The 72,089-nt window shown below is 40.2% G+C and overlaps 3 protein-coding genes across 3 annotated transcripts; 2 read left to right on the top strand and 1 right to left on the bottom strand.

Moving 5' to 3' along the window:
- Positions 1–1,390: 1,390 nt before the first annotated feature.
- On the top strand, positions 1,391–5,282 carry LOC124278314 (CCN family member 2-like). Its single transcript, XM_046714031.1, has 3 exons — positions 1,391–1,548; positions 3,165–3,276; positions 5,038–5,282. Exons 1-3 carry the CDS (start codon positions 1,464–1,466, stop codon positions 5,162–5,164), a joined length of 324 nt encoding a protein of 107 aa, XP_046569987.1. The 5' UTR covers positions 1,391–1,463; the 3' UTR covers positions 5,165–5,282.
- A 35,036-nt stretch (positions 5,283–40,318) lies between these two features.
- Positions 40,319–41,976, top strand: LOC124278357. Its single transcript, XM_046714080.1, has 3 exons — positions 40,319–40,322; positions 40,409–40,631; positions 41,721–41,976. The coding sequence occupies exons 1-3, from the start codon at positions 40,319–40,321 to the stop codon at positions 41,974–41,976; spliced, it is 483 nt and encodes a 160-aa protein (XP_046570036.1).
- Positions 41,977–62,613: 20,637 nt separating this feature from the next.
- On the bottom strand, positions 62,614–63,600 carry LOC124278356 (zinc finger and SCAN domain-containing protein 29-like). The gene has a single exon (XM_046714078.1). The coding sequence runs from the start codon at positions 63,598–63,600 to the stop codon at positions 62,614–62,616; it is 987 nt and encodes a 328-aa protein (XP_046570034.1).
- Positions 63,601–72,089: the final 8,489 nt, after the last annotated feature.

Raw genomic sequence — 72,089 nt, 5'->3', positions numbered from 1 at the left:
CTTCAGCATTATGATAGACGTATACATGTAAACTTAATATTTGTGAAATCCATAAAGACATAAGAATAATCTCTGCTTCCTGTTAGGGATTAAAACTTTCATTATACACTTTCATTTCTGAATGATGAAATACTCATCAATAAACCAGCAGGTCAACATGATAGAACGTTAAATTGATTTAAAATGACAGAACTGAATTTGTCTAAGTCATTTGAGAGCAGGACTAGCCAGATCTAACCGTAATGAGGTTATCTTATAACAGTTGTACAGGACTAGCGAGATCTGACCGGAGTGAGGTTATCTCATAACAGTTGTACAGGACTAGCCAGATCTGACCGTAGTAAGGTATCTCATAACAGTTGTACAGGACTAGCCAGATCTGACCGGAGTGAGGTTATCTCATAACAGTTGTACAGGACTAGCCTGATCTGACCGGAGTGAGGTTATCTCATAACAGTTGTACAGGACTAGCCTGATCTGACCGTAGTAAGGTTATCTCAGTACAGTTGTACAGGACTAGCCTGATCTCATTGTAGTGTCGTGCCCAATAGAAACTGTACAGGAATAACTTGATCAGACCGTAATAAGCTACCCCTTAACAGTTGGTCGGGTTTGACTGATCTGGCAGTACAAAGTACGCTATTACGATTGTCCAATACTACTCTAATCTGACCGCTTTAAGTAAGGGAGAGTGCAGTCTGGAACAATAAATGACTACAGAGAGATACCCTCCTTCTGATAAGACACGCTATGTCAGCTATCTTCCATGCCCTACTCACGTGACTCGACGATATCTTCAGGTATAAAAAGGACTTCATTTGTCCTGGAAAATAACGTTCCAATGTCAGGATATATTTAGTTTTTGTTTCAGTTTGGACAGTAGACTGAAATGTATACCCTTCTGGACACCATGTTTTTAAGAATCGAGCAAGCTGTATTTACCAATACTTCAAAGAGCTTAATACTCTTTCTCAGATGTTATTCAATCAAAGTTTCAACATGCAAGGCCTCAGTAAAGCTTTCAAAAGGTTTTATGTTGGACATGTTTTCGCATCAGTGACAACAACAATGCCCAGAAAAGTTTACTTGCCTTTGCGTGTGTTTGTTACGGGTACCACGGGTAAGGTAAGATACACTCCCGTTTTCTGATTGTGACTCATAAACACATGCTCGCACGGAATCGTATAATCGACTCTTGGTTTGGCAAAGATTAGTTGTGAATCCCTTGACAAGTTTCCTTCTGAAAGAATCTGAAGAAATTTCCTTAGCATATTTTCGTGCTAATATCTGTGTTGGCCATGTTTATCAGTTGCATATAAAATTTCATAAAACAATAAGGTCAGCACGATAAGGTCTATTTTCTGTCACTGCATGCATACCTAGATAATACAGTAGTCAATCCTGTCGTTATAAAAGACGGCGTAAGTGACGACGAGGCAATCCGGAGCTGTTGGTCAAGCGACATGGTTGGAAAGATAGCGCTGATTCTTGTTGCTGTTGCAACCGTCACCTATTCTGCCAGCGTCAATGTCGTAAGGCAGACAACGGGTAGGTGTCTTTTTCTAATTAACTGGGGAGGTGGGGCACCCTAGTGTTAAAAGCGTTCGCTCGTCACGCTGAAGACCCCGGTTCGATTCCCCTCATGGATTCTATGTGTGAAGCCCATTTATGGTGTCCCCCGCCGTGCTATTGCTATACACCCATTATATATTGTGGCTGAAAATGAAACCAAATATACATGTATTTCGAAAGCGGATGTATTTTACCGTTGTTCTGAACATTGAGAGTTTCGGTGACTGATTAAAATACTCATTAGCGTTTTGATAACGGTAGTAATCTTTTGGTCAGACCCAAGTTTGAAGTGTATGTTATGCCCTGACCTGCAGTTTACGTAACGCCAGAGTCGGTTGTTTGTTTCTGGGATAGCAAGGCAGCCTATCAGACGGGGTTGATATCATGGACACTTTATGACATCTGAGTACAATGACATAGTTCACACAGATTTCTTTCACGTACACTTAGGAGATAAACATCATGTGTTGGCGAATTTCCGGGTGTTATTGAGTATTTGAAGCACGGGAATTCATTTAGAACCGACGGCGTCAGCCGGAGGTTTCAAATGAAATATTCCCATGCTTCAAATACTCAGTAATACCCCGGAACTTCGCCAACACATGATGTTTATCAACATTGTAAACACAAAAGTAAACCAAAAGGTCTACACACGTTTTGTGTCTGCACTCATTGACATCGAGTACGGGTACAGCAGTGAAATGTCATCAGCCGGCCGTTTCGGCTGTCTCCCATGGTAGCATCTGGAACTGTTCATTTGTGACGTCATTCGGACTTTACGTCACAATATGATTTTAATGACGTCATCACAGCTAACGACGTAACAATACAATGGTGTGAGCGATGTTTGTATGTATTAATACGCAGCGAATTTCCGGGAATCGAATACCATTTGATCACGTTTTTCAACCAATCAGATGAAAGAACACAGTGACTTTTGGTTTACAATGAACCGCGATTGAAGCTAGATGTTCTCTTCAAGTCAGATGTTTCTGATGTTCGTGGTGTTAGGAACGTAATTTCAGAAACGGCATCTGAGAAGGCCGTGCACATTATTGCCAGGCAGTACCTTGAGCAAACAGTCTGTGGTTTAAGATCAGCTGGGAACATTGTATTCACACAATTGGAATATTTTAATTAATTGATAAATATATTTAATACTCGACCCTCTTACACTCGCTTTCGCGTATTATATTTGTTGTTTTTTCTGTTGCATAACCCTGTACTCAGCAGTATTCTATTATATGCAGGTAGTCTGTAAATAATCCAGTCTGGACCACACAATCCTGTGATCAACATCATGAACATCGATCTTCGCAGTAGGGATACGATGCCATGTGTTCTTGCATTAGATACGTTATGAAGTACATTCACTGCTATGAGTGAGTGAGTGAGGATGATTGTTCCAGCAATATCACGGAGGAGGGCATCAGAAATGTCACTCGCGATGCGTTCAGTAATCTGTGTGTAGCGTATTCTGTTTAGGCCTTTAGTAAAAACTCACTACCGGGAGGACAGGACTGGGTATTCTGTTGCAGTGACGTTCCATATTAACTTTACTAATACCGATCAATTTGATTTGTCCCACCCAGGGTGCTTCTACAAGTCAGTCACCCACCAGCAGGACGAGCAGTGGTTGGACGGGTGTGACTACAAATGCACGTGTGTCGACGCTTCTATTGGGAAATACCAATGCAGTACTGTGTAAGTGTACATGATATATCATGTGTCCACGTGTATGCCAGGAGTCATGTCCAAGGTAGAAACTGAGACTGTTATGAAAGATCGAAATCCGTTCGTAATGATATAACTCATTTTCAGTGATCTGTTCATGCAGTTGCCACCGCTATATTACCTTTTGCTGCAAATTGAATCTGTTTTGTCGGATAATCGAGACTAGTTATTCTTTGGCTTTGACGTTATATTTGTTCATCATTTAATTAAACTTTTTGCGATTCCTTATAAAGCTTGGTAAGTTATTAAGTACACAAGATACTTCTGTATATTGCCTTATACAGTATCATGGCCGTTTATTGAATAGTTGCTCACCAATCTCGGTTATATCAGAAATTTTCCCAGATCAGCTCATAGAAATTGTTGCCTCTAATTTCCTTGCCCAGTAGCATGTTTGTGTCGAAAACGGAAGTGAATGAGCATTTCGGAATGAAGATTTAAAAGCCTTCACCCAGCATTGTGAATATTTCGTAACCTGCTGTCTAGGTGTTTTATTCCAGCTATACCTTTGTTGCCATGGTTTCATTTCTCCGTCACCAGACTAAGTGCACATGCCGGTAATCGACACCGATTATTGATTCAAAATCCCACGCATCGTGTTCAATTTTTGGGCCAAATTTCACTAAGGGGTTACCAGGCATGACTTCCTGTTGCGGGTTAGTCACATCGTGACGGTGAGGCATATTGATCAATACAGAGTGAAAGATCTAGGTCCCGATCCACAAAGCGTTCGTAACGTTACGACCTGTCGTAACTCTACAGTTTACAATTGGCTTTAGGATGTCGTAGCGCTACGAACGCTTCGTTGATCGGGAAGCTGACCCCATCTGTCCTTAGGCCAAGGGATCTAGAGGACATGTTAATTACAAAATTCTGCTGCAAGATTGATTACACGCAAGCGACGCACTGACCACACTACTCCAGTTCTCTCCATCGGTTGCCAGGTCAGCAGTGAATCTTCTATAATATCCTGTTACTGACTCATAGAGCCCTCTACAGGGAAAACAGACCTCTCTACCTTAAAGAGCCCATCAGTATCTACAAGCGATTGAGACCTCTACGCTCCTCTGGGTCCCGTTCCTCAAAGCGACCGTAGCGCTTAGGTGATCGTAACTCCCATACTTTAACATAGACTTACGACAGTCGTAGCGCTACGATCGCTTTGAGGAACGGGGCCCTGATCAGTTCCTTTTGCCCCAGCCAGTAACCACAAGCAAAATAGGTCACAGAGCCTTCTCCACTGTTGCACCTCAATTATGGAACACTTCACCATCAGAACTCAAAGCCACCATCTGTGAATCTACTTTCAAAAGCCTAATTAAAACTTTTCTGTTCAGAAAATATTTGACATTTTGCTCTTTCACTCTACTGACTCCTAGATATGCGCCAGTGAGCAACTAGACAGATGGATACAAGGCGGTATACAAGTGAATTATTATTATTATATTTGTTCTATGTATATCGACTCCATAGAGATAGAAACCGGATATCAATGTAAACAATTTAAATATTAACTTGTTATCGATCAACTGACATCAGACTGTGACCAATTAGCCATACATGAATAGTTCAGTCATGTGTTGAATCATTTGTAATCAGGAATAGATCTAATGTAATTGACTAAATTGCTTCGGCATTATCACAACGAAATCATATAGTTCTTTGTTAAATTGTCAGGGTCTTCTTTCATATTACCCTATTCTTATTCTGTCGTGTTTACCGATTCCACAGATGTCTTCAGTGGAACCTGCCCCCTCAGTGTCAGCTGCTCGACGCTCCCCCAGGCAAATGTTGTAAAGTGCCACAGTGTCCTGAAGGATGGAAGATCAACTACCCAGAAGGATACGTTCCGCTATAGAGTGATCTCCTTTTGTAACACCGACAATGGCATCACGTGATGATGTTTCATGAAGGTCGATAAGGGATTTGTCTCCAAGTGATTTTCGAATAATAAATTAAATACTCCACTCTGTCAATTATCTCATTTACTTGTTGCCAGTTATTTTGATGGCTTCAGATTTAGTAGCTTAACATTCAGCGCACTACTCGAATTTCTATAATTACCTGGGCCCATAGCTTCGTCTGGGGAAATAATGTTACAAGAAACAGGTGTTACGTTGTCTAAGTAGTATCACCATTGTCAGCGGCGTGTGAAGCAATGGTGCTGAAATGGTGATACTGTGAAAAACGTTGGCCCATAGCCAGGCCGGACATGGGTTTAATGAAGGGCGGATTGCAACCACTTTCATGTCAACTGCACAATGGATCTACATCTGGTTATGAACTCTGCCAAACTTCTGTTGACAGGATTTCAGGGGAACTTGACATAAACTAGAAATTACGCACTTAATTCCATTTGGCTCAAGTACAGATTTCCCCAGAATGTGCGAGTGCGAGTGCGTGTGCGTGTGCGTGTGCGTGTGCGTATGTGCGTGATACTGTATGTGTTAACGAGAGAACAGAACTGCAATGATAACTTCAATCTATGCGAGATTTCATTATACAAGAGAATGAATACAGCTTCACAAAAGCAGGCTAACACTAGCTAACTTTATTCCAAAAGTGACAAGTTGAAAAAGTGTTAAAAATATTGAAGCAGCATACACAAAAAGAGGAGGTTTTTGGGGCTTGGCTGTAATTAGACGGTTGTTGCATGGATGGGGTCTTATTCTGAGACGGATTAATTATTAAAAACCCTGAATATTTAGGAGTCATCCTTGATTCTGAGCTGGATCTTGAAGGACAAGTAAATCATCTCATGCGAGGCTGTTCCCTTCAACTGAGAAATATAGGAGCAATACTTTGCTAGTTTCAAGGACAACGGATCCAGAATACTTGTGCAAGAGTAGTTATTCTATGCCCAAAGTCTAGCCACTTCATACCTGTGCTTCAGGAATTGCACTGGCTTCCTGTCCGTCAGAGAATTGCTTTTAAAGTCCTGTGCATCACCTATAAGTGTGTAACGGGTGCTGTTCCTGACTATCTGTGTGAAGTACTCCAACTGTTCACACCAGCAAGATCTCTCAGATCCGCGTCACAGAACCTCTTGTGTGAGAGTATGACCAAAGATCCTTTGTGTTCTATGCAGCCACGGAATGGAACAGCCGTCCCCTCAATATTAGAACTGCACAATCCTATTCAGCAATCAGATCATATCTGAAAACCTATCTGTCCCAAAAAGCGTACCCTACATGCTGAAGTGTATCAAATAAACGTACCTTAACCCTGTGCTCTGTGACTTTAAATATTGGGCGCTTCGAGCAAACATTATGATAAATGGACTATTTATTATTTATTTAAAACCTGTGTCCGATTCTATTAACTAATTTGACCTGGACATGTACCATTTCTTCTCGTGTTTTGTCCAGATAAAGATTACTAGCGATTGTTTGTTTGTGACGGTGCAGGATATACTTTATGTTTGATACTGACTCATACACACGCAGTCATGTTATAGGCGAAATTGTTCAATGCATACCTGTGAAGATGCGGGTTACAATTGATCTTCAGTAACCCATGTTGTCGCAAGAGGCGACAAACGGGATCGGGTGGTCAGGCTCGATGACTTGGTTGACAAATGTCATCGTATCCCAAAGGTGTGTAGATCAATGCTCATGATGTTGATCACAGGACTGCCGCCGCGGTGAAATATTGCTGAGTGTGGCGTAAAACTAAACTCACTCACTGCTTTGACCAGATATTTCTTATGAATGTGGAGAGGTTTTGTCGCTTAAAATTTTCAGTATTCAAAATGAGCTGGGTAATTCTTTAAGGAGGCTGAATTTTTCTCAAACAATATGTACAGATATAAATGTAAAATAACAACAATAATGTCTAAAACTTATTCCACATATTCCCATCCTTGTGTCAAGTTCAAAATTCATTAATACTGTATTATGCTGTGGGCGAGGGAGTGAGTTTAGCAGCATGAGCATCGATCTGCGCAATTGGGAACCGATGACATGTGTCAACCAAGCCAGCGAGCCTGACCACCCGATCCCGTTAGTCGCCTCTTACGACAAGCATGGGTTACTGAAGGTTCATTCTAACCCGGACCTTCACGGGTACAGCCTTGGATGAAGGTGAAGTTACCTTTCGTATTCTAACGGAGTAATCTGATGTTTTGCCTCATGTGTAAATTGTTCTAATTGTTGCAAAGTGACCCATTCGACCCACTGTTGTCATTCCAAATATTCAACCCCTGAGCTGACCTCTCCGCCTGAAATCGTAAAACATCTACAATTTTCTATATTTTCTTAGAAAAAAAAGACTCTGAAATATCACCAAGCCAAATAGAGAAATTGTAACATTTACGTCGAACACCTGGTTTCATAGTGCTTGACCTGGTATCATCACTATTACATAGTGAACGGTTGCTAAACTGACTGCCTAATAGAATGCCTACGTGCTGTGCAGTTCCATCATTATGAAAGATGTTTAATTAATCCTAAGTAAGATCATACAGTAAAATCCTGAGTAAACATATTTGAGCAATTGCCTATCCAGTACCAAAAGCAATCAATAAAACGCAAAGATATTCTTCAGACCAAAATGGGGAATGGAACCTGGGTCTTCGGCGTGACGAGCGAACGCTTTAACCACTAGGCTAACCCACCGTCCCCTTGAACCACAAGGTATTATCTCGCCAAAAAGAAACCAAATGGAATCGTTTAGATAACGTATATTTGCATTGACGTATGTCTACATGTAAAATTACTAATGGGGAAATCCATTAAGACATAAGAATAACCTCTGCTTCATGTTAGCGATTAAAACTTTCAGTATACACTTTCATTTCTGAATCATGGACCCGTGAAGATCCGGGGTAGAATAGGTCTTCAGCAACCTATGCTTGCCACAAAAGGCGACTATGCTAACGGGATCGGGTGGTCAGGCTCGCTTACTTGATGGATACATGTCATTGGTTCCCAATTGCGCATATCGATGCTCATGTTGTTGATCACTGGATTGTCTGGTCCAGATCCCGATTATTTACAGACCGCCGCCATATAGCTGGAATATTGCTGAGTGCGGCGTAAAATTAAACTCACTCACTCACTCACACTCTGAATCATTGATTTAAAATGACAGAAATGAATTTGTCTAAGTCATTTGAGAGCTTATCTAACACATATCGTGTTTTCCAGACAACGAGACAAATTCTAAAACTACCTAAAACTGTTGGTTGGTTTGTTGTTTAGCGTCCCGCTCAGCAAAAATATTCCAGCTATGTGGCGGCGGTATGTAAATAGTCCAGTCTGGACCAGACAATCCAGTGATCATGAATTTATGAAAAAAACGAGGGCAGCATCTTGAAATAAACTTAATGAGTTATGATACTCATAAACACTTTTAATATTATGCTTAAAATATAGTCTTGTACATTTCTTTTTTTAATACAAATCTTATGCTTGTCGTAAGAGGGGACTAACGGGATCGAGTGGCCAGGCTCACAGACTTGATTGGCCCATGTGATCGTATCCCAGTTGCGTAGAACGATGTTCATGATGTTGATCATTGGATTTTCTGGTCCCGGCTCGATTGTTTAGACACATAGCCGGAGTTAAACAAGAAACCAACCAATCATAGGAAAGCACCACATTTGTGTCTTTCGGAGTATCGTTTAACCAAGTCTTCCAGCTATAAAACGTGTTTGTAGATACCCACAAATTGCACATATGCTTTGGTGTGTGGGAGGGCGGTTAGCGCTATGTTGGAATATTGATAAAATTACGATGGAACAATGCTGAATTGGTTAGTTATGATTATGAAGAATGTGTAATCACCTGCTGACTAAAAAATATCACCCGTTTTTTAAATGAATATCCAGTACGACTAGCCAGAGATATTCAAAATGCTTTTAAAAAGGATAACTTTGACTCGCGTGCGCAATGTAGTAATAATGCGCAACCAGTTTATTATGATGATTTCATGAGAGAACAACTATTATATAATAAACATTTTGCTTTGAATCTTTTTACAGTGAAAGATTTTATTAAATGACCTTATGAACATTTACAGTTTATTTAATGACGATTTTATTACTCTTCAAGAAATTCGTGATAATATATTTTAGCATAATCTTTTGGGAATATTATGGTGTAAAACCCATAAATAGATATATGGAGCAGTTGAAATAAAAGAAATCATCGCATAACGTTATAGACAATATTAACTGTTATCTTGATAAAACACAAATTATTGTGTTCAGAAAAGGGGCATTGTTTCGAATAAGGAAAGTGGTTTTATAAAGGAAACCAAATCGCCACTGTAAATAGTTACAAGTATTTAGGTGTCTGGTTTTCAAGTAACTTAAAATGACTAAATGCATTTCAGACTTGGCAAGCCGGGGTAAAAGAGCATTTATGGAAAAACTCATATTGGCTGTGAGATTTGATTCTCAGGTGTGCAAGCAGATAGTCAAGAATTATTGGAAAAGGTACATCTTCTAGCCTGCAAACGATTTTTAAGGGTAGGAAAACAAACTCCTAATACTATTGTATATTGCGAATGTGGCCGCTATCCAATATATATAAATGCTTACTTACGACTTTTACGTTATTGGCTAAAATTGCTCAAAAAGAGCGAGTGTAGATTACCCAGATATTTTGATGACATTGGAAAAAGAGTTGGGTATCGTTCATAAAAAATATCTTGTTTTCTCATAGATTTGGATATATCTGGATTAACAAATCTGTTGGCGATGAACTTTCTTTTGTACAATTGTTTAAAATAACATTGATAAATGAATTGTCTCAAAGTTGGACTTCCACGTTGAATATCAGCTCTAGATATGTGATGTAAAGAGAATATAAATTCATATTTGAACCAGAAAGATACCTGTATATCATATTAGAAAAAAAGGTGCGCTCTACTTACATCAAATTCAGATGCAATGTCTTGCCACTACGTTATAATGAAGGTAGGTGGCAATCAATCGAATCTGGTTTACGTTTGTGTCCCATTTGCAACACCTCTGTAGAGGATGAGTATCATTTCACACTTATATGCCACTTGTACAATGAATTGAGAATAACTTTTCTTCCGGAACACTTTTGGAAATTCCCTTCTATCCATAAATTTAAAAGGCTGATATGTGCAACTCAGGAAAATTTAATCAGACGTGTACAGTATTACATTTACCATGCATATATAAAAAGAAATGGGTATTTAGAAACACTTTAGACTTCATTTGTATGCTCTTGTTAACTATGTATAGTTATATCTTGTATATGGGCCCTTGGCCTCGTTACAAATAAACTCATTTTTGACTTTGACAATTCTGTTAATGTATGTACTAAGGCTCGTTCTTCATGAAAAAAATAGCTGGAAAAAAATATTGTTTCGACATGACGCAAAAATTACAGGTTATGGAAAGAGGGAAGAAACTTCCTTGAATAAAAAAATTAAGGAAAGATGATTACCAAGATAATATGACGCCGATCTCATTTTTGTACAGATGAATGTGAAACCATAACCCTGGGGAACAAAAGCCGCGAATAGGTACAAATGGAGCGTTGAACACAGATCACCCAGTCACTCCTGATAAATATTTATGCTCAATCCAAACAGTAATATATATAGTCACAAAGTCCTACCTAACACATATAAGGTTCCTTCTAGGCAGAACAAACGTGGTCATACGAACAAGGAGGCGTATTCGTGTGAATGGGGGAAAACTTGAGCAAGGAAAAGAAAAGTTCCTACAAAGTGAATACTGAGAGCCATTGTCTTGGGTGGGCCTTGACCCAATAGTCCTCATCGTCATTGTCTATATAGGGTTGGGATTGACCCAATTGTCAAGGTTGTGGTGTAACCTGATAGCCCTAATAGTCAGTGGCGCAGGGTGTGGCTTGACCCGATTTCCCTAATAGTCAATGACGGAGGTGTGGCTTGACCCGATATCCCTAAAAGGCAATGACGAAGGTGTGGCTTGACCCAATATCCCTAATCGTCAATGACGCAGGGTGTGGCTTGACCCGATATCATTAATAGTCAATGACGCAGGGTGTGGCTTGACCCGATATCCCTAATAGTCAATGACGGAGGGTTCGACTTGACCCGATATCACTAATAGGCAATGACAGAGGTGTGGCTTGACCCGATATCCCTAATAGGCAATGTGAAAGCTGACCCAATATCCCTAATAGCAGGGTTTGACTTGACCCGATATCCCTAATAGGCAATGACGGAGAGTTTGACTTGACACGATATCCCTAATAGGCAATGACGGAGGGTGTGGCTTGACCCGATATCCCTAATAGGCAATGACGGAGGGTGTGGCTTGACCCGATATCCCTAATAGTCAATGACGGAGGGTTTGACTTGACCCGATATCCCTAATAGGCAATGACGGAGGTGTGGCTTGACCCAATATCCCTAATCATCAATGACGCAGGGTGTGGCTTGACCCGATATTATTAATAGGCAATGACGGAGGTGTGGCTTGACCGGATATCCCTTATAGGCAATGACGGAGGATGTGGCTTGACCCGATATCCCTAATAGGCAATGACGGAGGGTGTGGCTTGACCCGATATCCCTTATAGTCAATGACGGAGGGTTCGACTTGACCCGATATCCCTTATAGTCAATGACGAGGATGTGACTTGACCCAAGATCCCTAATAGTCAATGACGGTGGTGTTGACCCAATACCTCTAATAGTCAATGCTGGCTTGACCCAATATCCTCTAATAGTCAATGACGGAGGTGTGGCTTGACCCAATATCCCTAATAGGCAATGACGAGGGTGTGGCTTGACCCCATATCCCTAATAGGCAATGACGGAGGTGTGGCTTGACCCCATATCCCTAATAGGCAATGACGGAGGTGTGGCTTGACCCAATATCCCTAATAGTCAATGACGGAGGTTTGACTTGACCCAATATCCCTAATAGTCAATGACGGAGGGTTTGGCTTGACCCGATATCTCTAATAGGCAATAACGCAGGGTGTGGCTTGACCCGATATCCCTAATAGGCAATGACGGAGGTCTTGGCTTGACCAGATATCCCTAATAGGCAATGGCGGAGGGTTTGACTTGACCCGATATCTCTAATAGGCAATGGCGGAGGTGTGGCTTGACCCGATATCCTAATAGGCAATGACGCAGGGTGTGGCTTCCTAATAGGCAATGACCTGAGCTTGACCCAATATCCCTAATAGGCAATGACGCAGGGTGTGGCTTGACCCGATATCCCTAATAGGCAATGAAGCGGGTTTGACTTGACCCAATATCTCTAATAGTCAATGACGGAGGTGTGGCTTGACCCGACCTCGATCCCTAATAGGCAATGATAGGTGTGGCTTGACCCGATATCCCTAATAGGCAATGACGGAGGGTGTGGCTTGATCCGATATCCCTAATAGGCAATGACGAGGGTGTGGCTTGATCCAATATCCCTACAGGCAATGACCCCATATCCCTAATAGTCAATGATGGAGGTGTGGCTTGACCCGATATCCCTAATAGGCAATGACGCGGGTGTAGCTTGATCCAATATCCCTAATAGCCAATGACGGAGGACGTGGATTGACCTGATATCCCTAATAGGCAATGACGCAGGGTGTGGCTTGACCCAATATCACTAATAGCCAATGACGGAGGACGTGGATTAACCTGATATCCCTAATAGGCAATGACGCAGGGTGTAGCTTGACCCAATATCCCTAATAGCCAATGACGGAGGACGTGGATTGACCTGATATCCCTAATAGGCAATGACGCAGGGTGTGGCTTGACCCAATATCACTAATAGGCAATGACGGAGGTGTGGCTTGACCAGATATCCCTAATAGGCAATTACGGAGGGTTTGACTTGACCCGATATCTCTAATAGGCAATGGCGAAGGTGTGGCTTGACCCGATATCCCTAATAGTCAATGACGGAGGTGTGGCTTGACCGAATATCCCTAATAGGCAATGACGCAGGGTGTGGCTTGACCCGATATCCCTAATAGGCAATGAAGCAGGGTTTGACTTGACCCAATATCTCTAATAGTCAATGACGGAGGTGTGGCTTGACCCGATATCCCTAATAGGCAATGACGGAGGTGTTGCTTGACCCGATATCCCTAATAGGCAATGACGGAGGTGTGGCTTGACCCGATATCCCTAATAGGCAATGACGGAGGTGTTGACTTGACCCAATATCTCTAATAGGCAATGGCGAAGGTGTGGCTTGACCCGATATCCCTTATAGTCAATGACGGAGGTGTGGCTTGACCCAATATCCATAATAGTCAATGACGCAGGGTGTGGCTTGACCCGATATCCCTAATAGTCAATGACGGAGGGTTCGACTTGACCCAATATCCCTAATAGGCAATGACAGAGGTGTGGCTTGACCCGATATCCCTAATAGGCAATGACAGAGGGTGTGGCTTGACCCAATATCCCTAATAGGCAATGACGCAAGGTTTGACTTGACCCGATATCCCTAATAGGCAATGACGGAGAGTTTGACTTGACACGATATCCCTAATAGGCAATGACGGAGGGTGTGGCTTGACCCGATATCCCTAATAGGCAATGACGGAGGGTGTGGCTTGACCCGATATCCCTAATAGTCAATGACGGAGGTGTGGCTTGACCCAATATCCCTAATCATCAATGACGCAGGGTGTGGCTTGACCCGATATTATTAATAGGCAATGACGGAGGTGTGGCTTGACCCAATATCCCTTATAGGCAATGACGGAGGATGTGGCTTGACCCGATATCCCTAATAGGCAATGACGGAGGGTGTGGCTTGACCCGATATCCCTTATAGTCAATGACGGAGGTTCGACTTGACCCGATATCCCTTATAGTCAATGACGAGGATGTGACTTGACCCAAGATCCCTAATAGTCAATGACGGAGGTGTGGCTTGACCCAATATCTCCAATAGTCAATGGCGGAGGTGTGGCTTGACCCAATATCCCTAATAGTCAATGACGAGGGTGTGGTTTGACCCAATATCCCTAATAGGCAATGACGGAGGGTGTGGCTTGACCCCATATCCCTAATAGGCAATGACGGAGGTGTGGCTTGACCCAATATCCCTAATAGGCAATGACGGAGGGTTTGACTTGACCCAATATCCCTAATAGTCAATGACGGAGGTGTGGCTTGACCCGATATCCCTAATAGGCAATGACGGAGGTGTTGCTTGACCCGATATCCCTAATAGGCAATGACGGAGGTGTTGCTTGACCCGATATCCCTAATAGGCAATGACGGAGGTGTGGCTTGACCCGATATCCCTAATAGGCAATTACGGAGGGTTTGACTTGACCCAATATCTCTAATAGGCAATGGCGAAGGTGTGGCTTGACCCGATATCCCTTATAGTCAATGACGGAGGTGTGGCTTGACCCAATATCCATAATAGTCAATGACGCAGGGTGTGGCTTGACCCGATATCCCTAATAGTCAATGACGGAGGGTTCGACTTGACCCAATATCCCTAATAGGCAATGACAGAGGTGTGGCTTGACCCGATATCCCTAATAGGCAATGACAGAGGGTGTGGCTTGACCCAATATCCCTAATAGGCAATGACGCAAGGTTTGACTTGACCCGATATCCCTAATAGGCAATGACGGAGAGTTTGACTTGACACGATATCCCTAATAGGCAATGACGGAGGGTGTGGCTTGACCCGATATCCCTAATAGGCAATGACGGAGGGTGTGGCTTGACCCGATATCCCTAATAGTCAATGACGGAGGGTTTGACTTGACCCGATATCCCTAATAGGCAATGACGGAGGTGTGGCTTGACCCAATATCCCTAATCATCAATGACGAGGGTGTGCTTGACCCGATATTATTAATAGGCAATGACGGAGGTGTGGCTTGACCGGATATCCCTTATAGGCAATGACGGAGGATGGCTTTGACCCGATATCCCTAATAGGCAATGACGGAGGGTGTGGCTTGACCCGATATCCCTTATAGTCAATGACGGAGGGTTCGACTTGACCCGATATCCCTTATAGTCAATGACGAGGATGTGACTTGACCCAAGATCCCTAATTTTCAATGACGGAGGTGTGGCTTGACCCAATACCTCTAATAGTCAATGGCGGAGGTGTGGCTTGACCCAATATCCCTAATAGTCAATGACGAGGGTGTGGTTTGACCCAATATCCCTAATAGGCAATGACGGAGGGTGTGGCTTGACCCCATATCCCTAATAGGCAATGACGGAGGGTGTGGCTTGACCCGATATCCCTTATAGTCAATGACGGAGGGTTCGACTTGACCCGATATCCCTTATAGTCAATGACGAGGATGTGACTTGACCCAAGATCCCTAATAGTCAATGACGGAGGTGTGGCTTGACCCAATATCTCCAATAGTCAATGGCGGAGGTGTGGCTTGACCCAATATCCCTAATAGTCAATGACGAGGGTGTGGTTTGACCCAATATCCCTAATAGGCAATGACGGAGGGTGTGGCTTGACCCCATATCCCTAATAGGCAATGACGGAGGTGTGGCTTGACCCAATATCCCTAATAGGCAATGACGGAGGGTTTGACTTGACCCAATATCCCTAATAGTCAATGACGGAGGTGTGGTTTTGACCCGATATCCCTAATAGGCAATGACGGAGTTGTTGCTTGACCCGATATCCCTAATAGGCAATGACGGAGGTGTTGCTTGACCCGATATCCCTAATAGGCAATGACGGAGGTGTGGCTTGACCCGATATCCCTAATAGGCAATTACGGAGGGTTTGACTTGACCCAATATCTCTAATAGGCAATGGCGAAGGTGTGGCTTGACCCGATATCCCTTATAGTCAATGACGGAGGTGTGGCTGACCCAATATCCATAATAGTCAATGACGCAGGGTGTGGCTTGACCCGATATCCCTAATAGTCAATGACGGAGGGTTCGACTTTGACCCAATATCCCTAATAGGCAATGACAGAGGTGTGGCTTGACCCGATATCCCTAATAGGCAATGACAGAGGGTGTGGCTTGACCCAATATCCCTAATAGGCAATGACGCAAGGTTTGACTTGACCCGATATCCCCAATAGGCAATGACGGAGAGTTTGACTTGACACGATATCCCTAATAGGCAATGACGGAGGGTGTGGCTTGACCCGATATCCCTAATAGGCAATGACGGAGGGTGTGGCTTGACCCGATATCCCTAATAGTCAATGACGGAGGAGGTGTGGCTTGACCCAATATCCCTAATCATCAATGACGCAGGGTGTGGCTTGACCCCGATATTATTAATAGGCAATGACGGAGGTGTGGCTTGACCGGATATCCCTTATAGGCAATGACGGAGGATGTGGCTTGACCCGATATCCCTAATAGGCAATGACGGAGGGTGTGGCTTGACCCGATATCCCTTATAGTCAATGACGGAGGGTTCGACTTGACCCGATATCCCTTATAGTCAATGACGAGGATGTGACTTGACCCAAGATCCCTAATAGTCAATGACGGAGGTGTGGCTTGACCCAATATCTCCAATAGTCAATGGCGGAGGTGTGGCTTGACCCAATATCCCTAATAGTCAATGACGAGGGTGTGGTTTGACCCAATATCCCTAATAGGCAATGACGGAGGGTGTGGCTTGACCCCATATCCCTAATAGGCAATGACGGAGGTGTGGCTTGACCCAATATCCCTAATAGGCAATGACGGAGGGTTTGACTTGACCCAATATCCCTAATAGTCAATGACGGAGGTGTGGCTTGACCCGATATCCCTTATAGTCAATGACGGAGGTGGGCTTGACCCAATATCCATAATAGGCAATGACGCAGGGTGTGGCTTGACCCGATATCCCTAATAGTCAATGACGGAGGGTTCGACTTGACCCAATATCCCTAATAGGCAATGACAGAGGTGTGGCTTGACCCGATATCCCTAATAGGCAATGACAGAGGGTGTGGCTTGACCCAATATCCCTAATAGGCAATGACGCAGGGTTTGACTTGACCCGATATCCCTAATAGGCAATGACGGAGAGTTTGACTTGACACGATATCCCTAATAGGCAATGACGGAGGGTGTGGCTTGACCCGATATCCCTAATAGGCAATGACGGAGGGTGTGGCTTGACCCGATATCCCTAATAGTCAATGACGGAGGTGTGGCTTGACCCAATATCCCTAATCATCAATGACGCAGGGTGTGGCTTGACCCGATATTATTAATAGGCAATGACGGAGGTGTGGCTTGACCGGATATCCCTTATAGGCAATGACGGAGGATGTGGCTTGACCCGATATCCCTAATAGGCAATGACGGAGGGTGTGGCTTGACCCGATATCCCTTATAGTCAATGACGGAGGGTTCGACTTGACCCGATATCCCTTATAGTCAATGACGAGGATGTGACTTGACCCAAGATCCCTAATAGTCAATGACGGAGGTGTGGCTTGACCCAATATCTCCAATAGTCAATGGCGGAGGTGTGGCTTGACCCAATATCCCTAATAGTCAATGACGAGGGTGTGGTTTGACCCAATATCCCTAATAGGCAATGACGGAGGGTGTGGCTTGACCCCATATCCCTAATAGGCAATGACGGAGGTGTGGCTTGACCCAATATCCCTAATAGGCAATTACGGAGGGTTTGACTTGACCCAATATCCCTAATAGTCAATGACGGAGGTGTGGCTTGACCCGATATCCCTTATAGTCAATGACGGAGGTGTGGCTTGACCCAATATCCATAATAGGCAATGACGCAGGGTGTGGCTTGACCCGATATCCCTAATAGTCAATGACGGAGGGTTCGACTTGACCCAATATCCCTAATAGGCAATGACAGAGGTGTGGCTTGACCCGATATCCCTAATAGGCAATGACAGAGGGTGTGGCTTGACCCAATATCCCTAATAGGCAATGACGCAGGGTTTGACTTGACCCGATATCCCTAATAGGCAATGACGGAGAGTTTGACTTGACACGATATCCCTAATAGTCAATGACGGAGGGTGTGGCTTGACCCGATATCCCTAATAGGCAATGACGGAGGGTGTGGCTTGACCCGATATCCCTAATAGTCAATGACGGAGGTGTGGCTTGACCCAATATCCCTAATCATCAATGACGCAGGGTGTGGCTTGACCCGATATTATTAATAGGCAATGACGGAGGTGTGGCTTGACCGGATATCCCTTATAGGCAATGATGGAGGATGTGGCTTGACCCGATATCCCTAAAAGGCAATGACGGAGGGTGTGGCTTGACCCGATATCCCTTATAGTCAATGACGGAGGGTTCGACTTGACCCGATATCCCTTATAGTCAATGACGAGGATGTGACTTGACCCAAGATCCCTAATAGTCAATGACGGAGGTGTGGCTTGACCCAATATCTCTAATAGTCAATGGCGGAGGTGTGGCTTGACCCAATATCCCTAATAGTCAATGACGAGGGTGTGGTTTGACCCAATATCCCTAATAGGCAATGACGGAGGGTGGTGGCTTGACCCCATATCCCTAATAGGCAATGACGGAGGTGTGGCTTGACCCAATATCCCTAATAGGCAATGACGGAGGGTTTGACTTGACCCAATATCCCTAATAGTCAATGACGGAGGTGTGGCTTGACCCGATGTCTCTAATAGGCAATAACGCAGGGTTTGGCTTGACCCGATATCCCTAATAGGCAATGACGGAGGTGTGGCTTGACCAGATATCCCTAATAGGCAATTACGGAGGGTTTGACTTGACCCGATATCTCTAATAGGCAATGGCGAAGGTGTGGCTTGACCCGATATCCCTAACAGTCAATGACGGAGGTGTGGCTTGACCCAATATCCCTAATAGGCAATGACGCAGGGTGTGGCTTGACCCGATATCCCTAATAGGCAATGAAGCAGGGTTTGACTTGACCCAATATCTCATATAGTCAATGACGGAGGTGTGGCTTGACCCGATATCCCTAATAGTCAATGACGGAGGTGTTGCTTGACCCGATATCCCTAATAGGCAATGACGCAGGGTGTGGCTTGACCCAATCTCCCTAATAGGCAATGACGGAGGGTGTGGCTTGACTCGATATCCCTAATAGGCAATGACGCAGGGTGTGGCTTGATCCAATATCCCTAATAGTCAATGTCGGAGGTGTGGCTTGACCCGATATCCCTAATAGGCAATGACGCAGGGTGTGGCTTGACCCCATATCCCTAATAGTCAATGATGGAGGTGTGGCTTGACCCGATATCCCTAATAGGCAATGACGCAGGGTGTAGCTTGACCCAATATCCCTAATAGCCAATGACGGAGGACGTGGATTGACCTGATATCCCTAATAGGCAATGACGCAGGGTGTGGATTGACCTGATATCCCTAATAGGCAATGACGGAGGGTGTGGATTGACCTGATATCCCTAATAGGCAATGACGCAGGGTGTGGCTTGACCCAATATCACTAATAGTCAATGACGGAGGTGTGGTTTGACCCCATATCTCTAATAGTCAATGACGAGGGTATGGTTTTAGTTACATCTAAATATGGAGTCTATACTCCATCATGTAAAACATTATCGAGGGACTGACTGACTGACTGAGTTTGGTTTTATGCCGCTTTTAGCAATATTCCAGCAACATCACGGCGGGGGACACCAGAAATGGGCTTCACACATTGTACCCATGTGGGGATTCGAACCCGGGTCTTCGGCGTGACGAGCCAACGCTTTAACCACTAGGCTACCCCACCGCCCCATTATCGAGGGAACCACCGGGATAATCAACCCCATGCTTGTCGTAAGAAGTAGGATAGCTGACTCTGGCCCAGTAACGGGGTCGCTGACTCTGGCCCAGTAACGGGATTGCTGTCTCTGGCTCAGTAACAGGATCAGGATCACTGACTCTGGACCAGTAACGGGATCGTTGACTCTGGACCAGTAATGGGATCGTTGACTCTGGACCAGTAATGGGATCGTTGACTCTGGACCAGTAATGGGATCGTTGACTCTGGACCAGTAATAGGATCGTTGACTCTGGACCAGTAACGGGATCGTTGACTCTGGACCAGTAATGGGATCGTTGACTCTGGACCAGTAATGGGATCGTTGACTCTGGACCAGTAATGGGATCGTTGACTCTGGACCAGTAATAGGATCGTTGACTCTGGACCAGTAACGGGATCGTTGACTCTGGACCAGTAATGGGATCGTTGACTCTGGACCAGTAATGGACTTGACTCTGGACCAGTAATGGGATGGTTGACTCTGGACCAGTAATGGGATCGTTCACTCTGGACCAGTAACGGGATCGTTCACTCTGGACCAGTAACGGGATCGTTGACTCTGGACCAGTAACGGGATCGGTGAAATGGGATGTAACGTCGCACTTAAGAATATTTCGCTCATATGACGACGTGCATGCGTGTGTATGTGTGGCTGCTTGTACTAGCCAGTTTTATAGTGCTAGCTCACTGAGGTACCATGCCGCAGTTAAGCATAAATGCCCCACTCAGACACATTATACTGACTCCGAGCAGACCAGTCCTTGTTGTACCCAAGGCCACCCATTGATGCTGAGCTCCAGGCAGGGACCAACAATATAGAACAATTTCGTGGGTGCGACGTTTCGATACAGATTTTTGTACCGTTGTCAAGCAAGAGTGACTGTTGCTCTGGCATAAGGTGGCTGGGGGGTGATATACTGTCAGTTTGCAATACGACGACGACGACGAATTTGATGATTTTACGTCGGCTTCTGGCGGGAGCCAATTTCGACGACGGGGCAGGTGGGTTTTAACAATAAATATGAATAGGTGGTAATAGGGAATAATACACCATGCCCGAAAAAATGTAAATGTAGGGACGTTAACCTAAATGAATTTATAATAGAAACGTTAAAACATAAGATAAAAATAACAAAAAGCCGAATTTATAAAGGGAAAGGAAGCGAAAACAAAAGGTGGTTTGTGGTTTACTAAGAGAAGGAGTGGTAACTAGTTGGTAGGTTATGAGAAAACGGGGGCCTAAGGTGGGGTTAGGGGGAATGAGAAATAGGTATAGCATAGGTGGACTTTATATATATAGTCATAACAGTTAAGCTGTATTGTGGTATAGATAAGGGGCATATAAAATAAACAAATAGGGTTTAAAGAAGCGGGGAGGAGCAAAGAAGGCGAGTTTGCTTGGTGATACAGATCTGTTGAGAGTTCATATTTATCATGCAGCGTTTTTAGCGTGGCTTTATGCTAATACCATCCGCTTATGATGCACTCCTCCACCAAGCCCAATCTTTTGTACAAACATCTCACCTATTGTACAGCCATCTCCTTCATTGTAACTACTCCTCTAATTGTACATCTCTGGCTTCCATTCACTACCTATACATCTCCTCACTGGCTTCATCAGCTTACAGCATAACCAATTATGGCAATTATGTTGTCTTCTTTGTCAATTATGTTGTCTCATTGTTATATATTGTACGTCTCAACTTCTAAAATGCAACTCAAACAAGGGACCAACAAGTACCATATTTTAACGTCTCTTGGTATGACGCGGCCGGGGATCGAACCCGCGACCTTCCGCTCTCCGAGTGGACGCTCTAACCACTACACCACAGAGGCGGTCTGGTCTTCAATAACCCATGCTGGTCATAAGAAGCGACTAACGGGATCGGGTGGTCAGGCTCGCTGACTTGGTTAACACATGTCATCGTATCCCATTTGCGTAGATCGATGCAGATGTTGTTGATCACTTGTTTGTCTGGTCCAGACTCGATTATTTACAGACCGCCGCCATATAGCTGGAATATTGCTGGGTGCGGCGTTAAACATCAACCAACCAACCAACCGTCGAACAGTATTTCATGGCGTGTCAGATTGATGGATGAAGAAGGCCCGGTGTACAACCTTTGAGACATCTGTGAGCATGGGGATTGCGCTAACAAGTTTAGAAACTTAATCAGAGAAATCTTGGATCTCGCGGGATTATCTTTTTGTAGCCCGGCTAAGGGACGCAACTTTCAGCGGCAAATTGTGACGCCGCAGATGACTTGTTGCCAGCTATTAGAATTAAATGTACAAAAACGACCTACCTTCTCGGGTGTAAGCGAGCAGCAACGATCGGACCGAACAGATGGCAAGGTATTTAAATAGATTTCTGGATTTTTCACAAATATGTGATGAGAATAGCGACACCACTACTGTGGTTGACCATAAATATTTAAAAATTCAGCCATGTGGGCGTGTTTCCAGTTTCCCTCAACATATCCAGCATTTGTATTCAGAGTTGCTTTGGGTTGGGCATGGAATTAATATCAACTTTTGAAATACCTACGTATGGTGATTTATAGTGTTGTTCATTTATTCAGCTTAAATACAGAGAGGTGTTTCGCATGGCATATTTCACATTAGCGTCACTTTATATCAACAGATTATGTTTGTGCCAATGGAGGAGATCCGGCTTAGAATTCGGACAACCCATGCTTGTCGTAAGAGGCGACTAGCGGGATTGGGTGGTCAGGGTCGCTGACTTGTTTGAAACGTGTCAGCTGGAACAATCCTGAGTGCGGCGTTAAACAACCAACCAACCAACAGAGGCTTCCCATTTGGTTAACACGATCCATAATCTTAACGATTCGTTTGAATGGAAATGCTTAACTTCCTTATTACAGCTGCATGGTGTTGTTTGTAAACAATCGAGTCTGGACCAGACAATCCAGTGATTGTCACCATGCGGTACATGAATTTTAAACATGATTTAGGAGATAAACGTACTGTGTTTAGAAATTAGATGAATGTTAGACCGAATTGATAGTCTCTAAATTTCATTTGAAGCCGAACGCGTAGCGTGAGGTTTCAAATGATTAATTTAGAGACTATCAATTCGGTCTAACATTCATTTAATTTCCAAACACAGTATGTTTATCTCCATTCTACCATAACCGATTTAACATCGAACTTCCTCGTCCTGCGGAAGACACGGCGTAATCCGGCATGGGACGAGAGGCGAATTGAACTCGTCTGTGAAGGGAGTGGTAGGTGCCGTTCGTATTTTTGTTAACATTGCAACATAAAAAATATTCTGTCCAAAGAAAACAAACTACTGTTTATTCAGTGCAATAATGTAACACCTAAGGGCTTGGTTTTTATAATCATAACTCCACAAGACCGAAACCTGCCTATTGTTTTGTGTGCCGTCTTACTGTACCCCTGGCCACACTATAATGGAATCGTCTGACCTACTTATTTTCTTGGAAGTAGACAGTTACGCAACAGTTTGAAATGGCGGACCAGCCCGTGTTTACATTTTGCGAAAGGTTGAAATTCGAAGTGACAGTGGAAAATACTTGACTGACTGTCGAACCTGAACCCTGCAGAATCGAAGAATACATCCTTTTCTGATCGACCTATGACCCGTAACAAAGACTGTTGATTTTATGACCGGCGAGTGTCGATCATGATTTCACGTACGTGCCTCCACCCCGGCATGCGACGAAAGAGTGACAGTGCCGCTTTGTGTACATGCGACTAACTTGGGATTCCTTGGAACATCGTTCTCATTATTTGGGACTGGATTGTGGCCAAGCTTTTCAAAGTGTACGAACATAGCAGTGACAGCCTTGCTGGGAAGGTGGCAGAGGGCGGAATTCTCGTGGTTCAATTTTTGACATTTTGAACGATGAAACGGGACATGATGGAGTATGAGTGGCCTAAATTTTGTGTTTCGCCTGACCGTTATCTTGCGAATTTCTCATTCTAAACGGAAACAAATTTACCATTTACCAGGTAGGTAAATGTTTACGAACGTTTTGCCGCACAAATAGGGATAGATAGGGATGTATTTTTACAACGTTTTCTGATTTATATGTTAGATATTGTTTGTTTATGTTTGGGGCTGTGTATTGTAATTGAGTTTGAATATTTTTATAATAGAAGGTAATAATTATGATAGTGAGGTTCCCTAATAATTGTAGAGGAGAAATCGTATAATTGCATTTTTCGAGTTTTAATAAATGTTTCATCAGCATTTCCATCACGTCTGTTGTGTTGATATTAGTCATGTTGGTGACCAAGCTGAAGTAGTGCGACAGTGTTGTATACGTGCGCAGTGAAGCGCCGTGAAATCAGACGCATTTTCAATCCAAATTGATACCGTCTGATTTTATGGATTGACCAATCAAATTCGAGCATTTCACGTAGCCATGGTAGAATTTTTTTTAAATACATTCCCAGACTTTCAATACGTGTGTAATATTTCGCGGAGACAATAGCTGACATACCTTTTCTCTGGTTGGATAGACATAATATATTTGGCACCCATGAAAGGCCACCTCCTCGTGGTGGGTGCTGGGTCACGCTAAGCGCCTTTCAACCCCCGTTGTGGACCCGGGGATATTTTGGTCCACCAACCTGTTGGCCGTGGGTTGCGCCCCTGTGTCGGTGGAGGAAGGGATTCTGGTGGTTGAGGGCACTGGTTCCAGGAACAGTGTTCCTTTGCCCAACACACCACTTCGGCCCTAACTTCACCTAGACGGGTGGTAGAATGGGCCCGGTTCTACCAATCGGCCGGTCATGTCGAGCCCTGTGCATTCTTTGTATTTGCACAAATTCTATTTTGGACTGTATTTATTGACTTTAGGTCTCGGCTCTTTTGTCTATACATTACTTGATTTTGACATGTGACCTATTCATTTGCCTAGAGTCTTATGCCCAGAAGGCGGTGGCTCATGGGCCAATCTGGTGGAAGAATTAATCTTTTAGTTTTTCTGCTTGAGTATATCATCCGAGTATCCTTGGTGCTGCAAGTTGGAGATCCACTTGTTTTAGCATTGTCCTTGTGATACTCCGTGGTGGGTGGGGAGCTCGGATGATGAAACTTATACACTAACTATGGAATACAAAACCCCTAAAACGAAACAAGCGTCAACTTGACAATGATGATGATGACGAACGTCCTTCCAACTCAATCGACTATTGGCCACGATTTCTGGTTATCGAGACTGTAGACAAGGCTCCACTCAAGCTGAACCCTTTTGCAATTTCCAAGGGTGTACATGGCATTGCAGGTGAGGTTAAAACATTAAACGCTTGCGTTCAGGCTCTCTGCTGGTTGAATGCAGTAGAAAACAGCAAGCAAATAACCTGATGTCAACAGAGTTATTTGTTGGAATTCCAGTTTCTATCACTGCCCACAGAACTCTGAACACTAGTAAAGGCATAATCAGAGACAGAGATCGACTGTTGGCTGATATGTCAGAACTAGATATTGTTTCTGAGATGAAGGATCAGGGTGTGACATATGTTAAAAGATTCACAACCCGCAGAAACAACGAATCAATCCAAACAAATACTTATCTGTTCTCATTCTCATCTCCAAATCCTCCGAAGTCTGTCAAAGCAGGTTACTGCAATATTTCAGTTGACATCTACATTCCAAATCCTTTGAGATGTTTTAGATGTCAAAAATATGGGCACGGGGTTAATACTTGTACAAAGCCCATAACATGCGCCCACTGTAGTGAGACTACTCATGTCACAGAAGACTGTACCAGTGACCTTAAAAAGTGTACAAATTGTTCAGGAAATCATTCTTCTTTCTCCAAAGACTGTCCAATCTGGAAGAAACAAATGGCAATCAATAAAATTAAATTCACCCAGAACATCAGCTTTGCTGATGCCAAAAACTTGTGGAATTCTGCAGCACCGACTGAATCATATGCTTCAGTCGTCAGAACACATTCTGAAACTATGTCAAAAGTAACCACCTCGTCGATCCATTGCCAAACAGATTTGACGTGGGTCAAAACTACTAATGCTCAGTTTGTTGCACCTGAACAGTCTACTCAGACCTCGACCTCTTCTATCACCACTCACTCACTCACTAATGGTCCACCAGAGCCCTGTAGTCAGATTTCATCTGTATCCGAGAACAATATTTGTCTCAGTCAACTCAAAAGTCTCAATCAACGCCAAACATTCAACCAATCGTTAAAAACAAAGGCAAACTGAAGCAAGATTCAAAGAAACAAAGTGGCAGAGCCCCCAAGGGGTCAGATGATAAAATCAAGTTATTCAACAAATACGGATCACTTGAGGACATGGACGTGTCCGAAAACGTCCATTCTAGGGCACATAGTTTGTCGCCCTCGAAAACGGTGCGGGTAGATCCCCAATTAATCCGCCAAAAAATAGGTATATCTACCAATATCGTGCAGTGGAACTGTAGAGGACTCCGGACAAATTTTAATGAAATACAGCTATTAATCCAGGATTTAACACCATCAGCGTTCTGTCTGCAAGAGACGTATCTGAAACAGACCGATAACTTTAACTTACGTCAGTTTCAAGCCTATAATTATTTTTCCCTCCAGGTGATAGAGCCACTGGAGGTTCTACTATCCTTATACGACAGAATGTTATTCACAGCCCTGTTACTCTTAACACTAATCTCCAAGCTGTTGCAGTGCGACTTACTCTGGGTGTAGCATTTACGTTATGCTCTCTGTATATTCCGCCTTCATCGAACCTTCAGCTGACTGATCTTCAATCACTCTATGATCAACTCCCAAAGCCATGTGTTATTATGGGTGACCTAAACGGTCACAACCCACTCTGGGGCAGTACTAACACTAATACTAAAGGCAAAATAATTGAAGATTTCATTTCCAATAATGACCTGTGCATATTTAATGATGATTCAAGCACCTATCTGCATCCTGCAACTGGCACTTATTCTTCTCTAGATTTGTCTCTTGCAGATTCTACCCTTCTGAATGAATTTGATTGGTCTGTTCATAATGACCTTTGTGGAAGTGACCACTTCCCAACTATACTTTCAGAAATAACTCCATCTGATTCTCCATCGTATACAAGATGGAACTTTTCGAAGGCGAACTGGTCTTTATATCAAACTTTATGTAAATCTAATTGCGACCTGAATGTTTCAGTGATATAACTGATCCCATTCAGATTTTTGCTGACGTTTTAAATGAAATAGCTGACGAGTGTATACCGAAATCCTCTACAACTCCACATGTACGGAAACCATGGTTTAATACAGACTGTAGACAAGCCAGAAAGGCGAGGAAGAAGGCAGAACATTATTTCCGCCACCATCCAACGGTCCATAACTTAAATAAATTTAGAATACTTAATGCAAAGGCACGTCGTACCTTCAAACAAAACAAACGACAATCTTGGAGGAAATATGTCTCCAATATTAATTCACGTACGCCAATGTCTAAGGTGTGGAACATGGTTCAGAGAATAAAAGGCAAAGGCTCCAAATCTGCTGTTCATCATCTTAAAGATGGTGACAATTTAATAACTGACAAATGCAACATTGCAAATAAAATTGGCGAAACTCTTGCCAAAAATTCTTCATCGGCAATTATGTCCCTGAGTTTCAGAGATATCAGAAACAACAGGAAAAGACTAAACTTAATTTTGACTCGCATAACGGTGAAGATTATAATGAAGTGTTTTCATTACATGAGTTACATACTGCTCTTGAGCAAGCTCATGACACTGCAGCGGGTGATGACAATATACATTACCAGCTACTGAAACACTTACCGGAACCGTGTCTGATGACACTTTTAGATATATTTGACAAAATATGGACGTCTGGAGAATTTCCTCCTTCATGGCGTAATGCTATTGTAGTCCCAATACCAAAACCTGGCAAGGATCATACCGATCCGTCTAATTACAGACCGATCTCTAACTAGCTGTGTTTGTAAAACCATGGAACGTATGGTGAATAACAGATTAACTTGGTATCTTGAAACCAATAACCTTATAACAGATATTCAATGTGGTTTCAGGAAAAATCGTAGTACCATTGATCATTTGGTACGTTTGGAATCCTTTGTTAAGACTGCTATAGTCAATAAACAACATGCTGTATCAATTTTCTTTGATCTTGAGAAAGCTTATGATACGACCTGGAAGCATGGCATTTTGAAGGATTTACATGACTTTGGTTTGAGAGGCCGTTTGCCTCTTTTATATCACGGTTTTAAAAAAGACAGACAATTTCAAGTCCGAGTGGGTTCAACCCTGTCTGACCATTACAATCAGGATCAGGGTGTCCCTCAGGGCAGTATTTTGTCTGTCACTTTATTTAGTATCAAGATCAACAGTTTATCCAAGGTTTTAAACGATTCAATCGATGGATCGCTTTTTGTGGATGATTTTAATATTTCTTGTCGTGGCAAAAATATGCATACCATTGAACGGCAATTGCAGTTGTGTTTAAATAAAATAAATAAATGGTGTCTTGAAAACGGCTTTAAATTTTCCAAGTCCAAAACTAATTGTCTACACTTTTGTAGAAAATATAAGCCGCATAAAGACCCTGAACTATCTTTAAATGGCACTCCCATCAAAGTTGTTAAGGAGGCCAAGTTCTTGGGTCTAATCTTTGACTCTCATTTAACCTTTTTGCCGCATATTAAATCCCTTTAAAGCTAAATGCCTAAAGGCCCTTGATTTGTTGAAAGTTGTTTCCAACTCAAAGTGGGGAGGAGATCATACTACCCTCCTCCACCTATATCGCTCATTGGTCCGCTCGAAACTCGATTATGGTTCCATTGTATATGGTGGAGCCTGCAAAAGCAACCTAAAACTACTGGATTCTGTCCATCACCAAGGCCTAAGACTTTGTCTTGGGTCTTTCAGAACCTCTCCTGTTGACAGTCTTTACGTCGAGGCAGATGAACCTTCTCTTAACCAACGGCGTATAAAATTATCTTTACAATATATTACGAAATTACATTCTAACAAGACTAATCCTGCTTTTCACTGTGTCTTTAATCCCTTTATGAGGATTTGTATAACAAAAAACCTTCTCTTGTTCCGCCTCTTGGGCTCAGAATTAAACCATTTATTGCTGCTTCCGGCATTGAGCTGGAAAATATAGCTCCTTCCCGTCTTCTTTCTTCTCCTCCTTGGCAATTGGTTAGGCCACAAGTTGACCTAACATTAACAGCATTTAAAAAAGCAGAAACTAATGAATTACAATATAAACAAGAATATCATCAATTAAGGAGTCAATATAATACATATAAATCCTTGTTTACAGATGGATCCAAGGATGGTGGCGCGGTGGCATGTGCCACTGTCATTGATCCAGAACCATATCTTCTCGTTTACCAGATAACAGCTCTATTTTTACAGCAGAAGCAAACGCCATCTTAACAGCTCTTAAATATATTAATAAACACCGTAAATATAAACAATATATCATCTTTTCAGATTCTCTTCTTGTCTTCAGGCTATTAAAAACTTATCCTGTAAACATCCACTTTTGTTAGAAATTATTGAATTGTACAATGAACTTGCTACTGGCCAATGCGACATCGTCTTTGTTGGTTACCCAGCCACGTTTGGCATTTCTGGGAATACAATGGCCGATCTTGCTGCTAAGGCAGCACTCAACCAATCTGTGACACCACTTCTTATTCCTTACTCTGATTACAAAGCCAGCATTAGAGCATACATCCGCGATCTAATGCAGAAGAAGTGGGACACCCAAGTAGGTATTAATAAATTACATGCAATAAAACCCTACATTGGTTACACCTACTTGGGTTGTCAGTCCAGATTTGAAGAGGTCATTATGCGGCGATGTCGCATTGGCCATACTAGATATACCCATGAATATTTGCTTAAAGGCGAAGATCCTCCGTTTTGTATCCCTTTGTGATGAAAGAATCACAGTCAAGCATGTCTTGCTTGACTGCATTGAATATTCCATCACAAGGGATATCTATTTCACATCCAAAACTCTGAAGGATCTTTTAATAATGTCAGTTCTCATTTAATTCTTGCATTTTTAAAAAATTAGATTTGTTGAGTGATTTGTAAATAGATATATATTTTATTATTGGTAGTTTAGATTAGCAACTGAGATTGTTAGTGGCTGTATCCTCAAAGGGGTTGAAGTATTGTAAAATTATTGTCCTCCTGAGAGGGTACGTAAGTCCCAACACATTTAGAGTAAATTTAGGCTTACCACGTTTTTAATCGTAGAATATGTGTGCTTTTAATTTATGGCTAGATTTCTCTTCTGTCGCCAATGGCTGAAGGGATGGTGTAAATCCAACTAGGATCCATGTAGGTAGCAAAAGTAATGTAAGTCCCCATGGTTCCTAGTATGGTGATCTACCTTCAGTTATTGGCGATCTATAGTCCGTTTTATATTGTATTGTCATTTCAAATTAACATATTTTAGTTTAATTGCTGGTTTTACATACATATCTGTGATATTCTAGTTGTTTTACTGCCCTTCGTTGGCAGGTTTTTTATATCATACACATATTCCATTTCAATCTCAAATGTTCTCGTCACGATATGGCTGAAATATTGCCGATGTGACGTTAAATAATAACTCACTCACTCACTCTGACCACCCGATCCCGTTGGTCGCCTCTTACGACAAGCATGGGTTACTGAAGATCAATATTCTAACCCAGACCTTCACGGGTATTGAGCAATAATAAACAACGCCAAACCCTGATCAAACATGTCAATGATCCGCCTCTGTATGGAGCTCAGGGTTGTTTGCTACACACACGCATTTCTTTATACTATTAATGGTTTGGTTTGGTTGTTGTATACGCTTTGTTCTGCGTCCCTGTAATGATTTTTCTATCACAGGGAGTTGCTGGTGATCTCGAGCCAGTTTTTAAAAATATTGTATTGTCCGTGCTATTTGTCTAATTTTAAAAAGTAACTTGCTGGTTTTAATTCTCTAATAATCTTATTATTTTACCGTCCTTCGTTGATAGTTTTTGTATAATTTAATTGCGTTCACTGATAACTTATAACTTTTAAGTCACAATATGGCTGAGATATTGCCGATGTGACTATAAATTTTAACTCACTCTTACCACAGGGGATCAATATGTCAAAGTAGAAACAGTAAAAGCTCTTTTTAACCAGCTCAATTATAATTAAATAATTGTTTTTAAAGGAATTTTATTTATAAATATGTTTTGTAATTATGTAAATAGCACAATCGCCAACGGCTGACGTCATGGTGTAAATCCAGTTAGGGTCCATGCAGGAAGCAAAAGTACTGTAAGTCCCCATGGTCCATAGTATGGTGATCTACCTTCAGTTGTTGGTGATCTATAGCCTGTTTTATATTGTATCGTCTTCAATAGGTTTAGGTTAACAGACCGCCTCTGTAGTGTAGTGGTAAGAGAGTCCGCCTGGAGAGCGGAAGGTCGCGGTTTCGATCCCCGGCCGCGTCATACCCAAAAGACGTTAAAATATGGTACTTGTTGGTCCTTGTCCATCCTCGATAATCTCCAGGGTATACGTTACGATCACTCTCCACTATACCCTGGATGTATTCACGGCTTGGCCCGATGATTTTATTACCTCCCCTGGCTGGCTTTTTATTCAATCAGGTGTCTACGCTGGGAAGTTGAGCGAACCAATCACAACTCACTTTCGCTTCTTAAATTATCTAACCGGTTAAACGTGGCAACACAATTGAAGAGGGTCTCCGGTCAAACTGAACCTGTTTAATGTTTGATGAAGACTCAGTTGGTCCACGCCAGAAGCATGCATCTTCAGAAAGTAACCAACCATCACCATAGTTTCCTTTCCACTTCCTTTTAGCTATTCGTCCTACATCATCTCTTCAAATTAGACTGTCACTGCTTGACATCCGGGAGGCCACTCATGAAGTATTGTTTGAGCAAAAAGAGTGAGTGAGTGAGTTTAGTTTTACGCCGTACTCAGCAATATACCAGCTATATGGCGGCGGTCTGTAAATAATCGAGTCTGGACCAGATAATCCAATGATCAACAGCATGAACATCGATCTGTACAATAGGGAATCGATGACACATGTCAACCAAGTCAACGAGCCTGACCACCCGATCCCGTTGGTCGCCTCTTACGACAAGCATGGGTTACTGATGATCAATATTCTAACCCAGACCTTCACGGGTATTGAGCAATAATAAACAACGCCAAACCCTGACCAAACATGTCAGTGATCCGCCTCTGTATGGAGCTCAGGGTTGTTTGCTACACACACGCATTTCTTTATACTATTAATGGTTTGGTTTGGTTGTTGTATACGCTTTGTTCTGCGTCCCTGTAATGATTTTTCTATCACAGGGAGTTGCTGGTGATCTCGAGCCAGTTTTTAAAAATATTGTATTGTCCGTGCTATTTGTCTAATTTTAAAAAGTAACTTGCTGGTTTTAATTCTCTAATAATCTAATTATTTTACCGTCCTTCGTTGATAGTTTTTGTATAATTTAATTGCGTTCACTGATAACTTATAACTTTAAGTCACAATATGGCTGAGATATTGCCGATGTGACTATAAATTTTAACTCACTCTTACCACAGGGGATCAATATGTCAAAGTAGAAACAGTAAAAGCTCTTTTTAACCAGCTCAATTATAATTAAATAATTGTTTTTAAAGGAATTTTATTTATAAATATGTTTTGTAATTATGTAAATAGCACAATCGCCAACGGCTGACGTCATGGTGTAAATCCAGTTAGGGTCCATGCAGGAAGCAAAAGTACTGTAAGTCCCCATGGTCCATAGTATGGTGATCTACCTTCAGTTGTTGGTGATCTATAGCCTGTTTTATATTGTATCGTCTTCAATAGGTTTAGGTTAACAGACCGCCTCTGTAGTGTAGTGGTAAGAGAGTCCGCCTGGAGAGCGGAAGGTCGCGGTTTCGATCCCCGGCCGCGTCATACCAAAAGACGTTAAAATATGGTACTTGTTGGTCCTTGTCCATCCTCGATAATCTCCAGGGTATACGTTACGATCACTCTCCACTATACCCTGGATGTATTCACGGCTTGGCCCGATGATTTTATTACCTCCCCTGGCTGGCTTTTTATTCAATCAGGTGTCTACGCTGGGAAGTTGAGCGAACCAATCACAACTCACTTTCGCTTCTTAAATTATCTAACCGGTTAAACGTGGCAACACAATTGAAGAGGGTCTCCGGTCAAACTGAACCTGTTTAATGTTTGATGAAGACTCAGTTGGTCCACGCCAGAAGCATGCATCTTCAGAAAGTAACCAACCATCACCATAGTTTCCTTTCCACTTCCTTTTAGCTATTCGTCCTACATCATCTCTTCAAATTAGACTGTCGCTGCTTGACATCCGGGAGGCCACTCATGAAGTATTGTTTGAGCAAAAAGAGGAGGAGTGAGTTTAGCTTTACGCCGTACTCAGCAATATACCAGCTTATATGGCGGCGGTCTGTAAATAATCGAGTCTGGACCAGATAATCCAATGATCAACAGCATGAACATCGATCATGTTACAATAGGGAACCGATGACACGTGTCAACCAAGTCAACGAGCCTGACCACCTTCGATCCCGTTGGTCGCCTCTTACGACAAGCATGGGTTACCGAAGATCAATATTCTAACCCAGACCTTCACGGGTATTGAGAGCAATAATAACAACGCCAAACCCTGATCGTTCACGTCAATGATCCGCCTCTGTATGGAGCTCAGGGTTGTTTGCTACACACACGCATTTCTTTATACTATTAATGGTTTGGTTTGGTTGTTGTATACGCTTTGTTCTGCGTCCCTGTAATGATTTTTCTATCACAGGGAGTTGCTGGTGATCTCGAGCCAGTTTTTAAAAATATTGTATTGTCCGTGCTATTTGTCTAATTTTAAAAAGTAACTTGCTGGTTTTAATTCTCTAATAATCTTATTATTTTACCGTCCTTCGTTGATAGTTTTTGTATAATTTAATTGCGTTCACTGATAACTTATAACTTTTAAGTCACAATATGGCTGAGATATTGCCGATGTGACTATAAGTTTAACTCACTCTTACCACAGGGGATCAATATGTCAAAGTAGAAACAGTAAAAGCTCTTTTTAACCAGCTCAATTATAATTAAATAATTGTTTTTAAAGGAATTTTATTTATAAATATGTTTTGTAATTATGTAAATAGCACAATCGCCAACGGCTGACGTCATGGAGTAAATCCAGTTAGGGTCCATGCAGGAAGCAAAAGTACTGTAAGTCCCCATGGTCCATAGTATGGTGATCTACCTTCAGTTGTTGGTGATCTATAGCCTGTTTTATATTGTATCGTCTTCAATAGGTTTAGGTTAACAGACCGCTTCTGTAGTGTAGTGGTAAGAGCATCCGCCTGGAGAGCGGAAGGTCGCGGTTTCGATCCCCGGCCGCGTCATACCAAAAGACGTTAAAATATGGTACTTGTTGGTCCTTGTCCATCCTCGATAATCTCCAGGGTATACGTTACGATCACTCTCCACTATACCCTGGATGTATTCACGGCTTGGCCCGATGATTTTATTACCTCCCCTGGCTGGCTTTTTATTCAGTGAGTGAGTGAGTTAAGATTTAAAGTCACATCGGCAATATTTCAGCCATATCGTGACTAAAGCAAGTAAATATATCAACAATTTAAGTGAAATTATAAAATTCTGCCAACGAAGGACAGTAAAATAACTAGATAATCACAGATATATATGTAAAACTAGTAATTGAATCTAAAACATTTTAACTATAGGGGACAACACAATATAAAAATGGGCTTATAGATCGCCACCAACTGAAGGTAGATCACCATGCTAGGAGCCATGGGGACTTACATTACTTTTGCTACCTGCATGGATCCTAGCTGGATTTCCATACACCATCCCTTCAGCCATTGGCGATTGTAGGAAAAAAATTGTAACAGTTAAAATAACAAAAATACTACGTTTAAAATGTGATAATTTATATTTTACTTTGAAAGTTTTGGGACTTACGTACCCTCTCAGGAGGACAATAATTTTACGCTACGTCAACCCCTTTGAGGGTACAGCCACTAACAATCTCAGTGGACTAATTTAAATTACCAATAATAAAATATTTATCTATTTACAAATCAGTTAATAAATTCTAATTCTTTAAAAATTCAACTATTAAAAGTGATAATTAGCATTATTAAAAAAGATCCTTCAATGTTTTGACATTAAATATACTTATCCCTTTGTGATGGATGATTCAACACAGTCAAGCAAGATATGCTTGACTGTGATTCTTTCATCACAAGGGATACAAAACGGAGGATCCTCACCTTTTAGTAGGTACTCATGAGTATATCTAGTGTGGCCAATACGACATCGTCGTATGATGACCTCTTCAAATCTGGACTGACAACCCAAGTAGGTGTAACCGATAGTTGGTTTGATTGCATGTAATTTATTGATACCTACTTGGGTGTCCCACTTCTTTGCATCCAGATCACGGATGTAGTTTCTAATGATAGCTTTGTAATCAGAGTATGGGAGCAGAAGTGGTGTCACAGATTTGTTGAGCGCAAGCCTTAGCAGCAAGATCAGCCATCGTGTTCCCAGAAATGCCAACGTGGCTGGGTAACCAACAAAGACGATGTCGTATCATTGGCCAGTAGCAAGCTCATTATACAATTCAATAATTTCTAATAAAAAGTGGATGTTTGGTAAGAAAGATTTTTAATAGCCTGAAGACACGAAAGAGAATCTGAAAAGATGATATATTGTTTATATTTACGGTGTTTATTAATATATTTAAGAGCTGTTAGTATTGCGTTTGCTTCTGCTGTGAAAATTGAACTGTCATTGGGTAATCTGGAAGATATTGTTTTGGACCCAATGACAGTGGCACAAGCAACCGCGCCACCATCCTTGGATCCATCTGTATATAAGGATGTATAGGTATTATATTTATTTCTTAATTGACTAAATTCTTGTTTATACCGTAAATCATTAGTTTGGGATTTTTTAAATGTGGTTAATGTTAAGTCAACGTCCGGCCTCATCAATTGCCAAGGAGGAGAAGAAAGAAGACGAGAAGGAGATATATTCTCCAGCTCAATGCCGGCAGCAGAAAGGAATGGTTTAATTCTGTGCCCAAGAGGTGGAACAAGAGAAGGCTTTTTGTTATACAAATCCTCATAAAGAGGAGTGAAGATGCAGTGAAACGCAGGATTAGACTCGTTAGAATATAGCTTCGTAATATACTGTAATGATAATTTTATACGGCGTTGGGTAAGAGAAGGCTCATCTGCCTCGACGTAGAGACTGTCAACAGGAGATGTTCTGAAGGACCCAAGACAAAGTCTCAGACCTTGATGGTGGACTGAATCTAAGAGTTTTAGGTTGCTTTTGCAGGCTCCACCATAAACGATGGAGCCATAATCAAGCTTCGAGCGGACAAGTGATCTGTAAAGGTGTAGGAGCGTAGCTTGATCCCTCCCACCTTGAATTAGACACGACTTTCAATAAATCGAGTGCCTTCAGGCATTTAGTTTTAGGGATTTAATATGCGGAAGAAAGGTTAAATGAGAGTCGAAAATCAGACCCAAGAATTTGGCCTCTTTACAACTTTGATGGGAGTGCCATTTAAAAACAGTTCTGGGTCTTTATGAGGCTTATATTTTTTACAGAAGTGTAGACAATTTGTTTTGATTTAGAAAATTTAAAGCCGTTTTCAAGACACCATTTATTTATTTTATTTAAACACAACTGCAGTTGCCGTTCAATAGTATGCATATTCTTACCGCGACAAGAAATGTTAAAATCATCCACAAAAGTGATCCATCAATGGAATCATTTAAAACCTTGGATAAACTGTTGATCTTAATGCTAAATAAAGTGACAGACACAATACTGCCTTGTGGGACACCCTGATCCTGATTGTAATGGTCAGACAGGGTTGAACCCACTCGGACTTGAAATTGCCTGTCTTTTAAAAACTGTGATATAAAAGAGGTAATCGACCCCTTAAACCAAAATCATGTAAGTCCTTTAAAATGCCATGCTTCCAGGTGGTATCGTACGCTTTCTCGAGATCAAAGAATAGCGATACTGCATGTTGTTTATTAACTATTGCATTTTTTTGACAAAGGATTCTAATCGTACCAAATGATCAATGGTACTACGATTTTTCCTGAAACCACATTGAATATTTGTTATGAGATTATTGGTTTCAAGATACCATGTTAATCGATTATTAACTATTCGTTCCATGGTTTTACAGACACAACTCGTTAAAGAGATTTGTCTGTAATTAGACGGATCAGTATGATCCCGGCCAGGCTTTGGTATAGGGACTACAATGGCATTACGCCATGATGGTGGGAAATTCCCTGAAGTCCATATTGTGTCAAATATATTTAGAAGAGCTTCCAAACATGATTCCGGTAAATGCTTCAAGAGCTGATAGTGTATATTATCAGCTCCTGTTGCTGTGGGCTTTTTATTCAATCAGGTGTCTACGCTGGGAAGTTGAGCGAACCAATCACAACTCACTTTCGCTTCTTAAATTATCTAACCGGTTAAACGTGGCAACACAATTGAAGAGGGTACTCTGAAAGTTGTGGAAGGAGTTCTTTTTATATATATTTTTTGAAAGTTTCAGATCTGTCAGATTATCGGGCCAAGCCGTGGATGCATCCTGGGTATAGTGGAGAGTGATCGTAACGTATACCCTGGAGATTATCGAGGATTGTCCTTGCCTGGCTCTCGGCATTAATGGGTACAACAACTGGTTGGCTCGGAGTCAGCATAATGTTTCTAAATGGTGTATTCATGCTTAACTGCGGCATGGTATCTCGGTGAACTGGCACTATAAAACCAGCTTAAGTCTGGGCTAGAACAAGCAGCCTCATATACACAAACATGCACGTCGTCATATGAGCGAAATAATCGTAAGCTCGACGTTAAACCATACTTCACCTCACCTTTAGATCGACATACTTTTTTTTTGTTTTTACTTTATTAGTTTTTACTGCCCCTCGTTGACAGTTTAAAAAAAAAATTAACCTTATGTATTATGAATGCATAACTTGTTTTAGTCATGATGTGATTGAAAATACTGCCGATGTTACTTAAAATCGTAACTCACTAACGCTTTCAACACCAGCCACCCGGAGGTATTTCCCTTTGTTACACCAAGTTTGCCAAGGCATTGAATTCCTGTATAACAAGTTCCCTGAGAGTTTCCAATGAAAATATACCATTTTCTCAAGTGTTATGGTATATTTATACTTGTGACAACCCCAACATGTTAAATATCAATGGATTGCCAAAACTATGTAGCATTTCAAAATGAAGAATTTTTGTTTCTATTTTACCGTTCTCTAATTAAAGGTAATCACATATGGGCAATCAGAGAAAATCACACAGCGTAACAGAAAATGGAGAAATAAATATGTATATTGTCACACAAAATGCGATAACAGGCAAATAAATACTGTTTTCTGATCTTCAGGCATCCGTCAAAAAAGCAGGTGATCCAGGTGTGGTACAGATGAGATTTGTCATACAGGTGTAGAATTGCTTCACTGGAAACAAAAAAGAAGAATAAATTAAACGTCATATAAAAGTAGTCTGTTTCCTTGTCATGTAACAGCTAGTTGACATTATATTTTGCAATGGATCAACAAGACAACATTTCTAAGAGAGGTGAGGTGAGGTGAAATTGGGTTTTACGTCGTGCTTGAGAATATTTCGCTCCTTTGACGACGTGCATGCGTGTGTATGTGTATGTGCGGCTGCTTGTACTAGCCCAGACATAAGCTGGTTTTATAGTGCTAGCCCACTGAGATACCATGCCGCAGTGAAGCATGAATACCCCACTCAGACTGACTGACTGACTGACTCCGAGCCGACCAGTCCTTGTTGTACCCATTAATGCCGAGCGCCAGGCAGGGACCAACAACTACCATATCTTAACGTCTTTTGGTATGACGCGGTCGGGGATCGAACCCGCGACCTTCCGCCCTCCAGGCGGACGCTCTAACCACTACACTATGGCTATTGGTCCCGATACCATTTGGCAAACCCGTCCCATTCTGTAATATACAAGCTACCGAGTGGAGTGGAATGAGTCAATATGGCGCGAACTGAAAACGGCTATTGACGTCAGACGTCGGATTCACGGTATGCATGAATGACGTGCTTTTAAAAAAATCATCGGATGATAGAGCAGTGTTGTAGGGAACACTGTTAGGATAACGTGTTTCCCTCTAAGGAGTGAGGGAGACATGAGTATGTCTGGTGAAGCCACGGGGTGAATTAGACTTCGAATCATTTTCTGAACAAATGTAGCGTGTGAAAGTGGCTTCTGTGCAAGTTCCAGACAATATCCATTAGCCCAATTTTTTTGCATTAAACAATTTCATATTGAGACAGAGATGAAAAATTATGTCACATGGATGAGAGTTATCTATCCTCGGTCGCTCCTGACAAATATGGCGGCGAAAGAAATAAGCAGACGTCTGCGTCAAAGACAAATTATAAATATCGACGGATCAAAAGTCAATTCTTACAGGTAAATAAGCTTAACATCTAACAACAACCTACGTTTTGTTTTAATTGATGTTTTACTCTGATATAAGCATTATTTGGTAGAAACGTTAATAAAGATTCCACGTGGGACGGCACGTTGCAAACTCACCGGTGACGCCTGAATTTGTACCCCGTGAAACTTAGTAAAGTAGTTTCAACTTATTTAATTTTAGTTGGGGAAAAATACATCTTCAATTTATTTTTGTATCATTACTACACATGAGATTAAACGTTATTTAAAAAACATTCTTCCTTTACATCCAGATCCTGATTGACAGATTTATCATTTACAGAGACTTGGCTGATGGGCGTAGACTTGTGGTAAGGCCAGTACCTCCAGTCAAAAAAGAAACATGGACACCTGGGTTGTATCCCATTAGAATTATCGACCGACCAAGGACAGGATTTTGCCGGGTTCATTACATTGGTATCTAATTGAATGACATAACCTAGTGGTTAGTGGTAAAGTGTAGAATTTCTACAAAACACTAGTACCGATTTATTCAGCGTTTGTATAATGATAGTTTAACTAAGTTCTGCTGGGACCAGCACTAAGGTCCGAACTGTAAAGAAAACCGAATTACCCAAGGTCCGAATATGACAGATTCCACTGTATTTTTGTTTGAAGATGTTTGGAACTTCTAAAACGTACTTTATCCGACAGATATTTGTAAACTGTGTTTCTGAAACTGAATTTCTGCGCCCAAATGGGCCTTTGTGTTTAGTATTTTTAAAATCACAATAAAAAAATCACAAAATATTTTCTTACACAAAACTTAAGAGATTTACTTTTTCAGGATGGAGCACTTCATATGACGAAGTAATTAAGGTTGAGGACATCGTTGACACTACTCCACCAGACAGACTACCACTTAGACAACTACAGATTGAAATAAAAGAAGCACTGAATAACTCACACACAGACAGCAAGTTGTTTATTCGAGTACCTATAACCAGTGATGATTTCGAGGTAATTAAACAGATTGGTGAGGTTTACCAGACCAGGAGAGACAGAACAGTGTACCATTCGTCACCACTCGCCCCTTTCCGTAACCTGCAAGAAGACTCGTCCCCCACTCGATGCTTGTTATGTGCGAAAATACGACAAACCAATCAGAACGCGCGTAAATCACTGCGGTACTTTGGTAAAAATAATCCCGAGTACTTAAATCGTTTATGGCATTATGTCATTGTTTCAAAAATCATGAAACATATATATCGTCATATTGAAAGTACAAAGAACGTAGCTAACAGGATTTTGCTACCTATTATGAAGTTTTTAATAAAGAATCATGCGATTGACGGTGAGAGATTCAAATACACGCACGTGCGTTTGTTGACATCACTGGTCTCATGGGTCCAACTGAGTGTATTTCTGACGATCTTGCCTGCTTGTTATGGAGATTGTACGTGCGCTTCAAACAATTTTAGGAAATGTAATTACAAATCGCTACGAGTTTCAAAACAATAATATCGTATTTGTATGTAACTAATCAACTTTAATCTCAAACATTGGGCTATATTTCACATCTCTGGAGATATTTTAGTCTGACTATTTTTTGGGTCATTCATACTTTTTTCAGCAAATTCATTTAAAATTCCACCAAGGGTATGACAGCAAAATTAAACGAATGTTCAATTTGAGAAAAATATTTTAAAGTCATTCTTGAGTATGTGCTTTGGGATTTAATGTAGCTGAATTTTAAAAACTTTTATTGGCACGATATTCAATAAAGTAATTCCCATTTGTGATTAGTAAACCCTAATTGGAAATATAAGGTTAACAGCTGGTAATAATTACATTAGAATATGTCTTTAACAAATATGTTTTTCTCCTTCTTTTAGTTGTATCTAAAGAGGTTTAATTCTTTAAAATAAATAAATAAACAAAGCCCCAAAACAACAACCTAGCAATACAATGTACATGTGCTTCGGTATAATTAAGAAACACTGGAATCAAACAGGGATAGAGTTATCGTTCTTGTTAAAGTAGTTCTGATGTTCATGCGCCAATATGAAATCCTTCCAGAGGGGCACGAGTCGCTATTCGGCTTGTCCCGGAATAACACGAGTTGGTCACGAATGAACAGTGTACGTGATCTCCTCCAGACAATGTTTAGAGCCCATACTGGGAGTCGGGTGGGAATACAGAGTCATCAATGCTCAAGGTGATAACTTTTTTGTCAAAACTGACACAGTCAAGTTTTGGTTTGGTAAGCGGAGGTCACTGGTTGATTTCACAGTCTTTCCAGACCACGTAGAGGAGTGTTTCCTCGACAGAGGCTATCAACTTTCATTCACCTTTGTCGAAGCCCCAGGAAACGTGTCCCGACTGAAAGATCTCCTCAATGCCACCAGTTTATAGTCATATAGGCAAGAGTCCAGCATGAAAGTTACAGTTTTACGTCTCATCATGGTAGTCATTTCAAAACTGACGTTATTTAACATATTGCAGAGTAACTTTTGGGAAAATCAGTTGACCAAAGAAAACATGGAATCTTTCATTAGCAAGTTAGAGGACGAAATTGGTGTGTCTTATATTGTCAGCGAAAGGGAAAAGGACAATATGAAATCAGAATTATTCAGACTCAGAAAACAAGCAGCAACGTGTAAAAGGAAAGGTGGAAGGCAGTTCAGACATTTTTTAGCCAATCTTTCTAAAAAAGAATACAAGTGGAATGTAAGTATAGATGGACATCGCAGTGAATTAAAAGTTAATGAAATAAAACAAAACTTGGAGTGCATCATTGATAATTTAAAACATGAAAACCAGCAGTTAGAAACTAAACTAGTGGAAGCACTAAAACCCGAATGTAAACTGAAAAGTAAAGGCTCCCAGACGGTCCAGGACAGAGATCGGAAAAGGAAAATACTAGCTGACTGTACTCACTCTTATGCAAAGAAAAGGAAAATTGAGCAGTGTAAGGATGCACTATCTTTTGTTGAAGAGGACAACACCAAGGTTTTGTCAATACTAATAGAAAAGGGTGGCAAACACGATGAAATTATCCTTGAAAAAGACAAAGAAATAAGGGAAGACAGCTTGAATAGACTCTTGTATGTATTAGATGTGTTTAATGTAAGCAACAATGCTTATCATGAACTTACTATGCTGTTCAAAAATCTTCCCAGATCTCACAAAATTAAAGAGACATATTCGCAGTTAAACAGTAACTTTATCATAAAGGAAACTCCAGACGGATTAGGATATGAACAGTCACTCCGAGAGCGGTTACATGCTGTTGTGCCAAATTTGATCGCAAATGACCCAGATGCTTATATTGACGGGACATGTCTTAAAGTAAAAATCTCGGCAGATGGGACACGGATCGGGAAACACTTACATGTGATAAACGTGGCTTTTACTATCCTTAACGATAGTAAATGTGGTTCTGCGCTGGAAATTACCCTCTAGCCATTGTATGCACTAGGGAACGACACTATGAACTTACTCAGGCCCTTCCAATTTAAGGAAGGAAACAGATGAATTAAATGGAACGTGGATCTCCATAGCTGGTGTACAATTGAAACTTACTCTTTATCTAGGTGGAGATTATAAGTTCTTACTCATTGCTGTAGGAATAAGTTCTATTGCATCTCAACACACATGTATATACTGCAAGTGTTCAAAACAGGAACGTTATCGTGTCGAAGAAAAATGGTCAATGTCGGATCCAAACAAAGGGCGCGAATTGATTATAAGGCATCGAATAGTGACAAAATGCAGAGAAAACAAAAACTGATTATTCTTTATCAAACGATCCTTTGTTTCCTAACATACCTCTAAGAAACGTGGTGATTGACCAACTGCATCTCTTTCTGAGGGTTACAGATAAGCTGTTCAGTCTTCTTGTGTGTGAATTGAGACTGTTGGACAATGTAAAGACAAACACTTGTTTCAAAGCTGGCCTTGATAGAAATAAGCTTAAACATGTCTAGACTGGAGAAACAATTAAAAGAAGCAGGGATAAACTTTGAATTTTTATCAACAAAGATACACGGAAAATAGAGTTTCGTGATTTGCAAGGTCCCGAGAAATTGAAACTCTCAAAGGTATTTAAAGCCTCTGAATTACTTGACGATGAAGAGAGGGCAGGCGTTATACAATCCGTCTGGGATGGGTTTCACTCCATAAACGATTTAGTGAAATCAAGTGCACCAAATGTGAATGAAGTGTCTTCTGAGATTAATTCATGGATCAAGCTGTATGTAGATGCGTATCAGAGATGTGATGTTACCCCGTATATTCACATCCTTCAGCATCATGTTCCTGAACTGATTGGAATTCATGGAAATTTGATCGGATTTACACAGCAGGGGCTAGAAAAACTTAACGATATCGTAACTAAACAGTATTTCAGAGCAAGTAATCATGGAAAAACGTCCTTGAAACAAATACTCCAGAAGCAAAACCGAATCACCTTGCTGGAGAATTATAAAAGGGTCAAAATGAAAACTGGCACACAGTTAACTACTAGCTAGTTCGAGTGACGTAGACTGAGTGGTCTCACCTCACAGAAGTGTTTAACATGCAGAGGAGGAAGTTTAACTAGTAAGAATTATGTTAAAAGTCTGATGTTTCCTCGCCGCGATATGCTACATGATATAGCACTCTTTGCCGACAGTCAAGTTTCTTTATTGGCATACATAATATCAAAACTTTTCTCCTCTTTTAATGGAACAAATGCACAGGAGCCGACTTCTGGATTACACTGTCTGCAAGAGTACAAATTCCTGTACTTTAGTGGTTGTATTCGAGGAGGGCTAAAACTCAGTAAGACACCTCACGCCAGAACTCAGCCTTACAACACTTTAACCTCGACTTTAACTATGACCACAGTGAGCCCTGGTGGCGAAGATGTGGTTTGAGACTCGCATCATTCAACCACGAAAGTAAAAGAATTTGTACTACTGCAGGTAGTTTGCTTCTTTGTATTCTTGTCTTTATGGTTAACAGTTTTATTCTTTGGAGGGTAGATATGCTCTGTCAATGTTTTTGACATCTAATTGAGTTTGCCTATTTAATGCAATTATATTGTCTTGTTTTAAGACTTATTTTTGTTCAAGCAAGCAATTCCGTGTTGATGTCGGTTGGGTAGGAGAGCTGAATGCAAAGAAGCCGTGCTTATGCTTGCTTTTGGTTTAGATGATAATTTTCACCACATGAAAAATAAATTTATTATTATCTTTTGTTATGAAATATACCTAAGGATGAGGTATGATAGTTTCAGCTTGTGATTGCTGTGTGCAAGGTTGAGTAAACTCATGTTTGGATGAACGTTTAATATCATTCGGATGTTGTTTAGAAACCAAGATGTAAAGTGATTGAGATAAAATATCAGTATATCACCGTGCGTCTGTATGTCCTCTCCTTTGAGGAAACCGTTATTTGATTTGAGAATGTTATTATGTTTGGAGCACATCAAAATCTAGTCTGTATACGAGTGTGCTTTCAAATAATGTATGCGTACATGTTTCCTATTGCTGTGAATGAATAGCAATGTCCCATGTCGAAAATAACATTGTGAATGATAGCGTTAGGTTTATTTTAAATGTTTACAGTTTGACAAAGACAAAAACTTGATTTTTCCGTTAACATAACGGAAACAAAAGTTAAACCATTTCTGGTTCGCCTTACTGTATTTACATTAAGTTTTGAGAGCTAAAAGGTAGCTGATCTTGCTTTTCGAACTTTTTCATGTTTGTAGGGAACATCGATCAGTTTAGTGTTTTCAATTTAGCTTCCTGGTTAAGGTAAAATACAATGAAGTCATTAGCCTCCTATGTTTCCATAAGAAATGAGTTTGTTAAAATTTTGTAGGCAATAATTACATGGTTTTTTTAATTAAATGCTCAACACATAGATAAAAAAACGCTTCTTGAATGAGTTTAAGGTTCGGTGAATAAAGTTAATTCACTAATGGGATTGGAAATTTCATTTTATGGTTCATGTTATTTAATTTTAGCTCCACAGGCCTGAAAGGCCCGATAGGCGTGTGGCATGGCACGCAATCCGGCGTCCGGTCATCCGTCTGCTCTAACAACTGAGTGCATGGGTCATATCTAATTTGCATATTTGACCTTGCTATGATCTTTACGCCTATGTATTTGTGTGGATTGTTTGAGATATCCTCTTCCTCCAAACAACAAGAGACCCGAAGCTCACACTTTACATGTTCCACGTACTTTATCTTCGTCAGTGTTGCCCATGAGTAGTAAGCTGATGGTGTTTGTATTAGATATTAAAGTTGATCGCCAGCAGGCTACACAGCATAATTCACTTTCTGCAGAGCCCGTAGCGCCGTTTTAATATGGTAAGTTGTTTGGTTTACCAATCTGTCATCAGGAAATGACATATAAATATATGTAGCAGCATGGAGTGCATTTATGTTGGATGAATTAATACAATAAAAGGAATCGCAAACATATCCTTGTGTTTTATTTTTACCTGTTTGAACCTGATTTACCCGAGTTAAACAGTGTTATGTTAAAACATTAGCATTATGAAAAGCAACGTGTAAAGGCATGAAACCTGTTTATTCAGTTTTAAGAGAAACTTTACATGAATGATTCTTAAGGGTATCAAATTGCATGAACACCGGTTATGTTATATTTGCAATTTTCCGTAAAAAGACGGTTTAAATATTTATGTTAGCGGTAATTAAAATATCGTATTAGGTAGCTGGAGAATTCATCTAACTACACCAGCTCGCAATGGAAACTCTATGAATAAATGACCTGTGGAAAACGAAGTTTTGCGAGCACGAAAGTCTAAATGCAGCTGAACTCAATGCTACTGAAAAGGTTATTAAAATTTTATTCGTGATGTTTGACGGTTGAAAATATCGATGAACATGGGAAATGATTAGTTGTTTATTGTAAGCTAATAACTGTAAATGTCAGGTTAGGTGCATCGGAGTAACCTGTATCTTGTTAAAATGTTATTTGCCATTAACCATCAGAAGTTACTGCTTTTGGTAACGGACATGGGGATAACATGCAGAAGGGGAGATAACTCTGTCGCGAACAACTTTCAGTTGTGAAAGTGTCCCGATATGTATCGTGTAATTTAGACGTTTTTGTGGAAAAAAGTTTTTAAAATGCGAAAGGAAAAACAACAAATGGTTAACATGCACAACGCATTACACATCTACCTACCATATTGGATAAGGTCCCTAACCCTAACCCTAAACCCCTCAAAAGCATCTTAACAAATAAAACGCATTGACCGAAGTTACACGAAAACGGCTGATGTATCCAGTGTAATGCATTCTTACGCTTCGAAAATATTACAAATAAACTCCATTCCTGTGTAATGAGTGAGTTATTATTTAACGTCACATCGGCAATATTTCAGCCATATCGTGACGAGAACATATGTGACATTGAAATGGAATAGATGTATATTATAAAAAACCTTGAAGATATTGTTTTGGACCAAATGACAGTGGCACAAGCTACTGCGCCACCATCCTTGGACCCATCTGTAAATAAGGATTTATATGTATTATATTTACTTTTTAATTGAACATATTCTTGTTTAAATTGTAATTCGTTAGTTTCTGATTTTTTAAATGTAGTGAGTTTTAGGTCGACTTGTGGCCTCACCAATTGCCAAGGAGGAGAAGAAAGAAGACGGGAAGGAGATATATTTTCCAGCTCAATGCCGGCAGCAGTAATGAATGGCTTAATCCTGAGCCCAAGAGGTGGAACAAGAGAGGATTTTTTGTTGTACAAATCCTCATAAAGAGGTTTAAAGATACAGTGAAATGCAGGATTAGACTCGTTAGAATATAGTTTGGTAATATATTGTAATGATAATTTTATACGGCGTTGTGCAAGAGAAGGCTCATCGGCCTCGACGTAGAGACTGTCAATAGGAGATGTTCTGAATGATCCAAGACAAAGTCTCAGACCTTGGTGGTGGACAGAATCTAATAGTTTTAAGTTGCTTTTGCAGGCTCCACCATATAAGATGGAGCCATAATCAAGCTTCGAGCGGACCAGTGATCTATACAGGTGTAGGAGGGTAGTTTGGTTCCCTCCCCACTTTGAATTAGAAACGACTTTCAATAAATCAAGTGCCTTCAGGCATTTAGTTTTTCGGGATTTGATATGCGGAAGAAAGGTTAAATGGGAGTCAAAAATCAGACCTAAGAACTTGGCCTCTTTTACAACCTTGATGGGAATGCCATTTAAAAACAGTTCTGGGTCTTTATGTGGTTTATATTTACGGCAGAAATGTATGCAATTAGTTTTGATTTAGAAAATTTAAAGCCGTTTTCAAGACACCATTTATTTATTTTGTTTTAACACAACTGTAGTTGCCGTTCAATAGTATGCATATTCTTACCGCGACAAGAAATGTTAAAATCATCCACAAAAAGTGGTCTATTGATTGAATCATTTAAAACCTTGGATAAGCTGTTGATCCTAATGTTAAATAAAGTGACAGACAAAATACTTCCTTGGGGGACACCCTGATCCTGATTATAATGGTCAGACAGGGTAGAACCCACTCGGACTTGAAATTGTCTGTCTGATAAAAACTGTGAAATAAAAAGAGGTAAACGACCCCTCAAACCAAATTCATGTAAATCCTTTAAAATGCCATGCTTCCAGGTGGTATCATACGCTTTCTCGAGATCAAAGAATATCGATACAGCATGTTGTTTATTTACTATTGCATTTTAACAAAGGATTCTAGTCGTACCAAATGATCAATGGTACTACGATTTTTCCTGAAACCACATTGAATGTTGGTTATAAGGTTATTGGTTTCAAGATACCATGTTAATCTATTGTTTACCATTCGTTCCATGGTTTTACAGACACAACGCGTTAAAGAGATTTGTCTGTAATTAGACGGATCAGTATGATCCCGGCCAGGCTTTGGAATAGGAACAACAATGGCATCACGCCACGAAGTTGGGAAATTCCCTGAAGTCCACATTTGATCAAAAATTTCTAAAAGGATTTCTAAACATGATTCGGGCAAATGCTTCAAGAGCAGATAGTGAATATTATCAGCTCCTGTTGCTGTATCGTGAGCTTGCTCAAGGGCGGTATGGAGCTCATGTAACGAAAATAATTCGTTATAATCTTCACCATTGTCTGAGTTAAAATTGATTCTTTTCTTCTCCTGTTGTGTCTGATATTTTTGAAACTCAGGGACATAATTTGATGAAGATGAATGCTTGGCTAGAGTTGCACCAAGTTTATTTGCAATGTCAGTTTTATTAGTTAACATAGTATCACCGTTCTTCAGATGATGAACAGTATATTTAGAACCTTTGCCCTTTATTCTTTGGATCATGTTCCACACCTTTGACATAGGTGTACGTGAATTTATTTTGGAAACAGAGTTCCTCCAAGACTGACGCTTATTTTATTTAAATCCGCGTCGAGCCTTGGCATTTAAAATTTTTACTTTGTCTAAATTATGGACAGTAGGATGTTTGCGAAAATATTTTTCCGCTCTCTTCCTGCACTTTCTGGCCTGTTTACATTCATTATTAAAACATGGTTTACGAATGTGTGGAGTTGCAGAGGACTGTGGAATTGTTCTGTCAGCAATGTCATTTAAAATATCTGAAAACGACTGTATAGGATCTTTGCTGTTCCTGAAAAGGTCATGCTTTAAGCGTTTAACACACAGAGCCTCATATAATGACCAATCAGCCCTGGCGACGTTCCTTCTCGATACAGGTGGATCATCACCAGGGTTGCTTGTCTTGAGAATGGTTGGGAAGTGATCACTCCCACATAGGTCATCATGGACCATCCATTGAAATTCAGTATACAAGATGGAGTCAGCGAGTGACAAATCCAGGGAAGAATATGTTCCCGTAGCTGGATGTAGATAAGTGGCTGAATCATCATTGAAAATACATAAATTATTATCGGAAATGAATTCCTCAAGAATTTTGCCTTTATTATTAGTGTGGGTAATTCCCCAAAGCGGGTTGTGTCCGTTGAGGTCGCCCATAATGAGACACGGCTTTGGAAGCTGATCATAGAGATTTTGAAGATCCGATTGTCGAATGTCCGAAGAAGGACGGATGTATAAGCTGCACAGAGTCAAGGCAATATGCAGGGTCAGACGAACAGCTACCGTTTGAAGATTGGTATTAAGAGATACAGGGCTATGAATTATACCCTGGCGCACCAAAATGGTAGCACCCCCAGTTGCTTTATCTCCCGGAGGAGAAAAGGAGTGATAATCGGTATACTGCCGCAAATTAAAGTTATCAGTATTTATTAGATAAGTCTCTTGAAGACATAATGCTGACGGTGTACAATCTTGTATCAATAAGTGGAGCTCGTTGAAGTTATTTTTCAATCCTCTGCAATTCCACTGCATTCAAGTCGACAATTGAGTCATCGTGCCTCAATTGGCGAATGTTCTCGTGAATGTGATGAGGAGCTATTCCTCCGTCTGTCCTGTGTAGACAGGGTAACGTCCATATCTAGAGGCCCAAAAGAGTTTTCTATAGGAACCCCTGGAGATGAAGGAATGATAGGGATTGGTTTTTTGTTTATTTTTTTCCCTTTCTTTTTGAATGATTGACTGTCAGGCTGCTTGTGAGACGTTTGTGATTTTGGCTCAGGCTGTTTCTCGGTTTGACATCCAGATGTAGACTGAATTACTGGGGAAGTCGTTGATACAACTGAAGCTGAATTAATGGGTTTTTCAGACTTGACCTATGTCAAGTCAGTGACAGGTTACAGAGGATGTCACTACTGAGCGAGTTACTGCAGCAGAGAATGTTTTATTTGATGAAGTTAAGTTCTCAGTTATGAATAGCTTTTTTGCGTCAAGATATGATATATTCTTTTCGCATTTCAGTTTCAATATTTTTTACTTTTTTTGCCAAACAGGACAAGATTTGGATGTAGCAGCATGTGGTCCAGAACAGTTTGCACATTTAAAATCATTGTCACATTCTGTATTTCGTGGCAGTCACCACAACGATGACATGCAACAGAGCCACGACAAGAGTTGGACCCATGACCCAACTTCTGACACTTAAAGCAACGAAGTGGACTGGGGACATACACGTCCACTCCAATATTGAAATAACCTGCTTTAATGGATGGTGGTATGGATGCACGGGCAAACGTCAAGAGATAGGTGTTGGTTTTCACAATAGTACCCTCTCTCTTGATGGTGAAACGTTTTACAGCAGTTACACCCTGATCTTGAAGCTCTATAGCAATATCCTCTTCCGTCATGTCGGATAAACAGCGAGCTCTGTCTCTGATAATACCTCGACAGGAATTTAATGTCCTGTGCACGGACACAGCAACCTCTATATTGGCAAATGTTTTGATAGAAAGGAGATTTAGAGATTGCTGTCTCCGCGCACACTCCACCAGAAGTGAACCACTAATACCTGAAACAGCCTTAGAAATTGCAAAAGGATTCAGCTTAAGTGGAAGATAGTCTGTGGCCTCAATCATTAAGAAACGTGCCCAGGATTCAGCATTGGAAGAAACAATACTTGCTGAGTCATCATTGTTTTGTAAGCGTCTCTTCTTTTCGCTTCGCAACGAACCAGATGGTTTAGGATCCATAATGAAAGGATAAAAGTTCAGCACCCCAGTTCCCCACCCACCATGGAGTGTCAACAAGGACAGTGTCAGTTTGCACCGGATCTCCAGGGTGCTAACACCAGGGATACAGGGGTGTTATACTCCAGTAAATATGACGTGAATAGCTATATGCGTCTAATAGATTAGTTGTCAGGCTGGTTCGGCCCATAACAAAAATCTAAAGACATATAGAATTCAGCGGTCAACATCACCAGATTGGCCAATGAGCCACCGCCTTCTGGCATAGGACACTAGGCAATTTCATAGATACAATTATATATAAAATTTAAATATGAACAGCCAAGACCAAATAGTAATATGTTACATATGTGCAAAAATAATCTCCATGCACAGGGCCTGGCGTGACCAGCCGATTGATAGAACCGGGCCCATTCTACCACCCGGTGAAGTCAGGAGCAAAGTGGTGTGTTGGGCACAGGAACACTGTTCCTGGAACCAGTGCCCTCAACCACCAGACTCCCGTCAAACAACGACACAGGGGCGCAACCCACGGCAAACGGGTTGGTGGACCAAATATACCCCCGGGTCCACAACGGGGGGTTGAAGAGCTCTTAGCGTTACCCAGCACCCACCACGAGGAGGTGGTTCTTCACGGGTGCCTCCTGTGTAATGATGCAAAGTACTGAATGAAAAAAAACATGTGCATTCGTTCCCATTTATAATTCACCAAGTCCTAAAATTTACGTTGAAAGCGAAATTATATGTGTTTTAAAATAAAATTGCTTACATAAATGAGCCGCTGCCGTATTTGTTTAGCGCACAAACTCCCTACTCAATGACGATGCATAAAAAGTTGAGAGAACACTGAGAGGAGCTTAGGCACACTCGATAACCCAGCAACAGTCAGACGTCACCGAGCATCGTTTTTGGTAACAAAGTTTCTCAGATTACGTCATTCGGTATTGTGATGTATTTTGTAAAGTTTGTGGTTTTAAGGAGGTTCCTTACCACTTGACAAAGTCTTACGAAAATGCTTATATTTCCACTCTATATGTAAAAACATGTGCTCAATGTCATTTCTGTAAAAAAAATAGGCCTTAACCTACTCGTTTTTAAGAAAATGGGGGTTCCAATCTGGGGTGTGTCGAAAAATTTGAAACATCACCTTTTTTTCTTTTATGAAAAAGTGAATAAAAACTAACTTTCATTTATTGAATAATTATGACTTACTTTGAATAAAAGTTCATAAATATATGTGATTTAAAATTAAGAATAGAAAATCTAATGATTTATTGGCATTTATAAGCATTTTCAATAAATGTGTTTTACGCAAATTTTGTTATTTTCTTTCCAATAAAACAATCTTGATCAATGAATCTCAAAAACTATACGAAAAGTGATTTATTGGACAAATATAACATTAAACAACATCATATATTCATATGTATCCAGGTTAACTTTAATAATAATCATCACAAGTTACACATGTAAGGTTAACATTTCAGATCAAGGGGAGATAACTCTTGTTAGGTCACAACACATTCGTGACCAACTCGTGTTATTCCGGGACAAGCCGAATAGCGACTCGTGCCCCTCTGGAAGTATTTCATATTGGCGCATGAACATCAGAACTACTTTAAACAAGAACGATAGCTCTATCCCTGTTTGATTCCAATGTTTCTAAAAACCCGAAGCACAGGTTAGGGCTTCCACGGGTACTCGAGTACTCGAGGACGAGTCGGGTTTAGCTGGACTCGAGTCCATTTTCAAGCACTCGAGGACGAGTCGGGTTTAGCTGGACTCGAGTCCATTTTCAAGCACTCGAGGACTCGAAAAGGGGAGATAACTCGAATTATTGACGTTGACGGACTGTCTGCCATGTGCTAAGCATGAGCGGCCGTTAACGTCTAATATTAAGAAAAAGATATAACTTTATTATCCCGGAGGAAATTCTCATACATCCAAACTGTCTCAAAATGAATATATACACAGTTCACAAAAATATACACAATAATTACATGCTCAAAACGAATGCTATTTACAAATGAAACTGACATGATATAATTCAATTAACCACATAGGTAAAGAGACTGAATAATTCTAGTTCCAATCACATGATGGTGATTCAAAATATTTGTTGCATTCACGAAAACTTGATGGTATGAAAGACTGTCGAGCTCTGTTTTGAGGGAAGGTAATCGACAGCAGCGTCCAGAAGGAAGTAGTTCAAAATGGTGAGATCAAATATGTCAACTATCAAATCTAATTTTAGCTGCCTTTTTGACTATACTCGAAATACACTCCAGAAATTTTGCAAGCAGTATTAACAATTTTGAAAAGTCTGTTTTTGTTGCGATGAGACAGATCCCCATACCAACATAGAAAATTGTAGGTCAACACACTTTGAACAGAGGTTTGATAAAAAAAACTGTCATTACGGTTTTGTCAATGCCTTGACGATAATAATGTTCAGAATCATAAATTAGGCCAGTAACAGTGGCGTCATCTGCAAATTTCACAGTAAACAAGTCATATATTGACAAGTAACAGTCATTGGTATACAAAACGAAGAGTACGGATGAACGAACACAGCCATGTGGATCTCCAGTAGAGGTTGAGAGAAAAGAAGATTGATAACCATTTACACTGACATACTGAGTTCTATGTACCCTGAATTCTTTAACCCATCTTTATTAACACCTAGATTAAATAGTTTACTCCTCACACGGTGTGGCTGTATGGTATTAGTTGTTACAAGTCTGCAGATGAGAGTAAATATTATACATCGATTGAGATTTCACTTCTTAAAATGATTAGGTAACTATCTTGACAATTGATCGTTTGCTTGAAAGGTATGAATTTCGAGTACTCGGGTCCGAGTCGAGTCTCACCCCTCGAGTACTCGAGTCCAAAAAAATGGACTCGTTGAAGCCCTAGCACAGGTACATTGTATTGCTTATTGTTGTTGTTTTGTTATTTAAATAATTAAACTTCTTTGATACAACTAAAAGAAGGAGAAAAACATATTTGTTAAAGACATATTCTAATGTAATTATTACCAGCTGTTCACCTTATATTTCCAATTATGTAAATTAATAGGGGTTCTTAATAGGGTTTAATCATCACAAATGGGAATTGTTTTATTGAATATACAAATAAAATAAACAAAATTCAGCTACATTAAATCCCAAAGCAGATACTCAAAAATGACTTTAAAATATTTCTCAAACTGAACATTCGTGTAACCTTGCTGTCACACCCCTGGTGGAATTTTAAATGAATTCGCTGAAAAAAATATGAATGACCAAAAAAACAGTCAGACTTAAATATCCCCAGAGATATGAATTATATGCCCAATGTTAAAGATTAAGGTTGACTAGTTACATACAAACTAGCATTGTCACTAAGGTGACATAATCCCCCCGCCGCAAATTATCAAATCAAACATATAATGAAAGTTTAAGTTAAATGTCAACAAAAACATGACCATGATATCTTGCTCTTTAGTTGTTCAAACACACACATATTTTCAAGACTGACTTTGACCTTGACATGAATGTCATAGTGTATGAAATATGCAAAAATAGTACTAAAGAAATTGCTTATTGAAAAACATTTCAGGGAAGTCTTGAAAGTCTGAGGAAAATCCAGTGAACCGTTCTTGAAATATATTGCTGACAATTCAGGTTAACATGCTGAAATCTTCAAAGTGTCGCTGTGACCTTGAAAAATATGTGAAGGTCACCAAAATCGACTGGGCCCTGCGCCTTCCCTGGATGAAGCTTGTTATGAAATATGAAGAAAATCCAGTGAACGGTTCTTGAGATAGCTTAACATGCAGGTAAAACGTGAAAGTCAAGGTCACCAAACCTGACTTGGACCTTTCTTGTACTGTGATGAACCTAGGTACCAAAGATGAAAAGAATCTAGTGAACAGTTCTTAAGATATTCCAATTCGTACGGACGGAGCCTAATACTATATCCCCCGCTTCGCGCTAAACGCGCGGCGGGGGATAATAAGATATTATTGTTTTGAAACTGGTAGCGATTATAATTGCATTTCCTAAAATTGGTTGAAGCGCACGTACAATCTCCATAACAAGCCCGCAAGATCGTCAGAAATACTCTCAGTTGGACCCATGAGAGCAGTTTTGTCAACAAACGCACGTGCGTGTATTTGAATCTCTCACCGTCACTCGCATGATTCTTATTAAAACTTCATAATAGGCAGCAAAATCCTTTTAGCTACGTTCTTTTTACTTTCAATATGGCGATATATATTTGTCATGATTTTTTTAACAATGACATAATGCCATAAACGATTTAAGTACTCCGGATTATTTCTATCAAAACAACGCGCTCATTTACGCGCGTTCTGATTGGTTTGTCGTATTTTCGCACATAACAAGTATCGAGTAGGGGACGGGTCTTCTCGGAGGTTACGGAAAGGGGCGAGTGGTGACGAATGGTCACAACAGACACTGGTTCAATAAAACTCTTTTATTCTGCTGGAAATGAACCTAAAGTTTTCTAATTAATTATGGATACATATCTACAAACATTTTGCATATTCTTACAAGTTCTTACATTTATATACAGTTGGTTGATATGAAAACCATGTCAGAGAAAGTGGATATTCTTGCAAAGTGAAGTTATGATATAAGAGCCAAACAATTTCATTTCCTACAAGGAATAACAAGCTATACTTTGCACCATAGATATATCTGAATATTTTCTAACATTTCTCATTCTAATATTTACTTCAGGAAAACTGTTTTGATCAGCGAATACAAACAACATACTGCTTTGAAAGTACAAATCCGCCAGGGTACTAATATGTGAGTAGCTCCTTGAGAAGGCATTAGTGCCTGGATATGATCTGGCAGTCAAACTACCCATCAAAAGTGTACACTCTCACTGTTGAAAAAGTATAAGTCATATTAGTCCAATTCTTCACCAACTAGAATCTGTGCTTGAAATAGGTGTTTCTAAAAATATACCAAATAAATTGACTTTGGCAATAAATAGAGCATTATTTTTGTGACCATATCCAGGGGATAGGAAAGTCATATACTGAAAGTAAAAGCCATTACCTGCAATCATGTTTAGGCACAGTGACATTGTTCTTGCTTGCATTTTCACATATCCGACAAGTGCTTTGTCGTGAGCCATAACCAACGATGTTTCCTGTGTTTTGTCCAATTAAACATCCATGACCTAAAATAAAACAGGATAATTATTATTATTTTTCTTGTCACTTTATTTCCTTTTTCATGGGTACATAATCACTATGGATAATTATTACGTCTTCCATGCTTCAAAGGAATATCTCCTCAACTTCAACCTGGTTCATGACGAAGGTCGAAGAAACTTAAAATCTTCGAAATAGACTATGGAAAAATTCTAGAAATTCACTAAAGCCCTTGCTTTTTGACAGCGCATATCTCTGGCTAAATTAGAAGACATAGGCAAAGTATGAAAAGTATCGCGTAAATATTTTTTATGTAATAGGTCCAAGAAATTTTAACTTTCATGAAAAAGACTAAGTACCAAAATTACAGAAAAATTTGTGAAAGTTCTAGAAATTCACAATAGGCCTTGTTTCTTGACAGTACATATCACTGGCTAAATTAGAAGACAATTCAGACATCGGCAAAGTATGAAAAATATTGGGGTGCTGCCATTTGTCTTCTAGGACCAAGAATGCTCCCCTATAATAAATGTTTACTTTGAGGCCTGAGATGTACCTGTGACCCCAAAGTAACGAAATGAGAAATGAACAAATTTAAGAATTCTTAGACTAATGAAAGTTTCGAAAATAAAGTCCCAGTCCTACAGCATTGGATAGCATGATCTTCACTCTACTACACAACAAAATGTGTGTTACCCTACATAAGCGAAATAACAGACTTGTCTGATTTTGAATTGTACACTCTGCCAGTACTCCTCCTCTGCCAGCCCATGTCATAGCTTGTTGTAAGTTCAACTGGTTGAGAATTGTCATCTGTTGTTTCCCTGGCAAGTGTAATCTCTTCCTGAAGGGATTCCCGTGCAACCAAAAATATTAAATTGATTTTTTTTTTTATTAAATGTACCTAACTACAAGCCAAACGGAATTAACCTAATTTCAGAGTGCATATGAGTGTCATCTAGAGTAACAAAGCCAATGGACTAACATCAATGAAAAATGAGACAATGAATTATTTTGTTATGTTGTGGCTGCAGCCTTTGCTTCTTTAACAAAATCCTATCTTTGTTTAGAGGGCGCATAACTCTCTTATTTTAATAATATTCTACTTGCAAAATACAGGATATTTTGTGTTTCCAGTGGAATATCACTTATCTCTCACCGAGTGGTGGGTCAAGTATATAATAAAATTGGTTATGTGCCCTTGTGTGGTATTTTGCTTATATTCTGCAATACACGTACTTGGCACGAATTACGGGCTACTTCTTCAATCAATGGTCCTATTTCTCTCTCTTTTCTTTTCATTGTGCGATCAGATAAGGGTGGTATATTCATTGCAGCCAGCCAGTTGGACACGTGTATGTCCAATCCCAGAGTGCAGCATAGCTGTAATATCAATATTATAAATTATAACATAAAGAATGATGACAATAGTATTTAAAACGCAGACCATGATGTTCAAGCCGACTTTAATTTTGGTAAAAATCATAGACAGCAGAGTTTCTTTTATATGATAGTCCAAGATATGTTATTTGTTTTCCACATGAGGACAACTGTTCAGCATTAAAACAAGTAAAGTTTCAGTTTTCATTAGCTGTAATAACTGCACATTACATGGATAATTATTCAATTATCGTAAGTAGTTGCAAAAAGAATAGTAAACCTAAGAATGCCTTGTGAAAAATTACTCATTCTGTTTTGTCAAAGATAGTATGTGAACAGCGTTTATGAGATTGTAAAACATGCAAAGCAGGCGGGTGAAGACAATGGGTTAGGAGTTTCAAGGGAGCGAGTTATATAGGCTGAAATAGATATGACTATGAGGCACTACTCTACTGAGGTCTTTCATATCTTATTACTTGGTTTACGAATTAAAAAATGCTGATAACCTTTCAGAAATAGATGTACATGTTCTGCTCACATCTTTCATTGTATTTCCCCCGTACAAACACATTGTCCCAAAATGACATTTTATTCATTTATCTGATCGATGAAATGGCTGATCTGTTTCGTAAACCAAGTTATACAATATTTCCTTTATTTACTTGGGTAAAACCCCATCACCACTGTGTAGTTGATGATACTTACTTCTGGTATTGCATACTGTAGTTAAAATATTTCATAAAAAATATTCATACATTTTTAAAACAGATTTATAGAATGTATTGTTTTTATAATAAATAGCCTATGACATTCATTTGATGGACTTCAAAATAATAATACTGAAAGTTAAAACTTTAGTGTTGACATCATAAATATGTACACCTCGGTTACCAGTTGCAGCATTCTTGTGACTTTTCCCGGTAGGAACGCTGTTTAAAAAAACCCACGGTATATACAAGAGGCTAGCAAGTCCAATCCTGGCCCCGATTTCTCGAAACTAACTTAAGTCTGAGTTTTGACTTAAATTAGAGTTTTTACTCAAATTTGAGTGAGTGAGTGAGTTGGGTTTAACGCCGCTTTTAGCAATATTTCAGCAATATCACGGCGGGGGACACCAGAAATGGGCTTCACATTGTACCTATGTGGGGACTCAAATTTGAGAAAACGCAGGAAAATGCATTTTCCAGAACGAACTGAAATCGATATTAAACACAAACATGGTAGACAATTTGAGTTTGGTTGGATAGATTACTTAAGTTGTTTGGGCCTTTTTATTTTAAAAATGCAGTTGAGTTAAAAATTCATCTGTTTCAAATTGTCAAACTCAGTTTGAAATTTGAGTAAAAACGTAAGTTTGTTTTCAGAAATCGGGGCCTGGTTTCTGACTCAATGTTATGTAGAAGCAGAGGGCTAGAGCACTCACTGCAATAGAGTCCTTGCACAGCGTATCAAATTCCAAGACCAGTGATGCACGAAAACTGGGGCTCTGTCAGAAACAGCTGTTTCTTGCAAATCAACACTCTTATCGGCAAGGTTACTCCCAAAGCACTTGTATGTTGACTGCCTAATTTTGTTTTCCCTCTTAAGCTCTGTTCGCATGGAACCCAATTTGCACATGTGTAAACTTGCACCCTAATGTATATTTACACACGTATGCAAAAGCAAATGTGCTATGCGTTCGCATGAAGAAAAAGGGGTGTGTGTATTGTTAGGTGAGTAAACAACTTGTTGCCATGTGAACATTCAGTCTCTAACCTTTGCCAAGGAAGGATACCGAAGAAGATTTAGGAGACAGTTCCCTTGTCACTTAAGTTTGGCTCTGGACCGCCTCCGTGGTGTAGTTGTTAGAGCGTCCGCCAGGAGAACGGAAGGTCGCGGGTTCGATCCCCGACCGCGTCATACCAAAAGACGTTAAAATATAGTACTTGTTGGTCCCTGCCTGGCGTTCGGCATAAATGGGTACAACAAGGACTGGTCGGCTCGGAGTCAGTATAATGTGTCTGAGTGGGGTATTCATGCTTCACTGCAGCATGGTATCTCAGTGGGCTAGCACTATAAAACCAGCAGCTTCAGTCTGGGCTAGTACAAGCATCCGCACATACACATATACACGTCGTCATATGAGCGAAATATTCTCAAGCACGACGTTAAACCAAATTTCACCTGACCTAAGTTTGGCTCTGGTTGGTGGATTATATCATGAGAAGAATGTATGGAAGATTCACAGTCCAACAACCTGGTGGGATCATATCTACAGCAACGGAACAGATACAGAATGGATCCAGAATTTCCGAATGCACAGAAACCTGTTTCAAATACTCCATGACCAGTTGAAAGTCCACCTTCAACCGCAAGATGGATGGGTTAGGTCCCCAATTTCATCAGAGAAAAAGCTTGCAGTAACTTTGTATTGGCTCGCCTCTACTGGAGAATACCGTACTGTGGCTAACCTGTTTGGCGTGGGCAAATCAACAGTATATAACTCTATACACCAAGTATGCCAGATCCTAGTGGATCACTTAATGGAGACCTACGTTATCTTACCCAAGGATGAGGAGCTGGATCTTGTGATCCAAGGTTATGAAAGACGATGGAATTTTCCAAACTGTGCTGGTTCCATAGATGGCACACATATATCAATCAAGTGTCCCAAAGAAGCCCACGGCGATTACTTGAACGGAAAAGGCGCTTACTCAATTGTAATGCAAGCCTTGTGTGATCATCAGTATGTATTCCGTGATATAAACATCGGTTGGCCAGGCCGTGTTTATGACGCAAGAATCTTTGTAAATTCGGAAATCTTTCACAAAGGCGAGTCTGGAAAACTGTTCCCTCAGTTTCATAAAAGGGTAAACCTCCCAGGAAGAGATTTTAACTTCCCAACTGTTATTCTCGGAGATGGAGCCTACCCTATGACGAAATGGCTTCTGAAGCCATACAGCAACAGAGACAGTCTGACGGAGGAGCAAAAGGTATTCAACTACAGGCTCAGCAGGGCTAGAATGACTGTGGAAAATGCCTTTGGTAGGTTGAAAGGCCGTTGGTGATGTTTACAAAAGCGTTTGGTCGTGGATGTAGAGTTTGCATGTACCGTTGCTGGTGCATGTGTTATACTACATAACCTTTGTGAGCTGAATCATCAAGGATACGACGAGTCTGGGAGAGAGGAAAATAACCAGGGTGATGAGTGTGAGGTCCGTGATGTTGACAATCACACCTCGGGCAAACTGTTGCGTCAACATCTGACAGAAGCCTTCTGTCTTGGACTACTTTAAGGCTAGATAGCCTTGAATGATAGAAGAACAGTACAAACTGAAACAACTTGCCATACTAAGGACAGTTGTTGTACTCCAAATATTTGTAAACATTCTGTTTTCGTTTTGTTCTTTTGTCCAGAATATAACACATTTGCTTTAGACTGAGGATAAAATAGTTTGTGGGTTTTTTGGATTTGCTTTTTCCTTAAGAGTTCACAGTTGAGTGTATGTAGAGAAGACCGTTTCATTACCAGAGATTTTCTTAAAATCCAAAGACGGCAGAGTGCTATGCTACACGTGACTATAGTGTAGTATCACCCTGGGTTCGTCAGTATCAGCTGCAGCTCGCAGGTTTCACTGTATCACATAAATTGGTGATACATGCTTTCCTTCTGCACTAAACTGGCACCGCCTCGATATAACTGAGTGAGTGAGTGAGTTAAGATTTAAAGTCACATCGGCAATATTTCAGCCATATCGTGACTAAAATTAGTTCTAAATTCATAATTCATACATATAATATATAAAACCCTGTCAACGAAGGACAGTAAAACCACTAGATTATCACAGATTGAGTTAAAACAAGCTAGCATATATCTTTAAAAGTAGAAAAATATTTCTGGACAATAATGTAGAAATGGGCTATAGATCGCAAACAACTGAAGGTAGATCACCATACCAGGAACCATGGGAACTTACAGTGCCTTTGCTACCTTCATGGACCCTAGTTGGATTTACACCATCTCTTCAGCCGCTGGCGATTGTAGGACAAGTTTAGCCGAAATTTAAAGGAACAAAGATACTACGTTTAAAAATCGGGTAAGCAAAAATTTAACTTTGAAAGTTTTGGGACTTGCGTACCCTCTCAGGAGGACAATAATTTTACGATAGTATAACCCCCTTCGAGGATACAGCCGCTAACAATCGCAGTTGCAAATTTATACTACCATGTTTAAATTCCAATTATCTATTTACAAATCCTCTACATAACTGAAAAAGTGTTGATAGTGGCGTTAAACTTCACTTCACTCATTCATATAACCAGTTTAGATAAAATTATTAAGTTCATTTAATAAGGTTGTAAAATCGTATTTGTTTCATTTACCTTAATTTCATAACTACTTTGAACGGCTGAAATGCGCTCCCTGCAGTTTGAATGACAAATACAAATAATTCAGTAGGAATAAATTTTAGTAACATCCAAAGAAAAGTAAACTTTGATGTAATAGCAAAATAACTCTAATCTAAACATATTATCGTAACTTTTTTTGGTCCAATTAGGTATTGTGTGCAGAATAAGTAATCATTATCTTTGAAGCTCACTGAAAAAAAGAGCAAAATAAAGTCATGTTTTCTGGTCCACTGATGAAAGGTAAATAAATGAATCCATTGTTGACCACATCATACATCAGATTATGCTTGTTATTCTCTGATGATTCCAGCCGTCAAAATCATAAAGAAGGAACGACATCTGTTCTAGAATTGTGAATTAAGGTGACCACGTCGCCTTGGAAACTACTTGCATGGATGCCTCTGTATCTGGAAATAACCATACACTAATATAATAAAGTCAAACAAACACTAAACATTAACGGAAGCTACAGTGAACAAGTTCATTTCACATGTTGTAATATGTGCTTCCACTAGTGTCATATGACACATCAGATCCCGGATCATCGCCACGTGAGGTTCCTGGCATGGAGCTGGGAAAGTTCCATGGAAAGTGGTCTTGACCTTGACCCATTTTGCCAAGAATCATGTTCAATTGATGCTGATTTGTCTCTCGCTGCATTCTCTCCTCTGACTCTCGATTACTTTTCTCCGTTTCAATTTTCAACTTTTCCATCTCTAGTTTTTTCATTTCAAGCTCAATTTTTCTATTTTCAAGGTTGACATACTTATCTTCAATCTTCTCGTTGCTTTTCGTGAATCCAGACATTACAGTTGTCATGACCACCTCAAGTTTGCTTTTCTTAGCTTTCTTGTTCCATTTCTGTGAACTCTGACTTTGCTCATTATCTTTAGCTGAAAACAATGAGCGTTTTCGTGGTGGCTGAATTTTTGGAAGAGCATCATCTTTTTCAAGGTTATCTGCACTGATTCCAGGACTTGGCTCTTGCTCATGGTCAGAAGGAAGAGGTTTATCCTCTTTGTCTGCCTCTGTATCACCAGTAACCCCAGTCACTTCTGAATCAGGACCAACCTCTGTATCACTAGAGACGTCAGTATCTATGTCATCATGGGTTTTATCTGTTGTAGAGCTTTCAATAATCTTCACAGGAGAGGACGCGGGTCGACATCCCAGTATTTCATCAAGTTTCTCAAAATGCTTGCAAAGTGAACGGCCTCTACCACTCTTCTTCAGTTTTCCCTTCCACATCCTGTAGCTTCTTTTGAGAGTGTGCATTTTAACCTTACATTGTTCTGGTGTCTTTTGAAATCCATAGTCCTCAAGGGATGAAGAAATGGTTTTATAAATACTTGTATTGTTGGTTTTAGGATTATCGAGGCTTTCCTCCACATGTAACTCTTGCCAGATGTTCAGCAAGGCTAGTGTTTCATCGTCTGACCAGGACGCGCCCCGCCTCTTTACCCTCTCTGTCATTTTCGAAGTATGATGCACGGAGAAGGACTGTGAGAGTGACGGCAACAATTCCCGCCAAAATTATAAATAGATCTTATGCAATACTGGCCTATAAATAAGTTTTGTGAAAATTTAGCTTTCTGGACATGTTCATTTTGCACACGTGTAAATTTATTATGCGTTCGCATGGGCCAGTTTGCTTACCATGCAAATTTGCACATGTGTAAAAGTATATTTACACCTGAGTCAAATCAGATGCAAATTTACTCATAGTGCAAATTTGCACATGTGTATTTTATTTGCATACATATGTATATTTACATGGTGTGCAAATGGGTCTATGCGAACGGGGCATTAAATGCCTTTGAGGACATGAAACGTCCCTTTCGCGATCTATCCATCGTTGTTGACAGTTCCCAACATTATCAGTAAGGGGAAGTAATTACTATCAGTAGAATTTACCCCGAGATATGGAAAAGATAACTCTTTACCGGATACACGCTGTTACATGCGCAAATTATCGGTGTACAAACAATAGTATGGAACCTCCTTAAGGAAAGCAAATGGAGCCAGACACAGTGGCCAAAACTCGTGTCATCTGACATAGAAGACACTGGGCGAAATGTCATACATGAAACATTAATGAAATGGTCCTTTTGAACAAGAACGTGAGTATGCCAGGAAAGGAAATAAAAAAGACAGAAATCTTTATTCATAGTAAAGCAATGTGAAAACCCAAAATGTGTTGCTGTTGCTATACCCGATAACCTGATCTGTGACGTTTTACAGACAAAACATGAGCAAACTGAAACAATTGTCAACATGAGGAGAATCCACAAAACTGAATAACCATCAACAGATATATATTTCCGAGGTAGTGGAGAAATTCTACGTATGTGCAGCTCAATTCAATTTGCATCTGTATAATACAAGAAACGAAAAAGTATGGGACCAATAAAAGAAGAGAGATCAGCTCTTACACAAATTTATTCAACAGCCTCTAGAAACACAATGAAAAGATTCTATTTATCTATGAAGACAATAGGGGAAAACATTAGGTGATAATCTGCATAGGTAAGGTCTATTGAAGCAAGTGGACTTGAAATTACGAAATACCAAATACCTGTTGACAATAATTAGGCCAAAAGACATTTTGATAACATGGCACAACCTTGAGCAATAAATGTTAACTTTACATTTTCAAATTTGGATTTTTTTTCAGAGATGACCTCATATTTTCTCTAATGTGACCAAGCAGTGTCATTGCAATGCACTAAGTAATGTACCATGGATCAAGGTACGTAACAATTTTCTTACATAACTTCCACTTAGTAAGGTCAGTAGTTTCTGAGAAAACTTGTCCCCATTGTACACACACCATGCACTAAGTTGATCAGAACGGAGCAAAGGCTAGAACTCTGTTTGGATGTGCAGATATTATCATGTTTGAATAATATTTCAAAATCAAAGTTACTATTTATAGCGTTGAGTGCACTTTTGATAGGATTTGAAAGAGGGCAGTATACTGTATTGGTTTATTTTCTTGCTTTGCTGCCTTCGATACCATGCTTAGAAACCAAACATAAAATTTACAGTGTGACATAAAATGGTCCACATCCATGTACGAAGCATACTTCTTAATTTATTCCATGTTGCATTTCGCTGTTCAGCTAAGTGAGTATTCAGGGTTCTGTTTTTTTGATAGACTGTATCCATCACGACAACCTGCAAACATAAGGTAAGTCAATGAATAACTTCAGAATTTCATTGTCATAAAGGATATATCTCCAGAAACTTATTTTGGTTACCAAACCAGTCCTTTGCCATACTACCACCAAATGGTGATATTACCAAACTTTTTTTTTATGAAATCAATAAATGATTGACAATACCATGTATGACACAAGTTAGGATTTATTTGACAAACCGCAATTCAAGTCTTAGTAAATCAATTGAGGGGAAAATATTTTAATTTGGCTTAATTAAGTAAGTAATTAACAGAAATTTCCAAAAAATGTGAAAATTGTTCTATTGAATGGTATTCTGGTTGTAACATATCATTTTAAAGCTTATGACAAGACAGTGCCATTTGTTACTTAACTTACATCATAAAATTAACTAGACCATCATAAACTAAGTTTTAATTGATTTTGAATTAATTAGTATTATTTACATACAAAATTTATGACTAAGACCCTTGTAACTATTCTTTTGAAAGGCAATATTAGTCAATATGTATTAGTGTTATAATGGTTATATAATAAGCATACCTATTAAAATATTAATGAGATTACAAACTTACAAAATACATTTCCAACATGTGATTTATCAGATCAGATAATCGGAGATGTGTCATGGTTTGGCATGTCCAACAATTCCAGGTTGTGGCTTGTTTACATGAGAGTATCAGTCAGTTCATAAGATGCTAGACTGTTTGAAAACAACTTGAACACAGAAGTAATAAATTCCACTGTTTAAACTGGTACTGTCATTTCACTGAAGACACTCATCACATAATGATGGATTTGGATTTTTCAGCCAACATAAAAATGATGTAATGTTCATCTTCCTGATCAGCTACACTCGAATTGGCACAGCTGACACCCCTCCAGTCGCCACACGCAGTGGAGCAGTCAAGACCATGCTTCCTGCAAGAACATCTCATAGACGTACACTCAGTTTTACAGTTGCATCTGATCACTTTCAGGAGGGATTGAGGAGCCGCTGGCATATCTGTCTGAATAGGTGTTAACTTGCCTTGGCAGATTTTCCAACCCAAGTCTGCTGGGTTCATGTCAGCTGATCTGTCTGCCCATTCTTGAACCTGGTAGAACACTCTGTAACTGTGGAACTGAGCATCATTTTGAGTTAGGGGTAATGACTGGGGCTGGACACAAGAAAAACTGGTTGACACCTTTTCACAAAACTTCCTGTACCTGAGTTGGTCTAGGGTTACACCAGGGTTTCCTCCATATAGGCACACAAGAGCTTCTTCTCCTGCCTTTGCTACATATAAATTTTGACAATTGTCCCAAATTACTGTAGACATTAATCTGATGCAGTTTACTCAGAAGCTGTTTAATTAAGTTCTTGTAGCTGCAATTACACTAAATTGTATGGCCTGTCATAAAACATGGTGAACATCAGTATGATATATGATAATAATAACTTATTCATACTGTCTCAACTCAATAACTTCTCACTGGTGCCATAACAACACAACTATACTTGCAGCTTCATGCAACTTGTTTCTGATCATAACAACATACCAGGTTTCTGCCTGAAACCATTAGTTCATAGAAAAATATGCCATCCTGACCACATGCTTCAAGGTTTCTGCCTGAAACCATTAGTTCATAGAACGATATGCCATCCTGGCCACATGCTTCCACTGTCCTGTGGCAGTAAATGTTCACCACTGTCCTTGTGGTCATTCCTTATCAGGTAACTCCATGCCATGATGATCTTACCAGCATGGATTTTCAAAGAACCATCTGCATAGTTATCCTGCAACTGGTATGTGTACACTTCAGAGTCATGTTCATACTTCACATTATACAAGGCAGAATGTCCAGGAACAGTACTGATTACATATCCAAGTTCCCCAAGGTTCTTCTCAAGATCCAGAATCGTTAAGGACACATTATTTCTGCTGTGGGTGTTGAAGACACTCCTATCATGATGTTCCTGGTTCAGGACATGTTTTCTTAAATTGAGCTGAGCGCAAAGGGCTTCCCTGCATTCTTGCTTTGTCTTGGACTTCATAAGGTCACTGACGTTCACACGGATATCTTCCTCCGACTGCCACATACCATAATAGATAATGCCACAGGTCAGTTTTTCCTTTTCCTGAAGTTCTCTTTGCCTTTTTCTCTGAAGTTACAATCTCTTCTCTTTCTAAGTTTTTTCTTGTTTCTGTGATGTCCTCACAACGAAACTTGAACTCCTTCTTGATTTCCCTTTTCAATGTGTGACACGTCTTGATCAACTCATTGCGCTCATCTTTTGGCTATCAATCTATTCAAATTTTTCAAAAACATTATGTATGCCTCATTGCACAGAGTTGTTGCATTTGGCCGCACAGTCAGTAGGTGATCAAGTAACCCAAATATACTTTCGGGAAACTTGTTGTGCTTCAGTGTGGATTGAGTGAGAGTTCTCATCTCTGGACTGACTTTCTCATGGTCACCTCCTGGTAATGATCCTTTACAGCCTTCTCAATATATGTTATCCATGCTTAAAACAGGGACTGTCACATCTGCTGACAAATGACATCAACATCAGGCTCTGCCAGTAGATATTCAAGGACTTTGTCATCTTTCACATGGTCTGGAAAAGGTACTTGTTACCCAGCTAGGTATGCCGAGCTATCAATTGATGCCTCTCTGAGAAATGTCAAAAGACGAAAATGATGCTGATTCATGTCGAGAATATGTCCCTTGGCTTCGATCACTCTCCACAATGCTGATGTCACCTGCTTCTCTATCAATGCTTGAACTTTGGAGTTAGCGTGAACTGCTGTCAAAGAGTGTGTTAGTTTTCCCATGAACGTCTCCTATGAATTCCGTAATATCTTTGGAGTAGTACTTAGTAAACTAAGCCCCCATCAACAAACATAATATTGAACCTATTCCCACGAAAAGGTGCAAATCAGGGGATCTCATCCCTTTGTTCTTCGATTTGGTCTGTAAATGCCCTGTAAGGTCCGTTCTTCTCGTCCCCTCCTTTTGTGAATGCTTTGCATGCTGTCCTCACATAGCGAACTGTTCCAGCTTCAGACTTCTTTGTAAACATTGTGGTTTCAGACAAACTAGCAGCTCCTGTATCTGCCATGTCTAAACTAGACTCGGAATTTCTTCGGGGTAGTGTTGGTCAGCTCTGCTAAGTCTACAAGTAGGTGTAGTCCACAAAAACACAAAAAAAATTGTACATCTTAGCACAAGCACCCATATGTTCCTCGGTCAAATCCTGCCAGTTAGCCTTCACTTCTGGAAGTATTTCAGATCTATACTGAGATAACAAATCATTGAAGTGCTTCTCTGTTGCAGCTTGATCAGACATTGTGCAACTGATTTTTGAGAGAATTTGATGTCCAATGCTTTGATGGTCCACTTCGGATTCCTTTGAGGTTTTCTTCAAGCTCCTATCGATATCAGAGGGCACCATTTTGAAAGTATTTAGAGTTGTTTTGCTTGACGTGTTTGCCATATTTCTGAGTCCCAGAACCTACATATTTCCTTCTTCATCACTCACATGATACCCACCAAAGTTTCATCAGTATATAAAGTCATTGTCTCTGCTGCTGGTAATACTTCAGCCGCCTGCATTTGTGACAATCCCAGTCGCCTTGTATTCCAATTTCTCACAGTCGAATCCTTTGGCAATCGATCAATGTCTGTTTTCCCACATAATGATGCGACAGATTTGATAACTGCACTCACATTATCAAATGCCACCTTATAATAAAGTAACTGATATATACAGAGTTCTGTTTCTGGTTTGAACATTCTAGTGTTGAAGGTTGAACATACAGTTGAAGGTGATCACTTTACAGATCTCCAATAGTCTGCTCAAGATAGCTACAATTCGATTTCAGCTCTTCAACAAGTCTGATATTCTGTCACGATTTTTTTCCAGTTCCAGTTTCAAAGATGTCCTTTCCTTCATCAAGGTTACAGTATGTGACTCCAATACAAGAAACATGTTTGCTGAGTTGAGCACGTTTCATCTTTCTCTGTTTATTTAATTTACTGACTCTTGCAGATAAGTGTGGTCTTTATAGATGCTATGAATGATGAAAAATCTACAAACTACTTTAGGTGTTATATCTGGGATTTCAGTACTCATAGCAAACAAATCCAGTACCAGACTATTGGTAATACACTTCCCCTAGGAAGGACAGTTTTGAGAACATCAGAAGGTATGATGCCAAACTCATCAGCAAACACGTATTTGTAAGCCATCATGTAATGTCAAAATAAGGTCACAAAATAATAAGAATAACCCAGATGAATAATCCAACAATTTAGAAATACGACAGCCAATCAGCGTCTGTGTTTTGTTGCATGTCTAGGGCAAACCAACCCAATTCTTACAGCACTCTCCTGTGGAAGTGGTCATTAATAAAATTGAACTTGTTTGCAAGTGACATCCTCAGATACATGTACATTCTGATCTTCAGGTTGCGGACAAAACCTTCCACATTCCTGCAAGTCGTGCATGATGATCTGTTCAGCTTCATTGATGACAGTTGGTAAAACATGCTCCATGAAATCATATAACCACTGCGCATGGACAACATTATGTATTTCTGTGAACATGGCTTTTAGATTTCCCAAAAGACTTTACTCGAGCCATTCCAAAGTGTTCTACTGAATTTGCACAAAGTAAAAATTAAAATGTCACTGTCAGATGAATATTCAGAATAATCTGAATAAATATATAATGTGTTGCTACAAAATACGTACATTTAGCTAATACTCCTCTGCATTGATTTTTGAATGACTAGCTGTTGGCTTTTAACTCATGAATACCTGCAAAATGTAAAAACTCCGCTTCAATAACCATGACATGTCGGCCACGTTCAACTTTTATTTATCGTGTCATTAACGCTGAAAATGTAGCCATGGATCGTTTGTCAGCTCTCGTTAATCCGACACTCATTAATCCGACAATCACGTTAATCCGACCAAAAATTAGGGAACCATTTAAAACAGTGATAATTACTCTCGTTAATCCGACATTCTCGCATTCCGACTCCGACACACCAATCTAGCAACTGATTATTGTAAATACATTGTAAAAAACATTCGTTAATCCGACAATAGATATGAAACTGTTCGCTTATGTGATTATATATATATGTTATGCCATCTATAAATGTTAATAAATGAAAACAGTATGTATTGTTAGTATTTCTTATTTCTGTGAATATTTTTACATACGATGAAGATAACTAGATCTACCATTTCTGATATGCATGCAACAGTATGACGATCATGACATTTAGTAAACATTGATATTTTCACACAAATACATTAATCCGACATTTTCATTAATGACATTTTCGTTAATCCGACATATTTCTCTGCAACCACAAGTGTCGGATTAACGAGAGTTGACTGTACATGATTAAAATGGTTATCTTTATGTTTTACATTTACGAAGATCTCAGTGAAGTACACTCACCTCGGTCTATCACTGTCTGACTGCAAAACCGCGGCAAATATTCAACTGTAACTAGTTTCAGTAAGCACCAAACCGGAATCGAATGTATTTCTACCTTCGCTAGTTGAAGAATGCTTCTTCCCATAGCGTTAACATTGTGATAATACAAGTAACACTGAACCCATCTGAAAACCAAAACCTCTTTCTATGTAACACGCCATCAGGCGGCCTGATTGTACTTTCGGTGCGGTCTCTACATATTAACGACGAAAACACTTGTATGACATTTGCGTGATCAGGTTAGTTTGATTTCGAGCCATAGATTTGTTAACTTTGCCTGGGATTTATGAATTACGGGACTATTAACATCTCACTCATTGACTTTTTACAATCAGTAGCCTCATAAGTTCATGATAGATTAATTTTGTACAATCAAATGCGTTCAAAAGGGTTACATTTCACAACAAAAAACGTACTGCATTAAGAGAGATTTTCACATTCCTTCGAAGTACTCCCCTCCTCTCTCTATGCATAATTTGTGGTGGGCGAGCCACTTATTAAAGGCATAATTAACGGTATTCGTCTTTTGGTATGTCTCTGAGTTCTGAAATCACGGCTTTTGAAAGGTCTTGTATCCGTGAACATTTCCTGTCAGCCAGTCGTTCTTTCAATATTGGGAAGAGCCAGAAGTCACACGGTGCTAGGTCGGGACTATAAGGAGGATGAGGCACAAGGGTCATTCCTTGGCTGTCTATATACTCCGTAACAGCCTTTGTCTTGTGGGGACTCGCATTGTCATGGTGGGGCAGGACGCGACTTGTTCCTGTCTCAACCATCTTTGGGAGGACAGTGTTGCAGTAGTAAGTGCCAGTAACAGTACTCTTCACAGGCAGGATATTTTAAGTTATCACATCGTGTCGAGGGAAATACAGGGTTTTATCAGTCCCTCGTAAGGTTATATTCCCCTAGTATTTCCCTCGACACGATGTGATAACGCATTTATCTAGCCGAATGTTTTTACTAAATCAAAAGAAAAACAATGCGCATCGAATCGACTTGTTTTTATTTATGTGAGATGCCACGGTTCACAGATTACGGGTCACGGTCACGAGTCAAAGTTCAATCGAAGGGAGTGTTCAGTTTTTTAAAACCCTTCATTTTTTAAACACAATGTTATCATTTTTAATGTTGCAATTTGAAAATATTGCCGGTTGAGTCGTTGATGACTGGGCATTGTCCGGAAGAGGAAAATCATCAAAGAGCTCGTCAGTTGACATCTTCCAAATCGGCTGGAAGTTCCGGTGAAGTGGTGACTGATCTATTCAGTGACGCCTCCCGTCTTG

Source organism: Haliotis rubra, unplaced genomic scaffold, assembly GCF_003918875.1.
Source record: "Haliotis rubra isolate DU_JTF1 unplaced genomic scaffold, ASM391887v1 Scf235, whole genome shotgun sequence".
NCBI classification, from domain to species: domain Eukaryota; kingdom Metazoa; phylum Mollusca; class Gastropoda; order Lepetellida; family Haliotidae; genus Haliotis; species Haliotis rubra.
The sequence above is the reverse complement of the archived record's forward strand: the minus strand, read 5'-3'. Positions and strand labels throughout refer to the sequence as shown.

Bases quoted from the DNA above. Each gene is read 5' to 3' on its own strand.
- LOC124278357 (XM_046714080.1), top strand. The intron at 40,632-41,720 runs GTACCATTCGTC...GATCTCCTCCAG, and splicing joins ACCAGGAGAGACAGAACAGT to ACAATGTTTAGAGCCCATAC.
- LOC124278314 (XM_046714031.1), top strand. From the start codon at position 1,464: ATGGTTGGAAAGATAGCGCTGATTCTTGTTGCTGTTGCAACCGTCACC. The intron at 1,549-3,164 runs GTAGGTGTCTTT...TGTCCCACCCAG, and splicing joins TGTCGTAAGGCAGACAACGG to GGTGCTTCTACAAGTCAGTC. The intron at 3,277-5,037 runs GTAAGTGTACAT...CCGATTCCACAG, and splicing joins AAATACCAATGCAGTACTGT to ATGTCTTCAGTGGAACCTGC.
- LOC124278356 (XM_046714078.1), bottom strand. From the start codon at position 63,600: ATGACAGAGAGGGTAAAGAGGCGGGGCGCGTCCTGGTCAGACGATGAA.